The sequence below is a fragment of the Daucus carota genome, chromosome 8, assembly GCF_001625215.2.
Source record: "Daucus carota subsp. sativus chromosome 8, DH1 v3.0, whole genome shotgun sequence".
Taxonomy (NCBI): Eukaryota; Viridiplantae; Streptophyta; class Magnoliopsida; order Apiales; family Apiaceae; genus Daucus; species Daucus carota.
This window is the reverse complement of record NC_030388.2, coordinates 28,267,142-28,326,770: the sequence shown is the minus strand read 5'-3', so window position 1 is coordinate 28,326,770 and position 59,629 is coordinate 28,267,142. Positions and strand designations below refer to the sequence as shown.

Here is a 59,629-nt window from a genome sequence, read left to right as displayed (position 1 = left end):
AACCTAATAAACTCGTCGCGAGGAGTTCAAGACAATGCCATCCGATTTCAAAATCATATATACATCTGATGACTGCAAATATAAGACATTTGTTTAATTGTTTCATCAAAATACCATTGGCAGCATCTCTACAGTCTACAGGTATACTGTTGGTAGCATCTCTATAGACACTGACTATTGATCTACGATGGAATGGACAGACACATATTCATCACAAAGATTAGCCCTGCTCAATAGACTTAACGGAGCTTCCGGAGCACATTCTCTCTTCCCCTGTTCCTTCAAATTACCCCACATGAATAAATAACACAAAAATCACAGTTTCTTTTTAGCTAGATAAGAAATTCCAACATGTTGCTGCTTTTCAGTAGAGGAAAAAACACAAGTAAAAAAGGGATTTCAGGAGGCCTGTAATAATTGAGATACAGATGACTTCCTGATCATCAGAGTCCAGATATAAGATCACCTTTTGCTCCAACATAAACTGATAATTACCAGTCGGTAATCAAAGAAATAATAACTACTATTACAAAATACATATACAAACACACACACACACACACACACACACACACACACACACACATCCCCTTGCATAGTCGAAAGTACAATATGGCTAAGATATGTAAGCTCTGCAACTTCCCTGTTCCCAGAGCATGATTAAACGGTGACTAAAAAATGAAAGAATACCTTCATCACTTGTGTTTGAACCATCAGATATATCAAATAATATCAGATATTCTCATGACCAATAATCAGATAATAGAGAAAAAACTGTGCATTGAGATACTCCCGCCCCAACCAATTTTACAAAACCAAACATATGTTTCATTATATTTTTCCAAACTTAAAATAAATGCTCCCCCCAGTACCTGTGTGATCATAGAACGTCTGATAAGTAATATCCCATATGCTTAACATTCTAACATTACACAGGTAGTGATAATTTGATGATAAAACATTTGTCTGAATATGAAAAAGCACAGCACCAGACATAACAAAACACAATGCCTCCATTCATTAGTAACAAATAACAGATAAATACACATTTATCATGAGGGTTTGCTTGAAAAGCAGGACAAAAAAATGCATGTACCGCACTCTATAGTACCTAAGAAATGCATTTAACATACTATGTAGCAACTTAAAATTGCATGTCATATCCATATACATTATGTAATCATGTGCAAGAACACACACACACACACACAAACAGTAGTATATGTTTCTTTAATAAAACTGATATGCATACTACACTCCTCAGAAAGACAATAACATTGAATAATAAATATACATGGTAATACCAAAGTACTATTCCAAGAGGGAAACACTATAAAATGGCCCATCTAAAACGGAAACACCCCCAAATGGCCCATCTAAGATGAAGGCACAAGCAAAGGTCTTTTCCTACAGCTTCATTAAAATTATGGGGGAAAAAAATTACAGTTGAGTTAAGTTTTCAGGGGAGAACAAGCCAACCTCTTTACCAATCATAACAAAAACAGCATATAACTACAATTATTAACAATGCCAGTTTGCACAAAATTGCAGATAACCAAAATCAAATTAGCATGACTACATCCTAATGACATTGCACATCCCCAACTTGATCCAAGCCATAAAATAGATACATAGTACCACAAAATCGAGACATAATCTAATAGATATATAAAATGTGCACCAATTAACCGAATCATCAAAATGAAACCAATCTCATTTAACAAAACTCATAACAATATTCTCATCCAATACGTAAAACAACCTACAGATACTTCAACAACGATAACAAGCTAAGTAAACATATTGAACCCTAACATGACTTTCGAGTTCACTCTTCTGCAGAGCCTTCAGCAGCCTTGTTGTTATGCTTCCTCGCATACCTCTGGTTCCTCAAAAACTTCGGGTCCATCTGTCATTTCCAATCAACACAATCAACAAAAAATTCACAAAAATTCACAAACACGAGACCAATCCAATATAATAAAATATAATTAAAGCCTCCAAAATCACATAATTGAATAATTCATCAACTTATCATAATCAAAACGCACACAGATTTCAAACACAATATAAAAGCGAGACTTACGCCACGTGTGGAGATGTTACGTTGCTTCCGGGGCTTCTTGATACCATTCTTGTGCGCTTTGGCTGACTGATTGTGTGCTGTGTGATTCTTCGACTTGGCCATCTCTTCTCTCTCCTCTCTCTCTCTCTCTCCCTGAAATGAAGCGTATATTATGAATAGATTAAACTTAATTACTTACAGATGAATATATGTATTGATCGGAGAGATACGATACCTGATCGGCGGCGTTAGGGTTTTGACGAAGAAGAAGAGAGAGGAATTGATTTGTAGTGGGGATTTAAAGAGCCCTAGGTTTTGGGTTAAGCAGATTGGGCTGGGCTTTTGGAGGGTCGTTTTTCGATGGGTTTTCTTTTTAGAGATTTGGCTTACGAGGCCCGATCTTTTTCTCTTTTTTTTTTGACAAAACTAGGCCCGGTCTTTAGTTAAGCCGCAACTGAAAAATATTTTTACTTCACTCTAATGGGTAAATTTTGCGGATTTAGGAATATATTCAATTCAAATTCTCGTTTTTTTATTTGTGAGATTTGAGGATATTCAATTTCATTTGAAAAATGTATTAGAATTCTAAGATATCCGATTAAATTAGAATTTTAACTTATGCTATAAAATTGAGTAAGATCAAGATTTTTTTTAATGTGATCGATAAATTGATAAAATATTTTTTAAAATTAATCAGAAATTTTAAAACACTTGAATAAATGATTAGAGGTTAGGTGTTAGCTGACTAGCAAGGCCAAAGATAATAACCGAACTAAAAATACCAACAAGATAATACCGAACTGAACCAAAATTGCATTCCTGCATCACGTCATTCAAAAACACTATGACCCAAATAACGGTGTCCACGAATACAGAAAAAAAAAAAAAAACAGAAACTTCGTATGATAATTGATAACATTTGCATCAAATTCAGGCCAGGACTACTGTATCATACTATCAAACTGAACACAAACTAATAGCATTCCTGCATCGCGTCATTGCAGAACACGATGACCCAAATAACAGTATCGAGTATCGACAGAATACAGAAAGAAAAAAAAAAACAGAAACTAGGCATATGGTAACATTTGCATCAAACTCAAGCCAGGACTACTGTATCATACTACAAACTGCATACAAACTAATAGCAACTAAATTTGCTATTGTGAATTGCACAAGATCAAACCTGAAATCACGACGCTCACATTCTTGTAAAAATATGTAGCTGAGCTATAAGTTTACAACTACTTGAATATACATATTTACGTAATATACATCTTATGATCAAGAAACCAACCACTTATTTATGGCTGTATAATCGCCATTATTGCCACTTGGGAACTGTTATTAGCCAATGCCTCGTGCTATGTCAACCCATGTCAGTGTCAGGATGAAGAAGCCCTTCATATTCCAGCTACACATGAAAAGGTCAAGTTGGTTAATGCATATTGCTTTACTGTTTTACAATATACTCCTATATATTAGTATTTAAAATAAAATTGCTTACATTGGCTTTATTATGAGCTAGTTTCATTCTCCTATAATCTTCTTGTGCTCGTTTAGAACGGAACATGGATTGAACACGTACAACAGATCTCTCAACGCGCTCTTCAGCTTGTTTCCTGCTAGCTTTAAAGAAGTCCTCAAGTACATCTTCTTGTTTTGGGTCTTTCGCAGCTTCATCTGGACTAACCTGAAGACCACGGAAACCTTTCCTCTTCATTCGCCAACGTAATATTGCCTTTTCAAGCACTCCGACTGCAAATACAATCTTTTTGTACTGTTTCCGCACTTGGTAACCTCGGAAAACAGCCTACAAAAGGGTGGATGTTATCAAACTATCTAGCACTTAAGAGTAAAGTTTAATTTCCGCTTATTATTCAAACACTCAACTCATGGTGACTCAGTACCTTTTAACTGTCAAAAGAATACACAGACCTTACTTGAATTAGACAAAATTTCAGACAAGTCTCAGGTTAATAAAGATGGCAACTTATTGAGAGTAAGTTTTGATTTATCCAACTCAACTAAATGATCTAATTATATTGAGTCAGATATTTGGTGCCGAATTAGAAAGAGTTGGCTCACTTGTTTCATGAATCAAATGTCTTAATTAATTAGTCATATAGGCAAACATAACAACTTACTTGAATTTTGATCGTTTGACGACGCAAATTGAGAAAATCTTTTCGCATCTTCCAAGTGTGGAACCTGTGTTGGATTTTAACAGCAGCAACCATCTTTTTCCGCGTGTCATGTTTGCGATATGCATGTTGGATCTTCATCGCTGCAACTATATGGCGTGCTTCATCCTCCGGACTGGAAAACTTGGCTGCATCTGCTTGCACCTTTAGTGATTGCTCCCTAAATGCAGCCTGGATGCGAGCTGCTGCATCCGCAGCTGTTCGATAGGCTGCCAAAGTATCCTTTAAATACAGCTCCTCCTCTGTAAATATCCCCGGGCTAGTAGGATTAGTTGTAGTAATCTGCAGTGAACCACTGACGTTTCCAGCTAAGTTCATGTCTTCAAAATGCTGCACTAATCCCTTTTCTGCAAGATATGCCCCCAAACCATCATAACCATTTTTGGAAGCAAGATCAGCTGCTGTGCATCCACCCGGGTTTTCTGAAGTGGGGTCAGTGACCAAATTTGCCTTTGCCCCAGCAGATAGAAGAATCGCAACCATGTCCTCCCTGAATTAACATATTTGATAGTTAGCAGTGATTCATAGACAAAGACATATCCACTGAAAACACACTCCTGAGTGTTCCCTTCAACATTTACTGAAAGTTAAGATTCATTGTTCTGAAAATAGTATCATGACTTGAACACGATCAATGACGAGTAGAAGAGACATTAATAATTATCACTGTGGAGTGTGGAAGAGATTATTACTTTTAGAAGAAAAACAAAAGTTGAGACAAAAAAGATATCACCACTAACCTTCCACAATATGCAGCCCAATGAAGAGCTGTCCACCCAAATTTGTCCCGATAATCTAATGATAAACCCGATAGCACAAATTGAGGTACGGCCCATTTATAACCCAGTATAGCACAAAGGTGAATTACTCCTTGGCCTTGATCATCATAATCAGTGGCTTTACACCTTTCTACAACTCTTTCTAACAGCCACTCCTGTAATCTATTCTGTAAAGTGAGCTCAAACAAGTTGTCTTTTGCTTGTGGGAATGATAATTTATTCTCCTTTATACACTTCAAAAAAGATGTCCAGTTACTGCCAATTTGAGATGCTTTCTGAGCAAAGAACTTGGCCTCTTTGAGGGCATTTGGGGATAGCTTCGTGGACAATGTGTTAGATCTCCTTGACGTAGAGAAGAGTAAATGAGCAAGCCTCATTTGATACCGAAATTCCTTCCACTTAGATTCATCATCTGACTGATTGACCAACTTTTCCGTTGGAGGGGATTTATACTCAAAGGTTACAACTTGACTAATAGGATTCTGGCCATCAAAGCTCAAATAGAGATCAAATACTCCAGGCTCGTGTGGTGAAACAAAGGAACGGTACACTCCAGGCTGAACAAGTTCTGCAGTAACGCATTCATCTCCACATACACAAAATAAGTTGCACTTCTCAAATGGGGATTGCGCTTGATGAAAATATCCCACAACTAGAATCTGCAAATAAAAACACAAGTTTACTTAACATTAAGAGGGAAAGAAAGAGAGTAGGAGACATATAACATCATATTTTAAGGAGTAACCACTGACTAGCTCATTAATTGCTAACAAGCAAGATTTGAAGACGAAACAATCATCAATACTGCAAGATAGGTTCAAATAATAACTTTTCCAACACCTTCAATCTCACAATTCTAGCACTCTTGCTTTTCTGCAGTAGAATATATGTGCATCTCGGATGAGGCACATGGAATGGAGTATTAAATCAGAATTGGCAGCTATATTGGAAACTATGCTATCTACATCTATTATTGTCATACTTTTTATGATATTTAGATGATCTATAGAGGTTTCATTAAATTGGAAAGTTTACAGCAGCACGGTGTATTTGATGAGCTTTAAAAAAATTAACTCATGACACCGGCAACCCTTTATCGGTACATACTGCTTCCAAGTCCACCAATCTTGTTAGCTGACAGGGCAATCTAGCATGCTTATTATGATTGATTATTGCCGATGGGAGTGAAATAGAGCCATATAACAGGTATATCTTACAGAGAAGTATAAATTTAAGAGTAAAACAGTGCGGCTAATGAATGATTACTTTTCTTGTCCAACTTCCCCCAACTCAACTGAGACTCGGAATGAGCCACATAATGTGTCAGCTCATCATTGTGTATTTCATTTAAAGAAGAAGAAGAAGAAACTGAGTCCTGATGTTACTAGTGTCTGAACCGTAGAACACACAAGATCCAATATGAATAAACTTTATAGGATCTCCATAGAGAGATGAAGCGAGTGAAGTAAGAAGCTTATCAATAGATTCATGTCTGGACATGCTTATATTTCTAATAATTGTGAACTTTTTGTGTGTGAATTGGCGACGAAAACATATGTGGATAAGCCAGGGCATGGTTAAAATTATAGAAATTGCTGTACAGATCTAGCTTCTCTAATGTAAGCTACACATCATTTGGCACTTCAAAGTAACATCATTGTACACACCGTAAATATCAAAACATAGAAGACAAAGAGTGCATTTTCACCAAGCATTAAAGTCAGTATAAGGAACCAGAAGAATTTTAAAGCCCAGTGATCAATGTCACAAAATTTTATGACAGAAAAAAAATCTTGATTATTATTTCTCCTGTTCTTGTTTATACTTTACTTTTTGCTTCCTAGCACATCCACAACCACTCGTCAAGCTATAATCAATATACCTGTGGCTGAAATTATTTAGAAAACATTACCGCTCTTTTCATCCTTCATTTTATCATAGTCTTGAGTAATTAGACAACAATACAAGATATTCCTTCCAAGTTAATGGAATGGCCAAAAAGCGACAAAAACAATATCATATAAAGGCAGTGTATAGAAGCTTTAAAATAAAAGAACCTTTGTTTCTTCAGTTGTAAGAGCGGATGCAGGAGAAACATCTGTTATACTGAATATTTGCTCTGAGAATGATGACTGCTGTTGATCCCCCAACGCAGATGTTTCCTGACCGTTTGAAATAGAAGATTCTAGATTTCGATCACCTGTGAACGCTGAATCTGGAGAATCAGTAATGACGCAGTTCATCCATCTTCCAAAGCTGTCTTGAGTTTGGAATCCGTTTCTGCTTATGGTGTCCAAGGAGTCACCACAAACTGCATTCAGTGCTTTATGACCATTTTTCTGCAAATCTGAATTGATTTGGCCATCCACAATATCAGAGTAAACATTGCTTAAAGTATTGGAATGATCCAAGTTACTCCCAACAACTAGATCAGAAAATTTTTCTAATGAATTGTGTTCTGCAGAATATATATTGGTTGATAGAAGGTTGCTCTGCAAAGATGAACTGTTGTCAAAATGGCTTCAAAACGAAGTATATGTTTAAAAGATCGAAGGAATGGAAAAACAATCATTGTAATATTTTTTATTTAAGAACAAGCATTCAACAATGTTAAAGCATGATAGCTAAGCAGGCAAAATAAATCAATTTTTACTCTTACATATATCATTAGATGCAACACTTTAATTGCTGAAATGCATCTTAAACCTAAGAGCACGTGGACCACAATTATATCCTCTGGCTACAGAAATTATAACATTCAATGCTTTCTTAAAGCACAGCAATTCTAACTATAATCTTTATTATGAGCCAGACAGACCTATTTTCAAAGAGGTAATAGAGAAGCTCTACACTTGCATTAGTTATTGGTTTAGATGTGCTTGTATATTTATCAACTCTTGACATGTCTAACAGTAATCATCTTGAGGATAATTTATTAAAAAAAGAAAATGCAATTTTTTGTTGACTCCCCAAAAACATAGATTTTGTGCTTAAGAACATACAATTTATCCAGAGAATTAATCCTGATTTTTACAGGTTACTACACTTAGATCACTATCAATTATGACAAGAAAGAATAGAACACCAAGAGATAAGAATTCAAGATAGATGCTACAAATTTGATTGCATGAAGGAAATGAGTTTGAGTTTTAATGCTAAAGAGCTGGATGTACTTACATTATTTCTATGGAAATTCATTTCATATGGATTCTGTTGCTCAAAGTGTGATAATATTCCTGCCATAAAAACATTTTAGATACTCATGATGTAATTGTACTCAACTTCTGAGCCTGATTTCAATGGAGAAAAATGAATATTGGTACCAGTTTCAGGTGCATTTAACTTGTTGGGATCTTCTGGCACCACAAGTTCTTCCCAATCAAGTGTATTAATCTCGTGAAGTCTGGTTTCATGATCTTGGATGGTCTCAGTTGGTTCTATTTACGTAAAAAAAAAAAAAAAAAAAAGATGACAAGATTATGACATGCAGAATTGGAAAGAAATTATATTTTCTAGTAATAGAAAGATGAGAATTTATGCAGCAGTCCTATTGAGAACGTTGATGGACTACAGGAAAAACAAGTGCCTTGAAGTTAATTAATCAACCACTGTTACTTCTCAAAGTGAGTTGGAATATATTTAATCATATAAGTTTCATGTTTTATACATAATCCCCTGGTTAGTCAAAATAAAATTGATAAAATACATTACATCAAATCAGGCAAAAAATGCTAAGACTTTGGAGGAGAACTAATATTACCTAAATATGCTTTCTCGCTTGTATAGTATATTTCATTAACCACAGAATTAGATTCTTCTGATAAAATCCGAGAAGCAGGTGGTTCAGAAAGGATTGAGCAAGAGTTGGAAGGTATTGGTGCGGCTGGTGAACCCTGTGACTGTATCAGGCATCCAATAGAAGATTATAATTAGTTATCTCAGTTATGCTGATTGATATGATGTTCAAAAATAGGTTTATTCTCTTAATGAGCATCAAGGAAACAATTAAAACACAATCACTTGGTAATTGGATGTGACTAACTTGCCTTTTACTTGGTCCTTATCTGCTATAGGTCTATCATAATCAAAAAATAGAAGGAATCCCAAACAGCTAAGACTTGTACTTATTAGCGACGAAGGTTTTTTACTTATGATTCAAAAAGTCCAGTTTTCCAAAACCTTGCCTAATAATAACAACAAAGATGATACCAATATAATTATCATAGTAGTTCCCTGAAAGACCAGTAATGTTTTCAAATAAATATAGGCTAGTTATCATTGTTGGTTTTTTGACAGGTGAAAAATGTACGATCAACTGAAGTAGAGTATATTGCACATAGGTCAGTATCATGGGTTTTTAAAAGCGTACCCTAAAGCATCAGTAGTTCTATAGAATTCATTATTCTCATCACTTAAAGTATGAAACAGTTAGAAGTGCCACTACCATATCTAAAGCCAGGCACTTGATATATTTATTTTAGAAGCGCTAATAGGAATAATTTCAATATTGTTGATATTAGTTCCCTACTTGGATATCTCTCCATAAAATCACACATACATGATACATGATACATGTGTTTGTAGTACAGAACAATATAGGTTCAGATTTAATGTTTTCAAAAGTGTTGGTATCAATGTGCATCAAGTGGAAAATAAAGTATAATTTATTTATATAGGGTACAGATAGGATTATTACTTTGTAGAATGACTCAAAAGCATGCAACATACTACGAGCACAACTATTATATCAAAAAGAATAGAGTAGCAAGTCACACACAAGCAACAGCCAGCATAGCAATTCTTGAACCATACAAGCAATTGCAACAGATTATCTATCAAATGATGTATCAACACACAGAAAAACTCATAAACAAAAGGAGGGTTCAATAAAATATTTGAGGCCCACCTCATGAGTGTCGCGATAGTGCACTAGGACAATGTGTTCCAATTTTCTGGAATAAAAATAGAGTCATTAAATCTGACGTACAGCAGAAAATTTTACGTACTAAGAATATAAATTACTCATGACTACTATCACTCTACCAGTACTTTAAGTATTTCAAGATAACAGTATTATTTTTTATATGACATTTTACTAATTTTAAAGTCGTCGTGCTGGCCTTTTATGAATAGTACTAAACTAATATGAACACTGACTAGAAGTTGGAACATACTTATCAAGTAGCCAATAGCATCTGCGAACAAAAGTCGGGTTATCCTCGCCATGTGCATAGTATACATGAATTCTCTCATCATTGCCAACCTTTGAAGAGAAAAGAAAGCACAAGGAATGTTATTTCTGATGCAACCAGTACATATCAAATTCCAAAATTGAAATCATAAATTTATGATAAGAAGATTGACTCTGTGTGTTCAAAAATGGCTGTAAACCGATGGCGACCTATACACTGAAAACCTTATATTTATAGCAATTTCATTTCCTATTTAAACAGTCAATATTTAAACTTGTCCAGGCCTACTACAAACTATACATAAAACCTGAGGCTATATTAAAATTTCCACCAATGCCTGTGAATAGAAAATATATAACATATTTAAAGCATAAATGATTAACTTGCGCACACACACACAATAAAAAAAACAAATATATGTATACAACAAGCATTAAGAATGATATATTGCTCTCGCCTCTCAGAGCAGGTACAACTTGTAAATTTAGAGACTCGACTAAATAGGAAAAATGTCATGAAACAATAAAACAACTTGCTCTAAGTAAGAATTAAAGCGATAAATGTATCAACTGGCTGGAGCTCTTGTCAGAGTAGAATGGTTGATCAAGAAAAGGCTAACATACTACACACCAATAACCATCATAGCATACACGGAATGCTATCTAATTACCTAAATCAGCTTGATTTTCCATGTCCTGTAATTTAACATCAGCAAACGTAAGACTTGGTCTTAAAATACCATCATATAATTGAAATCAGGGGCCAGTAGCCTGAATTGGCATCCTCTCATCCTTTCTTTAAAGGGAAACAGACCTATATTATTATTGAATTCCAGTACATGACAATACAGCATTTGGGGAAAAAAAAAATGCAACATTTAATAAGTTTACATAATGAAAAAACTAGATCATATGATCTGTTATACCCACAAGCAAGCTAAGACTATTTGTGATTTTAGTACTAATGCATGACCGACATAATACCTTCAAGAGAGGGGGGATAATCTGTGCCACCATATACCTTCTCAGTTCGACAATAATGAATTATAAGACTTCAAGACTAAAAATTCATTCAACTAAGGTCTAGTACTATCTATGGAAGTAAATCCATACGTGAAATCCAACAGAGAAAGAAATGGATGGGGCTTACTTTCAAGTGTTCATGAGCTTCTTTAACTGTCTTCCCATCTTTTTTCTTCTTCCAATTATGTCCATCTTTTCGGAAGTTCCTCAGCATCTTTCGGTCAAACAACACCATCATGCCAGCTAACAGATTGCAATAAAAAATGAGAATTATCAACTATAATTCAGCTATCCTCCAATTTTGATGACCAGGGAAAATTATCTAATGGAGGATATTTAGGGTTTATTATGAATTCAGCATATTTCTGAGCCGATCCACAAATATATCTATAGAAACCAAACAGCATGAGGCAGATGGCTATAGGCTTGACCGGTATTTTGTTACTTTGTTAATCTCTTTCTAATAATATAACAAGCAAAATTCCTTTCAATCTGTAAGTTATGAACTGTTGTTGCATGCGTACTTCAATGCAAGAATTATTTTTTAGAGAACATAGGCTTCACTGTTATCCAGCAATAATAGAAATGTATATCGCAACAACTGGCAAAGAATAAGCGAATATATTCATGAAATTAATTATATACCTGGTGGTAAATTTACTGGCCTAACGTAGATGGTGAAATGCTTGTGATTACAAAGTATTGCATGAATCTCATTTGGTCGGAGCCATCTTGACTTAGCTTCCTCCATCACGTTACCAATATCTAAGTCTGTTCATAAAAAAAGATACCCAGTTAAACACTGTGATTTAGATGAAAAGGGGAGAGTTAAAATTTGCACATCAGAAAAGCTTAGCACAGGTGTCGCAACATTAAGTTGCAACATTAATGTATAATTAAGTAAAGGAATTCCATTCGTCAAAAAAAAAGTAAAGGAATTCCAAATAAATAATCACTCTTTCAAAGCTGAAGGTGATTATGTAATCACTAATTAGACGGGCAACCAGAAGACCATAATATCCTTTTCATTGAGATACTAGTTAACAGAAACAAATTATTGCTGAAAACTACCACAGCATTTTTGCCCAAATACTCTTAGCTACATTTCACTCTCATTAGCAGTGTAACATATGTTTAAGTCATAAAATGCACTTCGCACAACCCTAAGAACAATTGCTATTGCTGTCATCATCGTCAAGGCATTAATTTTGTAGAAATTTTAGTATCTGCGCAGTTCCACATGAAGAAATTGTAGCATTCCCAGGGGTAAAACATTTTTCAGGGTCTTCAGTCCTTAAGTATGTACCAGAACTATAAACAAGTAACATTCTACACTACTAAACATAACCACATAACAAATTCCATTTTAGGTATGGTACAGAATATAGATAGTACATTATCACATAAGTTTCTTACACTCTTTCACTGATAGCAGATAAAGACAATTGCCAAACTTCTTCGCCTTCCAAGCAGGCACATACACTTGGGCCATGTTTATTTGGAGGGATTATAATCCCCGGATTATCACACTATTTATCTCAATTTTAAACGATTATGACCCCTGATTTTATATTGCCATCATTGTTTTAGTTCATATCTACTATGAGATTATAATACCTTGTGAGAGAATGTATTACAATCCCATGGAAATGAATGAAAAAAGCAACTGCAATACTATCCATGGGATTATAAATTTATAATCCTTTAAATTTAAAGAAAATTACATAGTTATCCCGGGATTATCATCCTTTCAAACAAACATCACCTTGGTTTATACATTCACTTTAGCATATAATAAACACAAACTCATAACTATAGAATTCTTAACACACAACTACTCTACTTTCACTTTAGAGCAAATTTATTTCACTTTCTTCATTAAACATACAAGACTGTGATTAATACTCCTGTAAGAACTAGAAAACGAGAGCCACAGCTTCTGCACACAAAAAATCTACAAACCACTAATAAAAACATAAGACACAGTTTTAAGGTATAATTTATATAAAATTGACTATTGAGCTGTCCTAACAGTTTCGGGAGAACTCGTAACTAACACGATATCAGAGCTCGTATAATTTCCGAATAACTAACATGATATCAGAGCTCAGAAAAATTTCGAAAAACCTCAGTAAATTACATAGGAAACAAATTGCATATAAAACATAAATTACCTGCCATGGTATGAAAACCATGAATCTCGGAGCCAACAAGTCGTACAGGTACGGCACCTTCCATATCGAGAAACTCAAGCAGATTAAGGTTCTTACACAAATGAATCTAAAAGTCTAAACACAAAAAGTTGGTCTATTTATTTGGTGTGAATAGCATAACTGTTACGGCTTATATAAAAAGTAAGTTAAACTGGATTGGCAGCTCCAAGTAGAGTAGCACAACATGATAAAGTTGTGAGAATGGCAATAATTTAACGCTTTCTTGAGTCAACAACAACCTTTTCAAGTCATCAACTACCAACCATGGGTGCTATTTCTGATTATAATGTTTTACCCCGACACATCTTTTTGGAGACATAATTTTAGAAAAATGTGTTATTATATTTGATAAATTAGTGTAGGTCTGGCAGTGATGTTAAAATATGTTATGTTGAAAAAATTGTCTATAAGAAAGGAGTTCTTGTTGTAATTTTATAATGATAGTTTGGTAGTACTTTTTTTGATATTTATATATTTTAAGTTATAATATAAAATAATAACGAATTTGATGAGGTTTAATAATGACATTTAAAAAACTTTCTCTAAAAATGAAAAGCGGCTTTTTCAAAAAAAATGAGATTATGTTTTTCTAAATACAATTTTTAGCTAAAAGTTGTTTTTAAATTTAACATACAATTTTTCACATATTTTTAAGTAAGAAAATATTTTTGTTGTTGCAACAGTAATATCAAATAGACGTAAATACACATTAAGTCTTGTTTTTTGCATGTATTTTTTTAAAGAATTTTTTAAAAGATGTGTCATTAAAACATGTTTAAATTAGGGATGATGACGATTTCGTTTATTCTCTTAAAATCCCAATCTGACCCGTGCATTTTGAATATTCAAATCGCAACCAATAGTCAAGAGGTTTAACACACATGGCATAGTTGTAAATAATTTACATGTAATACATATATAATTTTATTTAATAACTATTATTATATTTATATATGTTTTTTTTTGAAATAAATATTTATATATGTTATTATATTGTGATGTTGTGCTATTTGAATTGCACTAGTAATATATCAAACCGTAATTCGCACCGCACGATTCGTGACAAATTCAACTGCAATCACAACACGATAATTAAAAATCACGTATTTTGTTCCGGTCGGTTTATGCGGTACCAGTTTTGTTATCATTGAATATTGGGATATTTTTAATAGTGACAAATTGAAAAATAAAAAAAAATCCATTAACTTGGTAATACTATGACAATTGAATGTAAGTGATATATATCTTATAATAAATTAAATTATTTTTTCGATGAAAATGATATTATAATAAAAAAAATAGAATAAGACGTCCAACAAAAAAATAACAACCAATATCGTATTCGTACCTGATAATATATCACGAGTAAATTAACTCGGGAAATTGCTAACTTTAAGGATAAAGTTGAAAAATGCTCGACAAAAAATATTTGTATATGTACACATCTCGCACTCCTAACATCACTGTAAAGCTAGAGTAGAAATTAGAAATAGACCCCATCTTGTGCTTACATGTAGGTGTCAATGTGTTAGTGGTTAGATTAACGGAGGCTCGCCGATTATTAATTGGATGGGACCATTTAGTAAGTATGGTCATTTACTCATTTCTTCAGCTTTCCTTGCTGCTTCTCAACTCTCCCAGTTTCCATGCTGCTTCTGATTCAGATCGAATGCAACCACTAAATGAGTAAATGCTGCACGTACAAAAGAACTGACATACATTGGTTGCGTTTGTTTGCAAAAACAAAGCTTCTTGCTTCTGCTTTTCTTGAACTATTTGTGTTAAAAAGTAGAAGCACTTCTACTTTCTCTCTCACAGCTTCTGTTTTTTTTCCAAATACTTTATTAATTTATTTATTTCTCACTTCTATCCCATTTCTTTACTATAAGCAAGAAGTCACTTATTTTAAACTTCTTTGGCAGTAGATATTACCCAGAAAGCCCACTTTGGCCGCAGCATTTAGTCATTTATGATGATCATATATGGCCTCATTTATTTCGTAATTTTTTATACTTATATAATATTTTATATTAATTTTGTATTAAATGCTTAATAAAAATTTAGTATTCATTTTTTTGTCAAAAAACGGTTGTATTATATCAAGAAAGAAAGTTACAAATCCGGATGGACAGAGTTTCCTTCGTTCAAGAAGGTATATCATCTAACCGAAAGTATGTAAATACTCCGGAAGCTTAGATAACATAACTTTTCAGGTCAGAAGAGATAACGCACAGAAAAAGGGCCTCGTTAAAACCACTCAAGAGCAAAACCCTGTGGGAAAAAAACTCTAAGGGGAAAAAAGAGTACCCTACAAAAATTTCATCGATTACAAAATTGACTAAAAATGATGTCTTATTTATTCCTTTCTATCTATGTTTGTAGCTCAACTGTCTTGTACACCAAAATTCTTAAATTCTTTTTTAAAACGTCCTGAAAATAAGACAAAACAGAATAAAACGAATTTGAGCGAATTTAAAAAAAATTAAAATAAAGACATAAACGAGCCAACATTATGGCACTTAAATGCCTCTATGGGCCAATAATGCCCCAATAATGGTCGCCATAAATGGTACTAAAAACCTTAATTAAGACTAATTAATATCCTTAATTAAGGTACAATTATCGCCAAATTAGCTATTCTTCTCCACCCTTTCTGGACCTATCCATCACCATCATGGATATGACCTTGTTAGGCAAGAAGTTCCTACATCCATAAAAATAAGCAATACCAGAACAATACAAATATATATATAAATATAGATGAATATCAAAATATAAAGAATAACGACGAGAAATAAAGATTAAATCAAACAAAAAAAGTAATTCAATAAGCAAATCGTCGATTGGCTTCGTCGACACCGATAGGCTCCACGATAAGAAAGGACCTAGAATCTCCAACAAAACTCGCTTCCCGAAGACAGATAAACAGCACCATTTTCAGATCGCCGGAAGAGAGAGCGGAAAGATACGAGAGCCGGAAATCGGAGGCGGCGGCAACGGAAGGCGAACTGCGATGGAAGAGGAAGGAATAGAAAGAGAGAGAGAGAAAGAGATGATCAGTTACTAAAAGTTTAGTATTCATTATTCATGAAAATAATTCACTTATTTTTTTGAAAAATACATATTTATATAATTATTTCAGAAATATGTGATTATAAAAAAAAATTATAGAAAAATTACTAATCCGTGACTCGTAATTTAATTCTTAAACATCACTTGATTGATGATTGATTATTAGCTTCTTGTCAGTTGTCATTTGTCACGGACAAAGTCACGGCCTTTAGTTTTTCCATTTACTTGACAAGGATTTCTGAACAGTGAATACGGAAAGGATCTGGGCCGAAAAGAAAACTTAGCCCATCTGAGCAGGGCGAGTAGCGGGCTTTAGTGTTTGGGCTATTACCAGAGACCGCTACAAAGTACAAGCTGTCAACGGAAGCGTTGGCTAAAGAAAAGTAAAGTTTTTTTTTCTTCCTTTTTTGGGACGGCCTGACGGGAAAGGAAAGTTATAACCCAAACAAACCTACAATTGGAATCAACAATTTGTTCAAAACACCGTACATAAAATTCCGAAAATAAAATATTCTGTCCGCCAGACTATATTAGTCTCTTAACTATATTCACATATTTTTAAAAAATTTGACCGCACTATAATTGAATAACTCGAGACTTTGATATATTTTCTGTAAATTCAAATTGAATATTTTCGGATTCATAAATGAAAAAAAATTATTTAAAATTCTAATTGAACACGCTCTTTTGGATTGGAAAAACGAAACCATAATACGAGATATTTGATCCACTCTCAAATACTATAATCTCTATTTGAATTGAAGAAGAAGGAATCGGAGGCTTTGATGATTTATATCTAAAAGAACGAATTAAACAAACTAAATGAGAAAGGTTAAGAGGGATTATCGAAGAAAATGAAACAACAAAATAAATTAAAAAAATCGGGGTTTTCGATCAGAAAACTGATGAAAGCCCCATCGATTATACAAAAGTAGGAGGTGTATGTTTAAGTCTGATGAAACCCCCATCGATTATACAAAAGTAGGAGGTGTATGTTTAAGGAAAACCCTCTAATTTTTAGGGAGTGGGAGAGCAAATACGTATGATAATTTAAAACAGATATTGTTTTTTTAATCTACACACATAAATTATTTTATATATTATAATTTTAATAAACCATATATTTAATTGAATTTTAACTATGTTTAGCCAAACTATAATAAACATTTAACCAACAATCTAGCTGTCTTTTTAAAGATTAGTTTAAAATTGACCTAAGTAAGTAGTACCCCATTAACTGGAGGAAATCGAAGCACGTCTAGTTTCGAATTGTCAACTTTGATTAATCCTAATTTCAAAGTAAAATTGAATTAGTCTATTCTTTGACACCGTAAAATTTGTTTTGGTCATTTTCAAACATATTTCTCTATCTTCTTAAACCTCGAGGAACGTAAATTCAAATTTACATTATTCTATTTTGAAAGTTTCGTGTTAAGTAGACCTATATTAGGTATTCGATGTTTAAATATTAGAAAACACGTTTTAAATAGTGTTTTCTTTGAATTTGGGAATTTCGAAGATACGGCCATTTTAAGTCTTTACTGGTTTGATTATAACTTCGTAACCGATATGTATATTTTCACAGAAATAATTATTAATTTTATTCCACGTGCAAAAGATCTGTTTTAAAATAAAATAAATAAATAAAAGAATATAAAGAAAATATCTTTGAACGGACACACGAGGGAGGCGTGTGCGTGACATGTATATATATTTAAGTCGATTGATATCTTCTTATCTAACAACTCGTTTACTCAATCCACCCTCCTTTCCTAACCTCTTTTATCTCTCTCTTTCTCTCTCGTTTTATTTTCTTGATTTGTTCTTATCTCCTTTGTCACCGTCTCTCTTGCAATCCCCTGTCTCTGTGCTTCCAAGGTATCTCTCTCTCTCTCTCTCTCTCCCTCCCTCCCTCTCCCTCTCTCTCTCGCCCTCTCCCCCCCTTCTCTCTCTCTCTCTCTCTCTCTCTCTCGTAGTGCATGTGTATATGTTAATTGTGGATGTAACAGGGGAAATAAACAAGAAGATGGCAGCTACTTACAACACAAATGGAGACGACACTCTTGCTGCCCATGATCACGAGGTCACTACTTTCTCAACTACTTTCATCCTATAACTATATATTTCGTGATTATTTTTGTACTCAGCTTCATGTTAAATCAAGAACCCATAAATTAGGGATGATATATTTTCTTCACACTGAAATTAATTAGCCATCCTATCCATATTAGTTGGTATTCTTTATTTTGTAAAGTTATGTTTTGTGGATATTTCATTGTGATCACTTCTTGTAAGCTAGTATATTTTTAGTTAATTGTAATGCGGATTAGATTTTAATGAGAAATTGATGTATTAAAGGTTTTACCAGGAATATTGCTGAATATGTTTAGTTTGTTGATAGGCGTGATCTTGAGATTTAGACCCGTAATCAACGAATGGCATGCCTTTATATGTGCCAAACACACGCTTCATACTTCTCGAATTGTGTCATATAAAAGGAATTAGTAGCTAGTTACCTTTCTGTTTCTGGATATAATTTTGTCCGTTAGTCACTGCATTTATCGTACTTGGTAGAATGTACGGTAGCTGAGTAGAACTTGGTGCAATATCCAGAACTATGCCAATTTGGTACGGCAGAAACAGTTATATGACGCGATGATGATAGATATAAAGGTGTCACGGGTATATGGACAAGGAACGTGTAAACAATGAATAACATTCCAAATTTTCGGTCCTGTATCATGATCTGCATAATTTCTGGAATAGCAATCGTCATAGTGATCCTATATATTCGTTTACTTAGATGTGTAGATATATGTACTCTTGTTAGGAATGACAGTTGTTTGTTACTTGAATTTATTTGCCTTTCCGCATGTTCTGATCATAAATGGTGAACCTAAAAAATAGGTGGTAGCAAATTAATACTGCCCCCTGTAACCTATCCTTTACTATCTATTTAAAGAAGTTCTTGATTTATAGATGTTCTTAATTTACTTCTATTAGAAGAAGGGTGTTATTTTGTATAATCATAACGGGGTAGAGAGGTTGGCCATCGTGAGGAATCTGAGTAGAGTTAGGCTAGTTCCCCGACCTTGTGAAGTTCTAGAAATAGAGTTACGCACAGGTAGTAACAGAATTTAGAGTCATAACTTAACTACAGCTTCTACTTTTAGTTGATATGAACTCTTAGCAGTTAGGTTTATATCAGTTGAATAGTTTTGATTTCGATTTCAATTTCAGTCGTAGCCTAACAAATATATTCCATTCTATGTTAGTCTTGTTTGATGTGAATGCATGTTTAGTCAAAGTAGTCCAATTTTATTGTCTAATTCAAAGAAGTGAATCTAAAAATTATTCAAAATTTTGTTTATTCTGTCGCAGTCAAACTCAGCACAAAAGAAATATGGAGAAATAATGCCAAAGAAGAAGCCTCTGATCTCCAAGGCAAGTATTCTGTTCATATTATATCAATCAAGCTGTTTATTTTCTTGGCATAAAAGATTAACTATTTAAGATTTTATCCAAATGCAGAATCATGAAAGGGCCTTCTTTGACTCGGCAGATTGGGCGTTATGCAAGGTTTGTTTGCCAATTAAAAAATTTAGTCCTGCAGTTTTCTTGCTTCTTTTGCCACATTTATGGATAATGGCTTAATTAAATTTCTTAATGAGCAGCAAGCTGCAGGAGTTGATCCGATATCATCAGTGTATGTAGAGAATTTGCAGCCAAAACTGCAGGTAATACATTTAACATAATTTCAAAGTAATAAATTATTTCTTATTATCAAACATTATTATATTTTATTTGAATTATTAATAAACTTGGCCAATTACTGTTCAGAGAACACCTCACCAACAGCTTCCTCCACGGAGACCTGCTTGCAGTTCTGGAAGGGATGGCCTCATTAGCTCCTCTACTTAGATACATAGGTCCGTATAATGGTATAAATATAAGAGGCGGATATTGACGAATATGTAAACTAAATGACTTGGTCCTTATGTTCATGTTCATCTATGTAATCTGCACATAATGGATCCTAGCTAGCTCTGCACATGCTTAAAACACACACACAGCTACATATCAATACAAAGTTCATTGCTCTCAATAATAAGAAATCTGTTCAGTAAAGCTATCTTCTGCATTTTCCGCTGCCTAAAGAGATTAGCTTGTCCTAAATTTACAGGGCAAACATAGCTATTTCTGTGTTGACATTGTTTGTCTTTCTGCATTTGCATGATACAGACTACAAAGCACAGGAAAACAACTTTTCTTATCATCTCATCCTTTTCCAGATAATAAATTTTACATTTCTCAAAATATTTTTACTGAACAAGTCGAGTTTACAATAAAAATGTGACAGTCGCACTTACCTGTCAACTGGTTCAAGCTGAACTCTGAACCAGAAGATCATGAAGCTCAAGGAACATAGTAGGTGAAATATAACATTGTGTGGAGGTTCTTCTTTAAAGGAAGAGTGATGTTGCTTGATTCATCAATGTAATGTTTGAACTCTGGTTTGGCGATTCACGTGGCGCACGATGAAGACACGTTATCACTTGGCATGTCCAGCACATGAATGCCTCCTTTCTGGTTCCAGGGCCGGCTCAAGAGATTTTGGGGCTTAGGCCAATCATTAAAGCGAGGCCTATTTTTTCAAAAAAAAATCTAATATTTTATTAATAATATAAATACAAAATTTTGCAATATTTAAATATTACAAACATAAAATCACCCTAAACATTATAATATATAATATTTTATACTATTAATTTTATTGATTATGTCTCTTAGTATATAAAATTAATATTTTTATTTATAATTTTAATATAAAAATGATTTAAATAATATATTAGAATTAGGCATTAATAAAATAAATAAATTATTCTAAATAAATATATATAATTATATTGAAATCAGAAGCAAACACAATTAAATACTATATATATTAAAACTAAATTGATTATATAGTATTTATAATTTATATAATTTATTTAGGATTCCATTTCAAAATAAAAATTTGTATTTAATTATTATATTTTAATATTCAAAATTTAATTCTAGGATTTTGATGTTAATTGTTAAATAAATATTAAGATTTTTTGAAATTAATAAATAAGATGTATAAATTAAAAAAAATAACATTTGGAGATAATTTTATTAAATATTTAGATAATTTCTAATAATGAATATAATTATGTCATTAAAATCAAAATTTAAAAAGTAAATAAACCGAAGTGAAATGAAATAAAATCTCTAATTTTTTTTAACAATTATAATCAGATTACATCACATAAAACAATAATTTACATATTTTTAGGTTTTACATTCAAATCAAGTATTTATTAAGTTAGTACCGAAAACAAAACATGATTAATACTACTAATATTAGTATTTTAGTTATTTTTGATAAAAATTGATCACATAATTTTTTTTCTACAAGATTTAAATATAAATTTTAATTTTCTATAATATTATGAAATTATTTTTTTCTTACATATACATAATTACATACTAAGATAAATTACGGGGTCTCTTACCAATAAATTACGGGGTCTCTTACCAACGGGGGCCTTAGGCGATCGCCTAAATGGCCTTCAAAGAGCGCCGGCCCTGTCTGGTTCATATCTTCATTGGTCACGGAGACACATGCTGAATATGCCATGGAATTTCTACTATTCTAGAAGTTTTGTTTGTCAATTAATAGTTCAAATTAGTTCAATACAATCTTCATTTCAATGTTGATGGTACTGGAGATTTTAATAGGGCTTCTTTTCAAGAGAAGGCGGCTTGCTTCTTGTGAAAAGAAGCCCTACTTCTCGTTTAGAGCTTTTTTTTTGTAGAAGCCGACTTTCTAAGAAGCGCTACTTCTCGTTTGCCAAACAGACACTATAATTTCTGTGAACTGAAAATAAAAATGGGAATCTTAAACCTGGTTTCACCACCCAAATCATTTCAATCTGACGATCTGGATGACAAACAATGACATTCTTTTTTTTGTCAGTAAAAAATGCTAGTTTCTGGTTTATATGTATACTTCATGCATGGGATGTGTTGACAGACTACCAATCTACCATAAGCTAAAAGCATTGTACACATGACCAAAACCAAGATTGTTTATTTCTTTACCCCTTCAAGTAACCTCAACTTGTACTACAACCATAGAAGATGGTATTAGGTTTGACTCATTACACTCATGAAGAATTGTTTCTGCAAGTTTAGTTGGTGGCTTAACCAACTGCCTCTTTCTTAGTCACTTCTTTCCCAACAATTTTTTTAAACAAAGGTAAATTTATACTTTGTACATCCCCTTTCTGTGAGAATTGCTGTATTCTTCTGCTAAGTCTTGCTCTTTTTATTATCGGTTGTTATGATTCTGAGGTCTGAGCATATGTTTTCATCTAATTAGGTCTGCATTTCACATCTAGAAGCTTAAACATCGAATACGTAGTTTGTATATATAATAAGCCTCATGTAATCTTAGGACAGAAAAAATATTTTCTGCCAGTTACAGGGTAAAAAAATGGCAACTCCATTCATCACTAAGCACAACCTCGCAATTCTAGCTCTGATTGCTAGTTTCGTGTTTTCCTGCACTGTTTCAGGTATCAAGGAGTAAAGCAATAAGAATTACTTTCTGCTCAATGAGTACTGAATGGAATTTTCATCTTTGAGTTCTTCTCTTTATTTGACAGGGAATTCAAATGAGTATTTCCCTCAAGGAGCTGTCAATGGAAACCTACCTCAAACAGGAGCTGCAGGCGGATATGTTCCTCAAATAGGTAATGCAGGCGGATATGTTCCTCAAACAGGAACTGTAGGCGCGGAAGATCCTGCTGAAGTTGTTTCCAAGGCCCTGTCATGTTTCAACAATAACTACGTACTTGCACTCTCGTTTTTGCTTGCATTTCATTAATTCAGGCTACCTTGTTGCGCTACTTGGTTAAGACAGTAACATTTTTTTTGTTTTTGAACTACCAATTATGAAAAATTATTAACAGAACAGTTTGCTTGCATTTTTTGTTTCTTTGGCAGGTTTATAGTAGCTGTGAGCAATCCTACAGATTGACAGAGAGCGGAAACATCAACGTGCCACCAGAATACACTGATCAGTACTGCCACGGATCGTGCTTCAGTGAAACAAACCTTGTGCTCAATTGTATTGACAACATATTATCCCACTTCTTGTTTTACAACAGGGCTACAATATATGACGTGAAGGCCACGATCAAGGCAGGATGTAGCTATGGTCCAGAAAGAGGTAGTTTACCTCCTTCTTTACAATATGCACTCTTTGTAGAATATCCTGATTCATTTACATGTGTTGCGTAGGTAACTTCAATGTGGAAGAGCATATCCAAGCGAGAGAGAACAGTGCTCAGAGGGATTCCAAACCTCTCCTGCTCGGGCTTCTATTAATGATTATGTACATAGGGACATAGTTTAGTGTTGTGATCATAATACATTTGATCAGTCTGTACTGAGTTTGTAAAGAAATTGTGGCTTCTGGCATATCATTTGACTATGTGGCTTAATTTATCGTCCTTTTAGATTCTTTTGTGATTCTGATTCACTAATGCCGATTTCACTTATTTTGAATGTTGGTTCTACCACTTATAGCTTATAAGAATGATGTGCCGAACTCTTAGCAATGTGATCAACAAATCGTAGAATTGTAGTCTTGCTTTTGTGCAGACTGCAGAATATGCTGTTAAACCGCATATGCATATGACAACTGATCTGCAGAATTCTATTTGCACATAAAAAACGAAAAAAAAAAAAATTCCCATAAAATTTCACATATAAATATAATTCATATCCCCAGAAAGACTAAACAAAGAGAAGAAGCCTGCCATTTATAATATTTACAGACTGACAGACATTATAATTAAGCTAATAGTCAATAGCCATGCACAATAGTATGATACTTATCCTTAAACCAGCTTAAGGTATTGCGCACAGAAGCTTTTAATTTACCTTCTGCAGTGTAGGCATAGTATCCAGTCAGCCTTTTCTGTCTTTTGATATCCGATACGCTGGCACAACTTAAAAGGTACAATCTTGATGATTTTGATTTTGGCTTGGCCTTTGATGTGCTTCTGTTAGTCTTTGGATTCATAGGGTGCTCAGGTATGTCGTAATTGAACCACTGGTTAATGTCATTTCTTGGCTCCTCAAACCACCTCTGCTCCTCCATGTTGTGTAGAATTTGGGAGGCTACTTTTGTCTTCGGTCTCGTGGGATCCTCAGGTATCTTGTAATTGGCCCGATGGTTCGTGTCAGCTTGTGTGTGCATGGCATTTGTTGGCAGAGAGATCGTCTTGTCCAATCTCTGCCGCGCCATGCACTGTGGCATTAGGCAGGCTTTGTTTGTCCTTGGTTCCGCGGGATGCTCAGGTATCTTGTAATTGAACCGATGGTTCATGTCATCTTGCGCGTACATGGCATTTGTTGGCAAAGAGATTGACTTCTCCAGCCTCTGCCCCGCCATGTATAGCGCCTTTTGGGAGGCCTCCGACGTGTCCCTCATCATACATTCATAAATTTACAATATGAGAATGTTAGTACATTCATAGATATCTCTCTCTTGCACGGGAGAGAGGAAATTGATCAAGATGGATTTTATTTTTCCAGACTTCTCGCTCATATTTTAGAATACTCTTAATATTTGAACGGAGAGAATGAAATGAAATTTGTACGTCACAGTCAGATACAAACTATTGGTGATTAATTATCCTCTGTTTCGATTCATTTTATGTTGACAAGTGAATGATCATCAATCATTCGATCTGATCCTTTATTTAAACAGAGTTTATTCAAATGGAACTTGATTCATACTTTTACGCAGAGTAATGCTACATGAGTTTGCACGAAATGACATGAGAATTGAGGTGAGGCGTTTTAATTGGTGCTATTAATGCATATACAGAAGGGGCCTATTACGATCAGAACTTAACACATGTCAAAAGATTTTGTGCATGAAGCATTTTCCTTTTACACAGCCGACTAAAGGTGAAGATCAACATCTAATCCGTCCAATGCTGGCCTGCCATCCGCTGATCTTGACCTCGAACTCTCAACATTCAGTGGCACCACGGTGTTAAAACACGGCTGTCCAACGAAGACTTTCCTACGGTTTCTAAGAGGAACTCCTGATAAAAGTACACGCGACTGAACCGAGGGGGTGCCTGAGTAAACCATCTGTCCTGATGGAGCAGCAGGGGCACTGATAAGAGGCAATGTGAGTCCTAGTGGTCGATAACGTGGATCGCTCAAGAACTGGGCTCGCTTTGATCTTTGCCGCTCTTTCCTGTGAGCATTTTGATGGCCACCCAAGGCCTGAGAGTTACTGTACTCTCGGTGACAGTATTGGCACTCATATCTCTTGTTGTCGAGATCAGGTTGCTCTGTAACTGGAGATTTCTCGCGATTAGTCACCACTATACCAAAAAGCTTCACAGATGAAGAGAGTTTATGGTCAGATTGAACATTGTAATGCAAATCTTTTTCTGACATCCTAGAGAAAGAAAGTTACAATCTGATAAATGCATGTAAGATGTTTTCTCCTCAAATTTATAGAGGATTGGTGTGACATACAGTGGAGGACTCAGGAGCTAGTGCTAACTTGTACTTAAAAAAATCACGAATGAGTAAAAACATTCCAATACATTAATATTAGAGAGGTGTATTCAACTGAGATTTTAATGAATTTTATTAGATTGTATTTGATTTTGATTTCATGCGGATCCTTTGTAAAATGTGACAGAATTGATTAAAGTCTTTAAGATTTAAGCAAAATACTTCAAAAGCTCGTGAATTTCGGTGTGATTTCAGATATCTCAACTTCATTCGAATTTCTTACATATAATATAAATAAAAATAAGTCTCAATAATATTTTTCTAGGTGCCATATTTTGATTATAACATCTCCGTGATCACGGTAAAAGCCGAAATCTTGACAAACTTTATATCTACTTTATGTACATGTGTGTCAATTGTCATAGTACTGAATGATGCAATTGAATTTATGAGCAAGGACGCGCAAATATATAAAGAGAGCTAGAGAATTGTACAGAGAGCTGAGAATTTATGCAAGTGGAGAGTTGGACACGGAACGTGTCTTCATTAGTAGAGGACACATGATAAAGGATTGGTAAGTGAAAGGACCTGAATCGATAGGAAATAGACAGGTCTATGGTTTGTACAATGTTATGTATCTTCAGGGTTTCCTTTTCATCGTCTGATGAAGTACATTTGGTGTTTGTTTTCGAGTACGAAGATTCTAAGCTGTGAGGCACATTCTGATGTATTACAATTGACTAATGCAGTTCAGCACTTGTTTCTGCATGCATTGATCTTATCATCAAGTATGTACATCAACTAGATGATTCAGCTTTTCTGGCAAAGTATATATACATGATTCTACTCGATGAGAAGATTTGAACAGATTATAGTATGAGAATACTCAGAATAGGTATCCTAAGAGGAATGTAAAGAATGATTTACCTCCAAGTGAGATTCAGGTTATCATTCCATGTTACAAAATTACTAATTCAAACATTAAGACATGGATTTGAGATTTTGATTTTTGTTAACGGGCTTGTCGAGAGTAAAGAGCTCCCCTCATATATGAGTCTTTTTCTCTCTAAATGTTCCAACCCTTGTTTAGTCTTTCTTTCTTCTATTCACAGGACCTGAGCTTGATCTTGGGCTTTTATCCTCCAAGTGGGCTGAGGCCCAACATTTAGAGCCCAAGACCAAGCTGAGGTCCTATAAATAGAAGAAAGAAAGACTAAACAAGGGTTGGAACATTTAGAGTGAAAAAGACTAATATATGAGGGGAGCTCTATTACTCTCAACACTGATGCTACTAAAGAGCAAAATCATGTCATCCTTCCACTATCATAAGTTGCTGCATTTTTGTTCAGGTCTTTAGCACAATTCTTGAACTTTAGTTACCTCTGCACAGAAATTTGGATCACACTATAACTTAATATATGCGACGAGCACATGCAAAAACAAACCAAATCAAGCTTACTTCTCAAAACCTAGGATAAAGGAGGGTAAGATGTACGAAGACCATATTTCTGGTACGAGAAAATACAATTCAAGTATTGTTTTCGTAAAGACTCCTAGATTCTGAAAAGAAAAGGAGAGCCCAAGCAGAAACGCAATAGATATATGTGTACATTATACATTTATGCGGTGGGGTTGAAGATACTTGAAATTGAACAAGATTTTTAGGTGCTTTTAGTGCTGCAGAGGTTTTAATTTCTTGTACAGAAATCTGCCCTAAATTTATCTGTCAGAATTAAGATTTCAACGCATTTATCGTACTCTCTTTACTGCAACTGGTGTATAGGCCTTATGAACAGATTGCAATGATTTGTGATATAAATCATTGTTCACTGAAAGTAATAGTGGGGAAAATGTTGCATATACTAAACTGCTTAACAATTTCACATGATCCCTGGTGCGATCCTTCTCTCAAAGCTTATCTCGGTGTTATCAGTAGGAGGCAGTTGCATTAGTGAGATCAATGTATTTGTTAAGGCTATGATATACATATGGTGATAATCGTAGTACACGAGTCAGATAATCTGATTCATTTACTTCTTTGTTCAGTTTATGCAGCCAAATGACACGAGAGGCCTCCTCTTTGCTTTACAAAGAAATATTGAATTGCACATAGAACCCCTCTTCTAATTCAGGAGACCCGAGAAGCCCCTCACTATTAAAAGAACCAGATCAAACTTCTTTGCTGTGTTAAGCAGATAAGGTGCCTTCTGAAGGAAAGGCTAAAGGAATCACGAAAATTATGAAAGAACTTCATGTACTGTGGAGGAATAAGAGCATCATACAACTCAAGCTGAGGCCACAGCTGCAATGGATAAGGAACGAATAACCCTGATGATCAAGAGACTGGGAAACAAACTTTTGTCAAAGGTCAGACTCAGAGAACACTCTTGACACATACCCTCCTTAGAAAAACAACCACATATTAAAAAGAATAGCAATTAAACATCGATCTTGAGGTGTTTGGATGATAGCTTCCGAGCAATACTAAGGATTTGTGAAGTATTCTGTATACATGTAATCTTCTCGTTTTCGTCTTAATTCATTGGTTTAGAATTGTTATGTTTGTTGAATGGATGTCAGTTGTTTAGGTCAAGGAGCACACTTCTATATAGGAGGATGACATTCAATATCAAGAAATTGCAATGAAGAATACAGTAATTTGATTAATTATTTAGTTGATCAGAATTCACTCTTCCGGACATTGCCTAGGCTTACACATGCTTTACATGTGCATGGCTCCCATGGTATATCCCTGTTTATGTAAAATATGAGCTTTCATATATAAGGTACCAAGCCCTCCACCTCCTAGTTAATGTGGCTGTGCATGTGGTATGGCTTCTGGTATTGCTTACTGTTGAGTTCTACACCTTCACATGTTCTTGCTTCTGGATGAAAACTAAACAAATGTACTTGACATTACAGGCTGCTACTGCGGCTGGATTATTTCGACGTAACAGGTGGCATGTTTGATATAAAACCCTTTGGGCATTTAGTTAATCACTTGAAAATTTTAGATTCGATACAAAGAAAGAGGCAGTGTTGGTGGACAACTTCAAATGTCGCTTTAGATGGTAGCGGTGATTGAATCAAGTATGCTTCTGCATTATGTCTGTTTGTTTTACCATTAGCATTCCTTTTACCTTGTTAGTTTGAAACTTTGAATTGCTGAATAATTCATGTCTTTTCATCAGGTATATCTTTTACTGAGGAAACCTGCAGGCTTTTTACAATAAACCAGTCACATCTTCCTGCTCAAAATTAGAACCACTTTGGACACAACTGGTCTATCTGTTAGATATTCCTGATTACATCATTACAAATTATTTATCTTCTGAACGTGAGTTCGCTATGTAAAGACATGTCTACTTGCTTGTCTTTGGTTAGAAGTTACAGTTACAATTCAAAAGTATCTCTGAGAAGTGGAGCTTCAGCCAGTAATATAGCTATAGTTGATATGTATGGATCCACCCCGTCTCTCTAGTAAGTAGTAAGTAGTAACCTGTGTCTGGAATACATTTTCATACCTTAATCAAACTCCAAATTTCTCTAAATGTGGTAATTGACTATAGCAAGAAGAAGTGTGATTCCTCGGTATAACATTGGGATAAGTAGAGGAGTTTGAGAAGCATAGCGCGTACACCTTTCACTAGAAAAAGGCTCAGTTGAAAATTATCCATTTTTATGTTCTTTTCAGTAATTTAAGTATTTGAAAAACATGATGCAAGTGTTTCTAACATTATTTTTGCCTCAAAGATAATACTATGTCTCTTCCCTGTTGCATACGACGATAAATATTTAAGGTTTTACCAAGCTAAGAAGTAAGATCTTTTCATAGAAGTTTGTCACTTAAGGTGAAGACATTAAACCAAGATGAGACAATTTGTCGAGGAGTTGTGTATTTATCATTACTATCTTGTATAGTGACAGCTCGTTTTTTCACCACAATGTTGTGTAATCGGACCCATCATAATAGTACTGATCTTAATTGTTAACCACTAGCTTTAAACACAGAATTATAAGCCCATATCATGTTGCAAAAGTCATGCATTTAGTCATATGTATTTGATGGCATAAGATCTCTGAGCATCAAGAAACTCAAGATCTTATTAGATATGAGAAACCTATACCCTTCTACTGATGAAGACCATGATGAGTCCAAAAACGCAGTCTTTCAGCACTGGTGGAGAACAAGCAGTGATGATGCTGATGAAAACAGTCATTTGAAATTAGATCTTTCTGATATTTCAAAGCTCACCCCAAGGCTCAAACTTTGCAGAGAGTTGGAGAGGCTGGCACTAATCTCTCAAGAAGGTCTTGATGATCTTCGTCACAAGCTAATTACGTACAGGTCAGGTGATTTCTGGCTGCCCGTGGGAGGAATTAAGAAAGAAGACATGGATATACCTCCAGTCATAAGCATTCTCTTGGTTGGCTTACCTGGTTCCGGAAAAAGTTCTCTAGTAAACTTGATGTATAGTGTTCTAGGCCGATCTGGCCTCGTCCCCTTTGCTCAAACATCAAGTATGTCAACTCCCACCTTCTTTGTTTTATGCAATTGTATAAGTACATAAAAATTGTTGTCTGAATTTGTATTTTTAGGTGACTCTTCAAGTTATACTACAATGTTTATGGAAGAACATAATGTTCTGAGATCAATGAGAAGTGGATTCTGTGTATACGACACGAGAGGCTTGGATGAAGATTACTTGAGCAATGGACTTGAAGAGGTTTCGAGATGGATGACTGAGGGGGTTCAGCATAACCAGCTCTGCTATAGACCAGGAGACGGAACACATGGCTCTACAATAAATCTTCCGATAGGATCTTTAGTATCCTCTGCAAGATTTGCCAGAAGAAGAGTCAATTGTGTTCTGGTGGTGGCCAACTTAGCTGAGACTTACAAGGCCTTCAAGTGTGGTGACTTGGCTCCTGTTCAAGCCATTAGAGAAATCTTTCACTTTCCTTCAATAAGAAAATCAAGTAAGTTAATTAGTCCACTTAATTTATCCAACTTAAAGCATGGATCTTACATATGCAACTTAAAGTCAGAGGTCTTAACGAAAACAACATTGGAATCTGATACTTTACGAGTGGTTACTGTTATGTCACCGACACGTAAATGTACCAAATATTGTAGATGAAATTATGAGTTTCAAATTATTATGGTGACAGATGAGAATCCGATCTTAATACTGACTCACGGGGACATGCTAAGCACGGAGGACAGGATAAACGGAAGGCTAAAAGTATGTGAATATCTGGGAGTGTCTGAAACAATGGGTGCCTATGACATTGCATGTCTCACAGAGCATGGCATACTCCCTGAGGATTCTGATCCAGTGACCTCATATGCATTAACAGAAGCCGTTTATCGCGCACTCTTACAGTCAGACCGGAGCCATCTCCCTAAGAAGAAGATCAAGGACTGGATGCTGCTGTTTTTGTCATGGATCATGGGCTGCATTGCTGCATTCTTTGGCATGCTTGCTTATGTGTTCTCAAAATGGAGTCACAAGAACAAAATGCTGTAGTATCTTATCTATTTGTTGATTTGAATTAAAGAACCTACAATAATTGGTGGAGGTTATTTATGACATAATATGATATTTGTGCAACTGTTTTGTCTTAATAATGGTTTGTGTGTGTCACCGAGTGAAATATGAGATAAGTACGAAGGTGGTGTGGTGCCCATGCAGGTGGTGCCACTATAGTTTTTGTTCATACATTTTGGATAAATCTGTACCGACATGAATTTGAAATTACTTCATATGAACTCGTCATTTCCGCCTCATCATCGGCCGATATCCTGATAAGGATCATTTCGAAGTTCGAACAATTCACCAATGAGTAAAAATCAGGATCTTTGGATTATGATCAACGGGAATTCAAATCTCAAATTTATATCTTAAATTATAGACTAACTAATTTATTGGTTGGAATGAAAATTTCATTTGATGGATAAATTATTTTTTCTTAATGAGGATACAAGATACTTATCCTCGTACCCATCATTTCCGTATTCTCACCTAGAATCTGAACGCTCTATTCTTCTCTTTGTATCATAAAATTAAAATAAAATAAAATACAGTATTTTCAACATAAAAATTTGTAAGTTCACCGCATAATTCTGTCAAAAGAATAATATTATTTGTAGTATTGTGCTCATTGTTACATTTGAAAATATATATTCTTAACATATTAGTCACGTATTTGGATTATATGGAATTTAAAAATTACAAGGGATCATTTGATCGGGATAACCAAATAGAATATAATAATTAAATTTATTTTCTTTATTTTGGTTTGTCTCATTGAAATATATAGGGATATTTATAAATATACCAACTTCTTACAAATTATCTACAAAAATACCGTTAAGTTGAATTTTTTTTAACATTTTTTTTTCAGATTATTTACAAAAATACGACTTGCAACTTCTGCAGTCTCATTTGCAACAACATCAGTTTGCAACTGTTGCAAATGGAGTTGCATAACTTGGAAATGAAATTTTCTATTTGCAACTGCTGCAAATGGCGCTGCATATGAGACTGCAGAAATTGCAAGTCGTATTTGTCACCGAAAGTGCAATTTAATTTCTCATTTGCAATTTTTTGTAAATATCGCAAAACGTTGTTGCAAGTCATATTTTTTGTAAATAATTTATTAAAAAAATAATACTTTTAAAATATTGAAAGTTTGCAACTGTATTTTTGTTAAAAATTTTAAAAGGTTGGACAGTTATGAAAAACCCAAATTTATATTTCTTTTGGATTTTTTATTTTTCTAGTTTGATTTTGTTTAAAAAATATCTAAATATAATACAAATATATAAACAATATTAATTGCAATTGTTGCGGCTTGGCTGTTTTCAACCTGACCTTGAAACGATATTGAGACGAGACCTGTAAAAAAAGGATTAATAAATAGTATTTAAATTTGTTTCAAAAAAATAAATGTATTTAAATTACTCGACTCAAAGTGTATTATTAGCACTGTTTTTAAAAAACCGATAGTATCATCAAATTAAAATATTTTACAATTTCAACAAATTTTATATAATATTTTAAAAATTAAATTTGACTATATTAAATCATTTTAGTACGGAGTTACCTTAGAAAGCAAAAAATTTGAAATCACAAAAGTCAACAAGTTTTCACTAGTCAAAACAAGAAAAGCAGAAAACATTTTTTATGCCCGTTATTTGGCGACTCTGTCCCACAAAAGTGTAATCATAGTACGAAACTCTGTCGGACGGTCACGATTCAATTATGTCAAAACATAAATAATTGAGTAAACCCTAACAAACCACAGCCGCAACAACACCAGCTCCATCACATTTTTCCTCTCCCCAAAATGCCCACATTGGATTCGCTTCTTCGCGCCTTTTCATCGCCCAAAAGCCTTTTGGCGGGCTCTTTTCGCATTAAAAAAGTTCGTAAAGAAGGGCAGTTTCGTCATTCCACGAAAATCTCCTCGCTACTCTAGGGTTTACGAGATTGTATATATAATCATATTCTATTTTATTTGCCGCTTCATCATTTATACAATTAGTACTCTGCTCAGCTTATCATCTTTTGTGCACACTCTCTCCGCCTCTTTTTTTGCTTTTTTGATAAATCTTTACGCAACCCTTTTGATTTCTTCGTATTTCTGTACGGCTGATTTGATCTCTGGTGCAAGTGGTGGTGTTTGTAGCTCTGATCACTGGAGTGTTTTGCCCTGTTTTGCTCTGTTTTGCTCTGTTTTGCTATGTGTTTTTTGGGTTTTTGAAGGAGGGTTAGGGTTTGATTGGTTGTTTTAGTGTGTTGATCAAGGTGAAAACATGGTGGATTTGAGTGATAAGGTAAGTGATCACGGCTGATGAGTTGGTTTTTTTTTGTTGTAACTGTGTTTTTTTTATTGGGTTTTTATTTATAATTTGTTTTGATTCAGGGATCGGATTCTGAGGAGATGATGATTAATGAAGCTTCGAATCAGCTGAAAACATGTGTTGATTGTGGTACTTCGAAAACCCCTCTTTGGAGAGGCGGCCCAGCTGGCCCTAAGGTGTGTATTTGTTCTTGATTTAAGGTTGATCACATGATTAAGGTTTTTTTTATCATGGGATTTAAGGTTGTGATATTGGTGTTAATGATTTGGGTATTTTGTAATGCAGTCATTGTGTAATGCTTGTGGGATCAGAAGCCGAAAGAGGAGAAGGGCTTTATTGGGATTGAACAAAGATGACAAGAAGCCCAAGAAGAATGCAGCTGATGAGGCAATCAATTCCAACAATGATGATACAATGGTGGACTGTTTGAAGAGGAAATTGATGGCTCTGGGGAGTGAGGTGGTGATTCAGAGACCGCGATCATCGATATCGAAGCAGAGGAGAAAGATGAGTGAAGAAGAACAAGCAGCTATGTTGTTGATGGCTCTCTCTTGTGGCTCTGTTTTTGCTTAAGGCTTGCTAGATTTTAGTAAAAAGTTGAAAAACAAATGTGAAAAGTCACCTAGATTTTGGCTGGATAATGAGAGTTTTTGCTTACTAATACATCAGATTGCCTTGTAATTGTTCTGAAATGATTGATTAATATGAAAGGCAATTGGAAACTTATGATCCTGATTCTTATTTGTTTGTTTTGTGGTAATGTTTTAATGGTGGGTGGTGGAATGTAATCCAGATAGATAGATAGATTGATAATTAGTTTGTATGTATTGTATTGATCAAGAATCAGGTGATGGGTGTTTGATGATTAACCATATGTGTCATTTTCAATGATTTTTGGGTTCAAAAGGGGATGTTATAATAGTGGTAGTAATGAGGTAGAGATTCTGTGCCTCAATCACCAATGTTTTTTAGTTAGGTCCAAATTTGAGTTGGTAGAATTTGGAAAGATGAAAAGTATTCACTGTTATGGCCAATGTTCCAGAAATCGCTAGGCGTCCCAGGGCGGTCGGGGTACCTTCTAGCGATTAATCGGGAAATCGGGGATTAATCGGAAAGATTAATCGGAGCATTAATCGGACATATATTATTTTTAAATTATTATAATTAAACATAATTTAATGATTTTATCTACTTTTCACTACTAGCCGGTAAACAATATAATATCATATATTGAAATTAAATACTTGATACATGTAATACAAAATCATTGATTAAACAAATATATACCAACCACTATCTTATAAATAATGTAAGAAATATTAAATAAAATTAATCATTTTACTTGTTTTATAGGATATTAAGTTAAGTACAAGTAAATACTTAATTTTTTATAATAAAATCATAATTTTCGATTTTATTTATTAAAAATCTTTTTTTTTTGTTATTGGCCGCCTGGACCGCCTAGGCGGTATGTGGACCGCCTAGGACCGATTTTTGTAAAAAAACGCCTAATTCACCGCCTAGCACCGAATCGGGGCGTTTCGGGGCCGCCTAGCGCCTAGGCACCGCCTAGGCGGCCGCCTAGACCGATTTTTAGAACACTGGTTATGGCCAACGAATCCAGATAGATAATGGATTGAAACAACGTTTGGACTTGATAAGTTCATTTTGTTGAGAGAATTCTGATACGTATATTTGAAATACGAAAGTTTATTTAAATACCTAATTATCAAGTATTTTCATACAAAATGCTAATTCAATGTTTTAATCATAATAACCAATTAAAATCCATTAATTAGATAATCTAATTGAATCAGCCATATCAATAACTAACCTCTAATTAACAAACACGATCATACTAAATTTATGACCACGCATACTCTTTTCGTTTCGAATATTTAATTTTGACTCATTTATCAATCAAATTGGCTCAAATGATTGAATTTTACAAATTATTTCAACAAAATTCTAAGAATATGAAAAATATATTTAAAAGCAAATTGTGTATATATTTTTAATTTCTTATAACACACTCTCTCTCTCTCACACAGATAGTCTTCCTTCAATACAAAGTGAATTAGAATACAAACTAAAAATCAATCTAAAAAATTTCAAGTAGGTCAATCATTGCAAATTTAACTCAAATGAGTCACTTGTTTAAAAAATTTTATCAAAAATATCACTCTATCGTTAGTTGAAATTCTTAAAATATTATAAATTGAGTTTCGCACATTTTTTATAAATGGTATTACATCCAAATGAAAAATTCTGAGTTCTAGTAATTAGGATAATATTGTTAAAATTTTAAATTATCAACTATTTATTTTTAATTTCTTGTTTTATTTTATTTAAATAAAAATAAACAGTAGGTACAATTTTTAAAAATCTAAAAATATTATTTGAAATAATAGAACTTAGAATCTCCCATTTGGATGTAATATCATTCATAAAAAAATGTGTGAAACTCAATATACAACATTTTAAGAATTTCGGCTAACGATAGAGTTATATTTTTGATAAAAATTTTCAAATGAGTGACTTATTTGTGTCAACTTTGCAATGAGTAACCTACTTGAATTTTTTGGACGTCAGTCACCTATTTGATATTTAACCCGAGTTATATGTAATTTGTATATTTTCATCAGTATTTGAAATTCTTAGCAGCTTTTATACATGACAAGTGCGGGTCTCAAAACTAGATGAACAATTCACATTTTTTTTCTTTTCTTCAAACACATATTACTAATATACATTAGCTTTACATAGTAGAAATAGCGATTTAGTCGGGGTCTCCGTTGGTTCGTCAGCATCTGTTGATTCTCCGATGTCAATCTCTCTCGCATTATTAATCTCTCTTGGTCACAATCTCTCTCAGGTTTTTCATTCTTTAAGATTTGGGATTTTTTGTTAGTTGTTCTTGATCTATTACTGTTATTTGATTTTTTTATGTTGTTGATATAATACTACTATTCTGAAAAGACTTGTTCTTAACATTACAAATAAACACACACAATGTGATCGACTTATTCTTTTTTATTTACAGATTTTATGGCAGATAACATTCCACCCGTAGAGGTTAATCTATACGAGCATATGCCTAAACTCAAAACAGAAGTTTATAGCCAGAGATGTAGTGAGGTTGGTTGTTAATCTAATGAAATTCGATGTGATATCTGTAAATAGTTTGAATTTTATAGTATATGTTTTTCAATATATTTACCAGGATATTTTTGAGCAATAGCGGTTGGAACCGTTGTGAGTGACGAAACCAGGTTCAAAGTAAGTAGTCGTATATAATAATATATAATAATGATTAATAGATTTATTTTAACTCCTTGAATAGTTGTGTTATAATAAACTCTAAAATCATATATATTAGTAAAATTTTCAATTTTTTCAACACCAAATTGATAACACAAAAAACAAAATTTTCAAATTTATATTATGTATTATTTTATCGTTTCACAATATAAACAAGTCATGTCCGTCTTGATTAAAATGTTCAATATCAAAATGATAACACAGATAACAAAATTTTAATATTAATATTATGTAATTTTTTACCGTTGCACAACATAAACAAGTCATGTTCACTTTAATGATGTAATTTTTTACCGTTTCATAACATTATCTACAATACTGGTAGTTTGATATTTTATCAAATTTAAATTTAATAGATGAGGTGCATATTTCTATAGTCATTCAAAAGCTTATGATTATGTCACCAGTAAAAGAGTGAGTTTGCTTAAGGATTATCCTTTTCTGAATCGTATTAGTGAGAACATACAGACAATATGAAACAATGAGGCACATGTCTAATTTATAATGTTTAGAATCTTATGTATAATTTACATTTAAATTGTTTATTGTAGTGTATATTAATTAGTCTTGGTAAATTGGCATACAAATCAAAATATTATGTCACATTTTGTTTTAGGTTAGGAGATAAATTTTCTGATTTTTTTTTTGTAAAATTAGGAAATGAATTCAACTTGTAATACGTAAACCATTTACTTATATATTTGTGCATGGAATTTATAAGAGTGCACCCAATGCTGTAATTCATGGTGGTCATTCTGTAGTCATTGTTGATGTCAATGTGTAGCATGGATACTTCGTATTCGGAATTCATGGGGCGCTGATTGGGGCGAGAAAGGATACAGTTTGGTTCAATTTAACTCAATTGATAGATTTTCATATACATCTACTGCTTGGATGGCAAGCGCTGTTACGCATAGATAAGAAGCCAAACATTTTCCCTGTTATAGTGGGTAATTGCGCGACGGGAGCAATCTTCCAGTATAGCTACACATTTTTGATCAGCAGGTTTTTCTGGTGGGTCGTAAACTTGAAGAAGCACTATAGGATCGCCAACATTTGAATAGTCCTAAATGTCGAAATCCTAAAATGAGATATACCAACACCAAAACATACACGAACACTTTAGACGAAATAAGTTATAGGGTTATTGTAAATTAAAAAACCCTAAATATTTATCCAGAACAAGCATAAAAATACGTCTACTCACATCAGTTTCGATCATGTCAAGGCGGTGACTAACATATTCCTCAAAAGTCATCGAATGACGACCACTCTCATCAACATAATAGTCAGCATCCCATTCAACTTTCTCCTCTTCCGGAAACCAAGCGATGAAATTCTTCAATCGCTCTTCTCTTGAATCACCCTGCAAAATCTCTTCACTCATCTTGCTGATCTCTGATATCCGAATAAAGCTCTAATTTATTACTACACAACGTCTCGGTATCTATAATACTTTTTACTATTATTTTGTTTATTTATTTATATTTAAATAGCTCGCTTGAGCAGATGATATATGGGTTTTATATCAAACAGGCCACCCGATACGTCAAAATGTCTCACTTGATCCATCAATCTCATCGGGAACTCATTTAAGCCACTATAAACCAAATATATATCATTTTATCCACATTACTATTCATGCCTCTTTGCTTAATCATTTATCAAAAATCAACCGTTTGTCCTTTTACTGTAAAACCATTTCGAGTACTTTCACAATTGTCTCTAATATTTATCAAAGTAATTTGAGAATTTTTAAGGCAACACAGCTAGAGTGATCAAATAAATATATATTTATAGCTATATATTTTTTTTAATATATTAAATATATAGCTATGTTGTTTTAGAAATTTACAGATTATTTTGATAAATACTTGAGACAATTATGAAAGTACTCGAAGTGGTTTTGTAATAAAAAAAAATAAACGGTTGATTTTTTATAAATGATTAAGTAAAGAGATATAAATAGTGATGTGGGTAAAATGATATATATTTGATTTATAATGGTTTAAATGAGTTACCGATGAGATGTGTTGGTCAAGTGAGACATTTTAACGCAACGGGTGACCAGTTTTAATATAAAACCCGATGATATATACAGTTTTATTTTTGAGAATAAAATTTTAATGTAAAAGGCTATATAAGTTTTCTAATAAATTAAACAATTTTGTAAAAATATTATTTTGTTACATAAATTATTTTTATGAATGATATTATTATCTTATAATAATTATTTATTTATAAAAATAGAAAAAGAATTTGTTTTCTCTCAGATTTTCAATCAAAATATATGTCAAATGATAATTTTCATTCATATTTCAAACAACAAATTCTTTTAAATATTTCAAATATAGTTATTCATTAAGATATTTTATAAATGTTAATATATACTTTGTCTCATAAAATGTACTCTTTATGTCCCAACCATTTCTTTAGGGTTTCTTCTTTGGATGTTCCATTTAATTATTTACATTTCAAAGTTTATAAATATTAGTCAATGCATCCCCACTTTTCCACTTTTCCTCCATCACTTCACTCACTTTTCTTACTCTTTCCCAGTACTTTATACATATTTTTTAATCTCCGTGTCCAAACCAAACGTAAAGAATTGGTCGGGATGGGGGAGTAATAAACTTCTTTTAAAAAATTCAAACTTTTAAAAATATTTTGATTTTCCAACATTATCCTTTCTACCATTTAGAAAATTTCTCCTAATAAATTTAAAAAAAAAAAAGAAAGAAATGGGTTAATTTTTAATATGATCTTTCGAAATCATTAAATAACATATTTAAAATTAAATATTGCCAGCTGCTGTTTTCCATTGATTGTTGCTTCACGTCTTTATTTTCATTTTTCCACTGAAAACTTGTGGATGAGTTCACTTCGTTTGCTGCAGCCTGCAGCTACAGGAGACTAATTTTCTTTATTTTTCTTAATTTACTGACTGCTACATTGTTTGATACTGCAGCAACATTAATTCTTTCTACAGATTCTGCTTCTGATCCTTGCTTAGACTGGATTTGTATGAGCTCTTTCTTCCTCTTTTCCTCTGTTACAAAGTTAGCAGATGTTTTTTTATTTCATGTCATCGAACTCCCTCCAGCTTCTCCCATCTTGACTGTTACATCTGCGCTTTTCTGCTCTTTCCTTGGACAATCAATTGTGCTGAGGTCTGTTATATATTTATCGTACAATTAGCTGTTGTAGCATTACATTTCCATTACTGTGTTCTTCTTAAAGAAGGTCTGCATGACTTTTCCGCATTACTTATTCATGTGTTGGACTACAAGTGTTCACAGGGTATTTGTTTTGGGCATTAACTACTTAGTATACTACGTGCTATATTCTGGAGCATTGAAGCAACTTTTGCACCAAGTATTTGATAATTAAGTTGCAGAAATTTTGTCACCTGAGTTGCTGCTTGTTGGCATAAGTTCTCTGTTGATCTCCCTTTTCCTGGTAACATCTATGCGTCCGTGTTCTTGCTGAATGCTGCTTGTCAGGCCCGTGCTGATTTAGTCCAGCTGATAACATCCATAGGGATTTTCTTACGATGCTTTGTTCTTTCTGCCATCTCTTACTCCATATTTTAATGACTTGATGAACTGCACTCCTCCTTAAGCCTCATAATCGTGTTGGAATCTTAACATGAGCATAGCATCCTGCCACGTACTTGTGGTTGCGAACGACTGCACTAGTCTTAACTAACATTTCCACCCGCACAACTCCATATTACAGACAGAATCAAGAATCTGATGTATTAGTGAGCAAAAACTCTCATTATCAAGATATATAGGTCACATTTTCACATCTGTTCTTCAACTTTTTCCTAAGATCTAACATGTGTTGATTGTGGTACTTCGAAAACCCCTCTTTGGAGAGGCGGCCCAGCTGGCCCTAAGGTGTGTTTTTGTTCTTGATTTAAGGTTGATCACATGATTAAGGTGGTTTTTTATCATGGGATTTAAGGTTGTGATATTGGTGTTTAATGATTTGGGTATTTTGTTCATGTTTGATGCAGTCATTGTGTAATGCTTGTGGGATCAGAAGCCGAAAGAGGAGAAGGGCTTTATTGGGATTGAACAAAGATGATAAGAAGCCCAAGAAGAATGCAGCTGATGAGGCAATCAATTCTAACAATGATGATACAATGGTGGACTGTTTGAAGAGGAAATTGATGGCTCTGGGGAGTGAGGTGGTGATCCAGAGACCGCGATCATCGATATCGAAGCAGAGGAGAAAGATGAGTGAAGAAGAACAAGCAGCTATGTTGCTGATGGCTCTCTCTTGTGGCTCTGTTTTTGCTTAAGACTTGCTAGATTTTAGTAAAAAGTTGAAGAACAAATGTGAAAAGTCACCTAGATTTTGGCTGGATAATGAGAGTTTTTGCTTACTAATACATCAGATTGCCTTGTAACTGTTCTGAAATGATTGATTAATATGAAAGGCAAGGTGGAAACTTATGAAATGGATTCTTATTTGTTTGTTTTGTGGTAATGTTTTAACGGTTTTTCTATGGTGTGCCCATGGGCACATAATAAGCACTAACTCCTATGAGTTTGGTACATTTTTATTGGTCACCTAATCATAAATAAAGATGACCCCCTGCATTAACATCAAGCCCACCAATCAAAATCCACCAAAACCATCAATTTTAGTGTATAATGTGTGCCCATGGGCACACACTAGACAAACCCATGTTTTAATGGTGGGTGGTGGAATGTAATCCAGATAGATAGATAGATTGATATGTATTGTACTCCCTCCATCCCAAATTAGATGACCCTGTTGATTTTGGGCACGCAATTTAAAGTTCATTGACCGCATAGCTACATGACTTATTTTTAAAATTTTATTTTTGCAAATAAAAATTAAAATATGAAAGTTTCATTTACAAAAGAAAAATTAAAAAAATAAATTTCAGAAGTAGACGGTCAATGCACCTAAAGTTGCGTGCCCAAAGTCAACAGGGTCATCTAATTTTGGGATGGAGGTAGTATTGATCAAGAATCAGGTGATGGGTGTTTCATGATTAACCATTTGTGTCATTTTCAATGATTTTTGGGTTCAAAAGGGGATGTTATAATAGTGGTAGTAATGAGGTAGAGATTCTGTGCCTCAGTCACCAATGTTTTTTTTTGTTTTGACATTAATCACCAATGTGTTAGTTAGGTCCAAATTTGGGTCAGTAGAATTTGAAAAGATGAAAAGTATTCAATGTTATTGCCAACGAATCTACTAAATATTTTTGTGATTGTTGTCCTTCTCTATACCTCATTTTAGGGATAGCAAATCTTGTTGAGTTCGGTTCTCGGGAAAACTGAAATTATAAGTTCTTGATTTTAGAGATTGGTAACTGAAAGAGTGGATGAAATATCGATTTTGGTTTTGGCTTAAATTTTTTATTTGGTTTCTATTGGAATGTTACATGAATTCTATTTAAAAGTTAGCACTTGAGTTGAAATTTGAAGATTTATTCAAACTAAAAATATGAACATATATGAATGTTTGAAGTTAATGGATTGAAACAACAGTTTGAACTACACCTGACAATTGGTTGAAATCGTGTACTTCGCCTCATGTAACTCTTCATGCGTGTACTAAAATACCAAATACAAAATAAATCCTATTTGACGTTCATGTATTTTCGTATTGTGCACCTTCATTTTGTGTTGTGTACCTTCATCTTCGTGTCGTTCTCATATCGTGTTTCGTGTAAAATCAAATATAAATATAAATATCAATAAATATATAAATTAATGGAAATATTAGATTTTTAGGCAAAAAATTTACAAGATTATAAGAAAATATATATTTAAATCATTTATACCTTACAATATTATAAACTCTATGCATTATTTTAAAAGAAAATATACATATATTTATTATAAATATATATATATTTATAATTAAATATAATATTTAATTATAAAATTATATTTACTTTGTGTACCTCGTGTCGTGTACTCAAAGGGTAAACACAAAACCGACACGACACCTCAGTCGTGTACTTCGTGTTTGTGTATTTTTCGTGTCGTATATTTTCAAACACTAAATTTTCGTGTCGTTTTCGTGTCATGTTTTCTTGTCGTATGAAAAAATGTCGGGTTTAGTTTGGACTTTGATAAGTTCATTTTGTTGAAAGAATTGTGATGCATTTATTTGAAATATGAAAATTTATTTAAATACCTAACGATTAAATATTTTTATACAAAAATGCTAATTCGATGTTTTTATCAAAATAATCGACTAAAAATCCATTACTAAATAATCTGATTCAATCAGTGACATCAATAGCTAACCGCTAATTAACAAACATGATCATAATTAATTTATGACCAGAAATACTACTTTCATTTCAAATATTCAATTTTGACTCATTTATCAGTCAAATTGGCCCAAATAACTGAATTATTTTATAAACTTTTAAGAATATGAAAAATATATTTACAAGCAAATCGTGTATATTCTTTTAGTTTTTTATAATTATTTTATAATTAAATCTTTTATTCTCCTTTTAATCCTTTTAAACATATTTCTATTAATTTTTTATTCGATCCTTTTAGTATTGAAAAAAGCGGGAATATGACATAATTGTTGAAATTACGGAACAAGGATTAATCAAGATTTAATGAAATTAATCGGATGATTAATTGAATGATCAGATATTTAATCAGTTTGTCGAGTTACGGAACAAAGATTAATCGTGATTAATCACCAATTTTTAGAACACAGAATCCTTTCTATTTTCTCTTATTTATTTATAATATTTATGTCGTGTAATTATTTTCTAAATGGTAGATTTTCAAAAACATGACTCGTATTGAGTAAGATATTGATTAAATAAGTATTTGTACATACTTTGAAATTAATTTCACTTCCACAAGATTCGAATTTTTACTTCTTCCAAGTTTTTTTTTTCTAATTCAACATTGATAATCGTAAGAGATTTATTATCTTGTTCGAGCATGTTGATCACTCTGATAAGACCAAGACCGAATCCTCTCTATTGACATCTAGTGAACACCTGATGTGCTACATCTGCTATGCTATAGAGAAAGAAATAAGCAGTTAAACTGATGGACTTTAAGTAGGTTTTGTCTATTCCGACTAGCACTCTTGACATATATGAATCAAACTTGCTGAAACTTTATTTGTTTGTTTAGTAATCATATATTTTCACCGGTATTTGAACTTTTCAGCAGCTTTTGTACTTGACAAGTGCGAAACTCTGAGAAATATATTACTGAATATACGTTAGTTTTAAATAGTGGAAATTGCGATCTAGTCGGGCTCTTTATTCATTCGTCGGCATCTGTTAATTCTCCGACATCAATTTTTCTCGCATTGGGTTTTTTCTATTTCATTCTTTAAGATTCATTCTTTAAGATTTGGGGTTTCATATTAGTTGTTTTTTTTATTTACAGATTATATGGCGGATTATATTCTACCCGTACAGGTTAATCTATACGAGCATATGGCTAAGCTCAAAATAAAAATTTACAGCTAGATTGTAGTAAGTTTGGTTGTTAATTTAATGAATTTTGATGTGATATCTGTAAATATTTTGAATCTTATAATATATGTTTTTCAATATATTTAACAGGATGTTGTTGGGCAATAGCAATCTGAACCGTTGTGAGTGGCGAATCCAGCTCCAAAGTAAGTGTGTTCGTATATAATAATTTTATAACCCTGATCGGTTTATGTTAACTATTTGAATAGTTATATTAAAATCAACTCTAAAATCGTTATTATATTAATAAAATTTTCAATTTTTTCAACATCAAAATAATAACATAAAAAACAAAATTATAATGTTCATATTATGTAATTTATTACCGATTCAAAATATAAACAAGTCATGTCTATCTTAATTAAAATGTATAATATCAAATAATAACAAAAAAACAAAATTTTAATATTACTATTATGTAATTTTTTACCGTTTTACAACTAAGCCTTTACCGTTTTATAACTAAGTCATCTCTATATTGATTTAAATGTTCAATATCAAAATGATAGCATAGAAAATGAAAGTTAATATTCACTTATTCAGATTATATAACTTTTTTTACCGTTTCATAACATTATTTATTAGTAGTTTGATGTTTTTTCTCAAAATATAATACTCTTCTTTACTCAAAAATCTATTACAAGAGTACAACACTAATTATTTTTGCCGTTACTAATTAGGAGATAATTCAACTTGTAATATGTAAACCATTGACATAAACATTATTTGTACGTGGAATTTACGAGAGTGCACCCAATGTTGTAATTCGTGACGGTCATTGTTGGTGTCAATGTGCAGCAAAAATATTTCCGTATTCGGAATTCATGGGACGCCGATTGGGGTGATACATGATACGGTTAGGTTCGATTTAACTCAATTGATAGATTTTCATGCACACCTACTACTTGGATGAAGGAATATGTTAGAGCTAATTAGACATTAGTAGTATCTAGCATTGATGTTATGTGTTGATTTTACTATTTGTTTAGTGTTGGACATTGATTCTATTACTTTATGTTTGAGCCGTTATGAGTTAATAATTGATTTTACTATTTGATTAGGGCTCGATTTTGGAGTTATCTTCTTGCTTTAATGTGATTGCTTAATTAATTTTTATTTCAAGTTCTTGTTTTAGTTTTACTTAAAATAACTGTTAGTTTTAGGGCTTTTTGTTGTTTTTGTTAGATTGTAATCTGGGACTAAGAATGTAATTTGTACTTTTGGTGATATATGATTATATATGATTGTCTTAAATCCTGTTTAAGGAATGTATTAGTTTCAGGAGATAATTACTATACAAAGTGGGAACTCAGTAAAAACAATGTTAGGATTAAGGCGGTGATGTTTGAATGTTGCTGATAATACATTGGGTTATTTTAAGAGGTGTCTTAGGAATGTTAAACTTTAAAGAAATACGTGGAATATGATCATCTAGTGGATAAATAAAAAAAGAAAAAAAAAAGGTTCAAGGTTAGTTAAGTGGTCTTAGTAAGATTTTTTTGTTATTGTGTAGGTATGGATGATATCGATCTTTAGCAGTTTTTGGGGCCGATTGTGGCTAATTTTGCCTTGTATGTTGGTTTCACACGTCTGCGTGTAACTAGGTTGAATAGTTTTTCGGACATCGTTACAAGTGGTGTATGTAATGTTTACAATGCCACTCTATCTAGTTTGCCTACTAGGACGGTCTCTGTCTTCGGCTGAAAATGTTAGTTCACTCATAATTAGGATGGAGCAGCTGGCTAATATCATTGGAAAGAAGCATATTCTTCAGATTCGATATACTCGAACCGATACGAGTCAGTGCGCACCAAGCCGCTGTAACTTGTTGATTCGCCAGGTCATCCGAGCTGGACCCGATTTCCTACAGAGTAACTCATATTTGATTCGTTAATTTCAACGGTTCGTGCCGATTTGATTCGACCTCATTTCTGACCAAATTTTTATGAATAATTTATCGATTTGGTTCTGATTGAGCAGTTCGAAACCGCTCATATGACCAGCACTGGTTGTAAGTATCATAAAAGTCAAACGAAGTTTGATCTGTTACAAAGAAAGCAAGTTTGAATATCTTTTGCATTCTTATCTCATAGATTTTTGACATAAAATATATTATAAATAAAAGATATTGATGAGCTGTGACTGAACTAGATAAACAACATACTTGTCAAATAATAAAATCGGGTCAGTAAATAATTTGTCATATCTCTTAACATTAAGGCCCCGTTTGTTTAAGAGAAGCAGGAGCTGCTTCTGGCTTCTGCTTCTCTTGACCCGTTTGTGTAAAGAAGTAGAAGCACTTTTAAGAAGCTGAAAATGTTAACTTCTCTCTCACAGCTTCTGCTTCTTTTCCAAAAACTTTATTAACTTATTTACTTCTCACTTCTGCTCCACTTCTTTAGTTTAAGCAAGAAGTCACTTATTTTAAACTTGCCCAAACGGCCCCTAAATTTGAAGTGCCAATAACCCAGAGCCAGGTTTACATTCTGTACTTCCAGTTCACAACTGGTATCACTGTCGAAAATGCTTATGTAAAGCATCAATCAACCTTCCCCTAAAAGTTCAACCAATCCACCAAAGATGGGCCAAGAACAATATTTCTCAGGACCTAAATTTTGTGGAGAACAAAAACAATACTCAGTTTACCTCAAAAGATATACGTGTTATTAAAAATAGCCTTGCATTAGCTTGTAAAATGCACTCCCAATCATAAAATGAATTTATGCTAATAATCAACCTTTCTTCGAACCACACTTTGCTGCCTTGCACTCCGGGATCGAGGGAAATTGTTCCAACAGTTAAAGATGCAGCTGATTTTGCAAATCCAATAACCTTGACAGGCAATGAACCTACAGTGACAATGTCAACTCGCTTGGCAGCATTAGCAGTTTCGGCAGCAGGGATAATGGCTGGCGAATTTGCAGCAACATAATCCACAGGTTTCACGCCAGCTTTATTCGGATTAATGCTGAGAGAACCAAATTTCAGAAGACCACTCTTCTCCTCTGCCTTATCTTCTGCAGCTATAGTTGTATTATTTGCTATTTCAGTGCCTTTATTAACTTCTTTGTCAGCCAAAACAAGGTTCATTGCAAAAGCTTTTTCCTTGGCCTTCTCAATTTTCACAACTTCATTTATAGGCAGGTTTAGAAAGCCAATGAGATTGTGCGGCGGTTCTTCATGAGACAAGATAAAAAAATGGATTCGCTTGGTTTTTAATCAATAGCCACGCTTTTTCCTGTTGCAAAAGCTTCTGTCGATTCCCGTAGTACATGAAGTCATCCATTAATGACATCTTCGATGTATAGTGCTTGAATATTTTAAGCATCTCCATACCTTTCTTGTACCTTATCTGTAAAATCACAAAAAATATAACAGAACATAATTATGGGACAATTTAACCCTATACAACTAACAAGAAGACTTACAATGCCAAGTAGCAAGACCAGGAAAAATAACTACATATCTATTTAACCAAACTAGAAGATAAAAAATCTCAGTTGGTCACATTATCATGACATAGCTGCACAGATTGCTCTAGTACAGGGTAGATTGGGTCAATTTCTGTTTCAGGAGGCTTTTCTTATAAAGCCACCCATACGGCCATATCCAAGAACATTGTTAACAAAGGGTAGAGTGGATAAGATTATAACATGAAAGTCAGAAATTTACTATAAACAGTAATAAGTACAGCTTTGTCATCCAGAGAAAAGCTCACTTGGTGAAGTCCATGACACAATCGACAGTTTTCCGATCTCCATCCTCCACACTCACCAGCCCATGGTGGCAAAGAATGACGGAACAGAGTCAGCATCACTTTCATAGCATAAGAACGAGCTCTATTGATGATCCACTTATATCTTTCCAACGCTGCATAGTTTACCTAAGAAATAAATGAAGCATATAAATTTAGTGCAACTAAAAGCTAGACAAGTAATTCATAGTAAATCTCTACAGGCATTATGGCATAAATATGGCATATATTTGCTACCAATTAACTTCGATAAATGGTAAAATGGTGCACGGCAACAAGAATAAGCACAATTGAGGACAGCATACACAGACAGTACAGGTGGACACTTCAAGATCAGCATACATAGACTGTAGTTAATGAAAACAACTTATTGAAAAAGTATTTTCAATTATAAAATAGGCATATCTTGTGTGCACACATCCGCAGGTGTGTGTACAATATGCTCATTATCAGGCTTACGGTTTCTTTGAGCCCATTAACTGGCTCCACTGGCATGATCCTTGTCCAATCAATCCCCATCCAAAAGACACGGATTCCGGTCTTTTAAGCCAGCGTCAACTCTGTGTCTGGATCAGACCAAAACCTTAACCTCTCCCCCGTCTAAAACAGGAATTTTTGGTCCTTAATTGTAGAAGTATTAAAAGAACTTAAATTTTTTGACTGTCCAATTTAAGCAGAAACACATTTTGTGCAAAGGCTAGATCTAGCAAAATAGTAAAAATGGTTAACTGAAATTTATACTATTTTGAAACTGGAATAGCTGAGGCAATTACAGAACAGGTTACTTTATAATAAGGTCAAATATCTGACTTACAGATGTGGAACATTATGCCAGGCAGCTACATTATAATGAGATTCTTCAGAGACTGGGGCTGGTCCTTCCCCTCTCATGTAATTTACCAAATCCACTGATTTTAGCTTCCATAGATATCTTAAGGGGCTTCCTTCTTCAAAGTATCCTTAACATCTGTCGCGGGTAATGGAGCTTGCTGGGATCCACCATCACCCGCAGCACAACCTATTATAGCATCTGCCGGTTGCACGTTGGGCTCTTTGTTGCAAGTTATTTTCAAACTGGAGCCAAGCATCATCTAGTCCATCTTCAACATGGGCTGGTGCCGTTGCCAGTCCAAAAAAAGTTCATCTTCTCCTGCAAACAAGGAAACAAAATTTACATATAAGCATTCAAAACCATGACAATGCTACATGTTCCGCAAATGGCTACAGCTAGTTCCATTCTCATAATTATGTGAGTAGATAACGCACTTCAACTCTTTGAGCACCAGTTTGAAGGTTAAGTTTAAGGGGTAATTATCGAGTAGGCTGACACATAAAATAGAGGGGAACATGGATTGCCTCCACCTAAAATAATTTAAAGACAAAGAAACTCTTGAAAGAAAGCAGCACCCCAGATTATGCAAATACTGGACACATAAATTCCAACAGAAGGCTCCCTCCACAGTTGACAAAATCCCTTGGAAAAGCAAAACTGAAAACTGTACATATACTTCAAGCCTAAAGTAGTTTATCAATTGTTTTTTCTCTAATCTAGGGAAAAACCAGTCATTTGACAAGTAAATACAACCAATTAAGTTAGGAATAAAAGTTGTCCAGGTAGGGTTCTGTTGCATTCATTTCAGCAAAATTACAATATAACTTCATCGAATGCACTAATCATTGATCAACAGACTAGAAACCTAATCTCTTGAAAACATGTGAATGTGCCAACTTATAATCCACGCTAAATATACCACCTAGTGACCAACTGACGGCTTCCTGAGCTAGAAAGCACTTCCATTTACACGAGGCAGCGGCTGACAAAATAGCTCACATCAACCACAAAATAATAAAATACCCAAGCATCCACCGTAAACACTACTCAAAACTCCCTACAAACTCCTGATTAACCAATAAATACGACACAGTGAAATGCATGTAGGAGAAACTAAAAAGCAAACAAGCATCATCCATAACTCAAACTTACATCATTTACATAACCTACACACATAATTATCCCAGCATTTAACAATATCACACTATTCTTTATCTCAACTTCTTATTATACACACCTATACATACACATAATTAAACATACTTACAAGTTACAAACACTAACAAACTATCTGCAAGTCTTAGCCTAGCGGAAATTGCTCGTCATTCGGGAAAAATAATAATTACTCGAAATTAACTTTACTTAAAAGTAAGTAAAATTAGGGTTTATAACACAGTGAGTGTGAGTTACTCACCGTATTGAACTCGAGGAAACAGATATTTACTCTTACTTGAAACGTTATATAGTACCTACAATGGGCAAGAGGCTCCGAGGCCTTCACTACATGAACATTGCCATAACGTGTTCCCAGTGAAAGGATATAAAAAACATTAGTCAAATGTTGTGAAAAAAAGTCAGGTATGAACAGAGAACCAGACATGTTAGAGGTCAGCTACAAATTCTGCATCTGCTGGCTTTTCTGGTGGGCAGTATAGCGAAAATAAAATGCCAGGATCACTAAATTTTGAAGAGTCTTGCATATCGAAACTTTGAAGTATTATCCGGTAAATAACTAATATGGCATACACCAACAACAACAAAAAACAAACTTCAGCAAGAAAAATCCAGCACAAAAAGCACAAAGTTAAAAAACTGAACAGAAAACTTCAACATAACAAAATAAACAAAGTTTGCTATATTCAACATAACAAGAAAACAAACTTCAACGTACTGTTGCTAAAGGAATAAAGAAACATGATCAATAGATGATCTATACTTAAAGCAGAGATGTCACGGACATTGTACATATGGCTTAAACCTTTTATAATAAAATAGACAGATAGATAGATAACGCATGGGTTCATGAACATTGATCAGGTAGCAGATGACGAAGCAGACTTTGAAGCAAGTCCAGAACATTGGCCTCCCCTGCATATAATCCCACACAAAATCAAACATTTAGTTGCAAGAGAGAAATAGGAAATGCTATAAATAACTTTTTAGCAACCATACATGCTAAATGTGATTTTTATGGTCATGTACTATATATGAGAAACTAGATGTACCTGAGGTCTAGTTTAGGAAGGAAAACAGGGTTGATCTTAGTAGGCTTGATCCTAACCATCTCGACCACTCTTTCCAACTTAGGGAAACAGATATTCACTCTTGTCTGAAAGGTCTTTTGATTGCCTTCTGGGCCAAATGCTTGATAGGTGATATAGAACCTGCAAGGAGAAAGAACCTCCGAGTTTGCCTTCAACACATGCACGTCACGAAAATGTGTGTTCTGTAAAATGATATTAAAAAACAAATATAAGTCAAGTGATGAATTTAGTTAAGAAAACTGTAACGCATAGATAGAAAGCCAGACATGTTCCCTGTTATAGTGGGTAATTGCATAGATAGAAAGCCAGACATGTTCCCTGTTATAGTGGGTAATTGCGCGACTGGAGCAATCTTCCAATATAGCTACGCATTTTTGATCAGCTGGTTTCTCTGGTGGGTTGTAAACCTGAAGAAGCACTCCAGGATCGCCAACTTTTGAATAGTCCTGAATGTCGAAGCCCTGCAGTGGAATATATTAAAAATTAATATGAGAACCAACACCCACAAGAGTCTAGGTGGAAACAAGGTCTGCCTCGAGATTTGAGGGCCCTAGACGAAATCAAATTATACCCAACTCTTGTAAATTAAAAAACCTAAATATTTAAGATCATGTCAAGGCGGTGACTAACATATTCCTCAAAAGTCATCGAATGACGACCACTCTCATCAACATAATAGTCGGCATCCCATTCAGCTTTCTCCTCTTCCGGAAACCAAGCGATGAAATTCTTCAATCGCTCTTCTCTCGAATTTCCCTGCAAAATCTCTTCACTCATTTCGCTCATCCCTGATATCCGAACAAAGCCCTAATTTACTACTACACAACCAACACAAAACCTAACACAGCTTAATCAGCCTTATCGTATCAGGTCTTTCAGACGACAAGTGTTTTGAGTAAATTCATCGGTAACAGGAATCTTTTTAAGATAAGGTCAAATTTTTTAGAAATTATTTCTACTAGTTTATAACCTATGCTGTATTGTTTAAAAATATAAATTTATTTTCCAAAATAATAAATATAAATATGTATACCTAAAAACCACTAAGTTCAGTGCCAATTTTACTATTAATTAATAGCTAACCGCACTCTATTTCATATTTTTATTTTTTATTTTTTTAATTTTCGGGAGACCCACCGCTGACCGTGGCAGTAATCTCAGTGCTGGCATAGCGGCGGCAGATGACGTGGCAATTTGGGCGCCCCTGGTGCTGACATGGCAATTGATGTGGCAGCCTGGGTGGATCCAGAGCCGGTGATTAACCGGTGTAGTCAGCCCAAACCAATTGCACAGGAACCCAAAATTTTTAAGAGCCCCCAGATAATCCAACCCTTGTTATATGTATCAGACAAAAAAAAATAGTTTTATAGAAAATAAAACACAACAAAAATACAGACATACAGTCAGTACTTAGCCATAATACTTGATTTCATCATGGGTACAACTTTAATCATTCTCCTGCTTAATGAATTGTTCGAAGGATGTCATTTTCTAAATAAAATATGTAAAAATTATTGTGAAGTCATGATCAATGTAATAAAGTTTAAAATTTCTGTTAAGAATGTAGTGAAATTGTTTAAATAGTATACTTTTTTTTTTCAATAAAAGGGCCCCAAATTTGAATGTAGCACAGGCTCCTTCTTTGATTAAGGTACTGTTTGGGGTTGCTGTTGCAGACAGCAACAGCAGCTTTTTGCTGAAAAGCAGGTGAAAAACTGTTTGGTAAATCTAAAAGCAGCTTTTCCGAACAGCAGCTTTTAGCTGAAAAGCTGCTGTTAGAAAAAGCAGGTCCTCCTATGCTTTTAGAAAAAGCTGCTTTTCAGCTTTTGCAGAATGCTGTTATAAATTTCATTATAAAACCTCACCAAAATCATTATTTTTTTTATATTATAATTCAAAATAAGTAAATATCAAAAAATTACCAAACAGTTATCTGATTTCTACAACAGCACTTATTTTACCAGCACTTTTTCTGACAGCACAGCAATTTTTAACAGCACTCCCAAACAGACCCTAAGACACTGTTTGGGGTTGCTGTTGCAGACAGCAACAGCAGCTTTTTGCTGAAAAGCAGGTGAAAAACTGTTTGGTAAATTTAAAAGCAGCTTTTCCGAACAGCAGGTTTTAGCTGAAAAGCTGCTGTTAGAAAAAGCAGGTCCTCTCATGCTTTTGGAAAAAGCTGCTTTTCAGCTTTTGCAGAATGCTGTTATAAATTTCATTATAAAATCTCACCAAAAACATTATTTTTTTTATATTATAACTCAAAATAAGTAAATATCAAAAAATTACCAAACAGTTATCTGATTTCTACAACAGCACTTATTTTACCAGCACTTTTTCTGACAGCACAGCAATTTTTAACAGCACTCCCAAACAGACCCTTGCCTGGGTTGATCTTAGTGTGACAGTTGATGTGGCACCTGGAGGGTGTGGTTCTGCTGACATGCATTTGGATAGAAAGTGTAAGTTATGAAAAATTGATGACAAAATTAGAAGGAGCATATTATTAGTTTTAAAAAATATGAGGAGATATTTGATTATTTTAAAACTAGTGTTAGAGATTTTTAGGCTAAGAGTGGCGTGCATTTGAGCATCCTAACATGCAGGCATAGGGGCCGTTTGGCTGGGCTTAAAAGAAGTGACTTATTGCTTAAAGTAAAGAAGTTGATTAAAAGTGAGAAGTTGACTTAGACTTATAAGTTATTACAAGTGTTTGGACACCGTGACTTATAAGTTTTTAAGTGTTTGGAAAACTTAACTTATAAGTTGGTATAGTTTCGTAATTTTGTAATAGAATTATTTGACATTTACGAAATAAATTGAGAAAAGTTTAGATTAGAGTAATATTTATATTATATAAAAAATGGTTTTTGGTTTGCTTTGTCTCACATTTAAATGATCTATAAGTGTGTTTAAAAATTTATATAAATATTAATATATAATATTAATATATTTAAATATTTCATAAAATTGAAGACAAAAACTTAAATTAAAAAAAATCCTTATATTCAATATTTGGAACGAGATAACATAAATCAGAAGAATAAAAAATAAATAAAAACAATAGGAAGTGAAGAGGAGGAAGGAACGGCCGAAAGAAGTTATAAGTTCAGTCCAAAAATATAATAGTTTCCAATACATTGTTCTAACAAACAAAATAATAAAGGAACATCCTATTTTGAATTCTCACATACATAGATGGATAGACAAAGCAATACATGATCCATACTTAAAGCAGAGGTGTCATGGACATTGTACATATATGGCTTAAAGTCTTAAACATTTTATCATAAGATAGATAGTTAGATACATAACATATGGGTTCATGGACATTGATCAGGTAGCAGATGACGAAGCAGACGTTGAAACAAGTCCGGAACTTTGGCCTCCCCTGCATATAATCCCACACAAAATCAAACATATTGTTGCAAGAGAGAAATAGGAAATGCTATAAATAACTTTTTAGCAACCTTACATGCTAAATGTGATTATTTACCTGAGAGCTAGTTTAGGAAGGAAAACAGGGTTGAGCTTAGTAGGCTTGATCCTAACCAACTCGACCACTCTTTCGAAATCAGGGAAACAGATATTCACTCTTGCCTGAAAGACGGTCTGTTTGTCTTCTGGGTCCAATGCTTGAAACGTGATATAGTACCTGTAAGGACAAAGAGCTTCCGAGTTTGCCTTCAACACATGCACGTCACGATAATGTGTCTTCTGTAAAATGATATTAAGAAACAAATACAAGTCAAGTGGTGAATTTAGTTGTTAAAAAAACTGTTATGCATAAATAGATAGGAAGTCAGACATGTTCCTTGTTGTAGTGGGCAATGGCGCGACCCGAGCATTCTTGCAGTTCAGCTACAATTTTTTCACAAGCTGGTTTTTCTGGGGGGTTGTGAACCCGAAGAAGCACTCCAATATCGCCAACTTTTGAATAGTCCTGAACGTCGAAGCCCTGCGTGTAATTTAATATAAATTATAATATGAGATAACCGATGTAACTTAATCAATTCCCGTTTGTTTCCTATCCTTAATTCTCGTTTATTTCATTTTCGTAATTTCTTGTGTTATTAAACAGGGTCGGCACCAGGGGCAGATCTAGACACAAAATTTTAAGGGGACATCAAGCAAATTTTCGAAAAACACCTATATATTTTCAAATTGGGGGGGCACTTTTATAATTTTGTAAAATTTAGAATGGTGAAAAAATGTAAACAGAAATTTTAAAGAGGGCGTGCCTCTTCCTAGATCCGCCTTCGATCGGCACAGAGATTTGAAGAAAAACATATCCATCACAATCAATATCCACACAAGAGATACATAGAAAAATCTGGAGTATTATATACATGGATTGGCGCAAACATAAAAAAAAAAAAAAAAAAAAAAAAATCGTCTACTCACATCAGTTTCGATCATGTCAAGGCGGTGACTCTGATATTCCTCAAAAGTCATCGAATGGTCACCATCCTCATCAACGTAGTAGTGGGCATCCCATTTAATTTTATCCTCCTCCGGAAACCAAGCGATAAAATTCCTCAATCGTTCTTCTCTTGAATCGCCCTGCAAAATCTCAATCTCTTCACTCGTCTTGCTCATCTCTGAGAGTCTGATATTCGAACAAAGCCCTAATCGATCAATCATCGATTTTCGATTTTATACAAAGGACCCTCGGTTTATTTTTTTCTATTTTTTTGAATTTGTCTAATTTTTATTTAAAGAAAATTGATAAAATAGTTAAAAAATAATAATCCTAATACACATACAGTCCTTTTTTTAGTGCAATACACATACAGTCCTAAGTAGTTTTTTGAAAGGAACAGTCCTAGGAATACCAAAACCTAGTTCACTCGCGGAGTTAACAAATAAGAATTTTAAGAGAAATACTAAGATAAAAGGAATTTTAAAACAAAAGATAAATAATTTTAAACATTTTAGAAATAGAAATCTTACAAACATATCATAGGTAAACATCTATGAAATTTTAATTAGTTAAGAAATAAGAATTTAAAAAAATATAACATTTAAAGTTTACGAATTATAAAAGAAATATAATTGTTAGAGTTTAAAAAATAAATTCATAATTTTAAAAGAAATATGAATGATGAATCAAATATAATATTTTTAATAAAAGTCGTGTTAGCGTAGCCCAGCGCTACACGAATGATTATTAATAAACTTTAAATACAAAGGAGAATACGAGGGTGTTGGGCGGCTCTAGAAACCCCGTTTAATTTTTCTAATTTTTGAGAGAAAATAGTTTAAAAAAATAATAATCATAAAAGAGATACAATCCTAAGTAGTTAAGAAATAGGAATCTTAACAAAAATATAATAGATAAAATCTATGAAATTCTAAGTAGTTAAGACAAAGGAATCTTAAAAGAAGAAAAAAATAATTTTAAATACTTAAGTAATAGGAATTTTAAAAGAAATATAATTGTTAGTTAAAAAAAAATCATAATTTTAAAAGAAATATGAATGATAAATCAAATATATTAATACTTTTAATCAAAGTCGTGTTAGTCAAGGCCTGACGGTTGATGCTAGATGAATGATTATTAATAAACTTTAAATATAAAGGAGAATACGATGGCGTTGACGTGGCGTGTTTACGATCGTTGAATTTAGTTTTATTATTTTTCTAATTAAATTTTGAATTGAAGATAAAATTTTAATTTAAAAATCAGGAGTATCGTAAATGTAAAATGATTGTAAAGAGATCATCTACTTATACTTCGAACATGAATCCCATATACAGATCAAAGGCCAGGCTGCAAACTCTGTCAATTCAATTATCACAACCATTAGAATCTGCAATAGAACAAATAATAGGAACAAATGAACAATACACGTAAATTTTCTAGTGCATTACAGAACATTTTAAAACAAAAAACTTTGAATTTAAAACTTTCTTTTCACTGCCAAGGACTTGAAGTCTTCTACCAAGTATTGCTTTTTACTGAGTAATGAGTATGGCATGCCTATCCAGGGGTGAGCTTATACACAATACACTATGGGGCCGTTTGATTGAGTTTAAAACAAGTGCTTCTTGCTTAAAGTAAAGAAGTGAAGTAGAAGTGAGAAACAAGTTAAGACTTATAAGTGATTAAAGTGTTTGGGAAATAAGCAGAAGTCGTGAAACAAAAGCTTACATTCCTAGCTTTTTATAAGTGTTTTTTGATTTTTTACACAAACGGTACAAATAAGTACTTCTAACTTATAAATCCAGAAGCTGGGCTTAAAAACGCAGCCAAACACCCCCTATATATGGACTTCCTCTTCTTTTTCAAGCTCGATGTTAAGCAAGCATGTTATAAGTTGCACCCCTCTATAGACATGACTGATGATACTGATTACGACACCATGCTTTTCTAATAATTCCTCAATAATACTTTTCTTTTGCGGGAGATATTTAGGCCTTGATATATAACAAAGTTTTAGCAAGAGATACTGCAAACAAGAAGAAATACAGACTGTTGCTAAAGGAATAAAGAAATGTGAATACTCAGCATATAACGAACAATTATAAAGGAGTACTAAACATATGGCTCCAACATCTTATTCTGATATACGTATGGATAGATCGATAGAATCATCAATAGATGATCCATACTTAAAGCAGAGGTGCCATGGACATTGATCAGGTAGCAGATGATGCAGCTCAGGTTCAAACAGGTCAGTAAATTCGGCCTCGCCTGCATATAATTCCACACAAAATCAAACATTTTGTTGCAAGAGAGAAATAGGAAATGCTATGAATAACCTTTTAGCAACCTTACATGCTAAATGTGATTTTTATGGTCAAGTACTATATATGAAAAACTTGAGGTACCTGAGGGCTCGTTTACGAAGGAAAACAGGGTTGGGCTTAGTAGACTTGATCCTAACCAACTCGACCTCTTTATCAAACTTAATAGGCCTGACTCTACCCAACTTCAACGGGAAACAGATATTCACTCTTGCCTGAAACAAGGTCTGTTGTTTGCCTTTCGGGTTAAATGCTTGAAACGTAATATAGTACCTATAAGGACAAAGAGCCTCTGAGTTTGCCTTCAACACATGCACATCACGAAAATGTGTCTTCTGTAAAATGATATTAAGAAACAAATACAAGTCAAGTAATGAACATAGTTGTTAAAAAACTGCTATCCATAGATTGGAAACCAGACATGTTCCTTGTTATAGTGGGCAATGGCGAGATGAGAGCATTCTTGCAATTCAGCTACAATTCCTTCACAAGCTGGTTTTTCTGGGGGGTTGTGAACCCGAACAAGCATTCCAACATCGGTAACTTTTGAATAGTCCTCAATATCGAAACCCTGTCGTGTAATTTATCAAAAATCCTTTAAAATCTCAATCGAATATACCCCTAAGAGTCCCTAGATGAAATCAAATTATGGTGTTCTTCTAAATTGAAAAAAGGGTAAAATATTTATCGAAAACTACATGCACTCGTAAAAAATAACTTAACTCACATCAGATTCTATCATGTCAAGGCTGTAACTAAGATGTTCTTCAAAAGTCATAGAATCATCATCACTCTCATCAATGAAGTTGTCCGCATACCATTTAGCTTTATCTTCCTCTGAAAACCAAGCGATGAAATTCTTCAATCGTTCTTCTCTTGAATCGCCCTGTAAAATTATTGAAGCCCGGCCCCTTCTACTCATTTTAGTAATCTCTAATATGCCAACAACAAACTGAGCCCTAATTTGTTACGAGTTGCTTTGATAAATATCCATCCTTCCTATATTAATAATTTATTATAAATTTCATATATATTAAAAATATTAAATTTCAGTGTCTTATAGTTATTATCATTATCAAAATTATTAATTACACATAAGCATAGTCATTACCAATACTTTTTGAAAATAAATATTGGACATAGTATAAAAAAAATTTAGAATAAAAAGAAGGCAGATATTATGACATTTTTTATTTCTT

At 33.6% G+C, this 59,629-nt stretch overlaps 10 protein-coding genes across 13 annotated transcripts; 4 read left to right on the top strand and 6 right to left on the bottom strand.

Moving 5' to 3' along the window:
• Window positions 1-1,684: 1,684 nt before the first annotated feature.
• On the bottom strand, window positions 1,685-2,443 carry LOC108197692 (large ribosomal subunit protein eL29z). 2 transcript variants are annotated; one of them, XM_017365382.2, is made up of 3 exons: window positions 2,301-2,443; window positions 2,087-2,218; window positions 1,685-1,909 (listed from the first exon to the last, which is right to left on the bottom strand). In XM_017365382.2, exons 2-3 carry the CDS (start codon window positions 2,186-2,188, stop codon window positions 1,829-1,831), a joined length of 183 nt encoding a protein of 60 aa, XP_017220871.1. In that variant the 5' UTR covers window positions 2,189-2,218; window positions 2,301-2,443; the 3' UTR covers window positions 1,685-1,828. The 2 variants fall into 2 exon arrangements, with proteins under 2 accessions (XP_017220871.1, XP_063939922.1); XM_064083852.1 differs by having other exon boundaries at window positions 2,087-2,214; window positions 2,299-2,387.
• A 699-nt stretch (window positions 2,444-3,142) lies between these two features.
• LOC108199552 (calmodulin-binding transcription activator 6) lies at window positions 3,143-13,728 on the bottom strand. The gene is made up of 13 exons (XM_017367418.2): window positions 13,437-13,728; window positions 11,908-12,033; window positions 11,390-11,505; window positions 10,223-10,311; window positions 9,955-10,000; window positions 8,809-8,947; window positions 8,372-8,485; window positions 8,226-8,284; window positions 7,106-7,540; window positions 5,010-5,707; window positions 4,213-4,759; window positions 3,573-3,878; window positions 3,143-3,479 (listed from the first exon to the last, which is right to left on the bottom strand). The coding sequence occupies exons 1-13, from the start codon at window positions 13,498-13,500 to the stop codon at window positions 3,435-3,437; spliced, it is 2,784 nt and encodes a 927-aa protein (XP_017222907.1). The 5' UTR covers window positions 13,501-13,728; the 3' UTR covers window positions 3,143-3,434.
• Window positions 13,729-18,289: 4,561 nt separating this feature from the next.
• Window positions 18,290-20,675, top strand: LOC108198705 (uncharacterized). The gene is made up of 6 exons (XM_017366481.2): window positions 18,290-18,425; window positions 18,557-18,630; window positions 19,929-19,991; window positions 20,079-20,126; window positions 20,222-20,284; window positions 20,388-20,675. Exons 2-6 carry the CDS (start codon window positions 18,574-18,576, stop codon window positions 20,466-20,468), a joined length of 312 nt encoding a protein of 103 aa, XP_017221970.1. The 5' UTR covers window positions 18,290-18,425; window positions 18,557-18,573; the 3' UTR covers window positions 20,469-20,675.
• Window positions 20,676-22,878: 2,203 nt separating this feature from the next.
• LOC108198839 (uncharacterized) lies at window positions 22,879-24,136 on the top strand. The gene is made up of 4 exons (XM_017366618.2): window positions 22,879-23,149; window positions 23,240-23,424; window positions 23,580-23,805; window positions 23,877-24,136. The coding sequence occupies exons 1-4, from the start codon at window positions 23,068-23,070 to the stop codon at window positions 23,984-23,986; spliced, it is 603 nt and encodes a 200-aa protein (XP_017222107.1). The 5' UTR covers window positions 22,879-23,067; the 3' UTR covers window positions 23,987-24,136.
• Window positions 24,137-25,550: 1,414 nt separating this feature from the next.
• LOC108198482 (zinc finger protein 5) lies at window positions 25,551-26,060 on the bottom strand. The gene has a single exon (XM_017366235.1). The coding sequence runs from the start codon at window positions 26,058-26,060 to the stop codon at window positions 25,551-25,553; it is 510 nt and encodes a 169-aa protein (XP_017221724.1).
• A 4,058-nt stretch (window positions 26,061-30,118) lies between these two features.
• Window positions 30,119-31,738, top strand: LOC108197272 (uncharacterized). Its single transcript, XM_017364848.2, has 3 exons — window positions 30,119-30,644; window positions 30,723-31,103; window positions 31,296-31,738. The coding sequence occupies exons 1-3, from the start codon at window positions 30,236-30,238 to the stop codon at window positions 31,652-31,654; spliced, it is 1,149 nt and encodes a 382-aa protein (XP_017220337.1). The 5' UTR covers window positions 30,119-30,235; the 3' UTR covers window positions 31,655-31,738.
• Window positions 31,739-33,657: 1,919 nt separating this feature from the next.
• On the top strand, window positions 33,658-34,720 carry LOC108197624 (GATA transcription factor 15). The gene is made up of 3 exons (XM_017365289.2): window positions 33,658-33,966; window positions 34,056-34,169; window positions 34,279-34,720. The coding sequence occupies exons 1-3, from the start codon at window positions 33,946-33,948 to the stop codon at window positions 34,564-34,566; spliced, it is 423 nt and encodes a 140-aa protein (XP_017220778.1). The 5' UTR covers window positions 33,658-33,945; the 3' UTR covers window positions 34,567-34,720.
• Window positions 34,721-47,258: 12,538 nt separating this feature from the next.
• On the bottom strand, window positions 47,259-52,598 carry LOC108198644 (hypothetical protein). Of its 3 annotated transcripts, XR_010286173.1 has the most exons (7): window positions 52,311-52,598; window positions 51,947-52,141; window positions 51,642-51,862; window positions 51,395-51,504; window positions 49,399-49,734; window positions 48,549-48,713; window positions 47,259-48,182 (listed from the first exon to the last, which is right to left on the bottom strand). XR_010286173.1 is itself a non-coding variant. In XM_017366416.2 (4 exons), the coding sequence occupies exons 1-4, from the start codon at window positions 52,464-52,466 to the stop codon at window positions 51,450-51,452; spliced, it is 627 nt and encodes a 208-aa protein (XP_017221905.2). In that variant the 5' UTR covers window positions 52,467-52,598; the 3' UTR covers window positions 51,221-51,449. The 3 variants fall into 3 exon arrangements, 2 of the variants coding, with proteins under 2 accessions (XP_017221905.2, XP_063938614.1); XM_017366416.2 differs by lacking the exons at window positions 47,259-48,182; window positions 48,549-48,713; window positions 49,399-49,734 and having other exon boundaries at window positions 51,221-51,504; XM_064082544.1 differs by lacking the exons at window positions 47,259-48,182; window positions 48,549-48,713; window positions 49,399-49,734 and having other exon boundaries at window positions 51,221-51,504; window positions 51,992-52,141.
• A 2,356-nt stretch (window positions 52,599-54,954) lies between these two features.
• Window positions 54,955-56,312, bottom strand: LOC108199174 (uncharacterized). The gene is made up of 4 exons (XM_017366906.2): window positions 56,085-56,312; window positions 55,489-55,638; window positions 55,177-55,397; window positions 54,955-55,071 (listed from the first exon to the last, which is right to left on the bottom strand). Exons 1-4 carry the CDS (start codon window positions 56,277-56,279, stop codon window positions 55,017-55,019), a joined length of 621 nt encoding a protein of 206 aa, XP_017222395.1. The 5' UTR covers window positions 56,280-56,312; the 3' UTR covers window positions 54,955-55,016.
• A 1,723-nt stretch (window positions 56,313-58,035) lies between these two features.
• On the bottom strand, window positions 58,036-59,362 carry LOC108199205 (uncharacterized). Its single transcript, XM_017366936.2, has 4 exons — window positions 59,158-59,362; window positions 58,852-59,001; window positions 58,515-58,765; window positions 58,036-58,377 (listed from the first exon to the last, which is right to left on the bottom strand). The coding sequence occupies exons 1-4, from the start codon at window positions 59,350-59,352 to the stop codon at window positions 58,359-58,361; spliced, it is 615 nt and encodes a 204-aa protein (XP_017222425.1). The 5' UTR covers window positions 59,353-59,362; the 3' UTR covers window positions 58,036-58,358.
• Window positions 59,363-59,629: the final 267 nt, after the last annotated feature.

What these genes read in the sequence shown, in the direction of transcription:
- LOC108197692 (XM_017365382.2), bottom strand. Translation starts at nt 2,188, where the DNA reads ATGGCCAAGTCGAAGAATCACACAGCACACAATCAGTCAGCCAAAGCG. An exon ending in GTAACATCTCCACACGTGGC is followed by an intron (nt 1,910 to 2,086) that starts GTAAGTCTCGCT and finishes TGGAAATGACAG; the next exon opens with ATGGACCCGAAGTTTTTGAG.
- LOC108199552 (XM_017367418.2), bottom strand. Translation starts at nt 13,500, where the DNA reads ATGGAAGGTGCCGTACCTGTACGACTTGTTGGCTCCGAGATTCATGGT. An exon ending in AAGCGAGAAAGCATATTTAG is followed by an intron (nt 8,486 to 8,808) that starts GTAATATTAGTT and finishes TTACGTAAATAG; the next exon opens with AACCAACTGAGACCATCCAA. An exon ending in GTCAAACGATCAAAATTCAA is followed by an intron (nt 3,879 to 4,212) that starts GTAAGTTGTTAT and finishes ACCCTTTTGTAG; the next exon opens with GCTGTTTTCCGAGGTTACCA.
- LOC108198705 (XM_017366481.2), top strand. Translation starts at nt 18,574, where the DNA reads ATGGCAGCTACTTACAACACAAATGGAGACGACACTCTTGCTGCCCAT. An exon ending in AGAAGCCTCTGATCTCCAAG is followed by an intron (nt 19,992 to 20,078) that starts GCAAGTATTCTG and finishes ATCCAAATGCAG; the next exon opens with AATCATGAAAGGGCCTTCTT. An exon ending in CAGATTGGGCGTTATGCAAG is followed by an intron (nt 20,127 to 20,221) that starts GTTTGTTTGCCA and finishes CTTAATGAGCAG; the next exon opens with CAAGCTGCAGGAGTTGATCC.
- LOC108198839 (XM_017366618.2), top strand. Translation starts at nt 23,068, where the DNA reads ATGGCAACTCCATTCATCACTAAGCACAACCTCGCAATTCTAGCTCTG. An exon ending in GTTTTCCTGCACTGTTTCAG is followed by an intron (nt 23,150 to 23,239) that starts GTATCAAGGAGT and finishes TTTATTTGACAG; the next exon opens with GGAATTCAAATGAGTATTTC. An exon ending in TAGCTATGGTCCAGAAAGAG is followed by an intron (nt 23,806 to 23,876) that starts GTAGTTTACCTC and finishes TGTGTTGCGTAG; the next exon opens with GTAACTTCAATGTGGAAGAG.
- LOC108198482 (XM_017366235.1), bottom strand. Translation starts at nt 26,060, where the DNA reads ATGTCAGAAAAAGATTTGCATTACAATGTTCAATCTGACCATAAACTC.
- LOC108197272 (XM_017364848.2), top strand. Translation starts at nt 30,236, where the DNA reads ATGAGAAACCTATACCCTTCTACTGATGAAGACCATGATGAGTCCAAA. An exon ending in CCCCTTTGCTCAAACATCAA is followed by an intron (nt 30,645 to 30,722) that starts GTATGTCAACTC and finishes TTGTATTTTTAG; the next exon opens with GTGACTCTTCAAGTTATACT. An exon ending in TCCTTCAATAAGAAAATCAA is followed by an intron (nt 31,104 to 31,295) that starts GTAAGTTAATTA and finishes TTATGGTGACAG; the next exon opens with ATGAGAATCCGATCTTAATA.
- LOC108197624 (XM_017365289.2), top strand. Translation starts at nt 33,946, where the DNA reads ATGGTGGATTTGAGTGATAAG. An exon ending in TGGTGGATTTGAGTGATAAG is followed by an intron (nt 33,967 to 34,055) that starts GTAAGTGATCAC and finishes GTTTTGATTCAG; the next exon opens with GGATCGGATTCTGAGGAGAT. An exon ending in GCGGCCCAGCTGGCCCTAAG is followed by an intron (nt 34,170 to 34,278) that starts GTGTGTATTTGT and finishes TTTGTAATGCAG; the next exon opens with TCATTGTGTAATGCTTGTGG.
- LOC108198644 (XM_017366416.2), bottom strand. Translation starts at nt 52,466, where the DNA reads ATGAGCGAAATGAGTGAAGAGATTTTGCAGGGAAATTCGAGAGAAGAG. An exon ending in CCCACTATAACAGGGAACAT is followed by an intron (nt 51,863 to 51,946) that starts GTCTGGCTTTCT and finishes ATCATTTTACAG; the next exon opens with AACACACATTTTCGTGACGT. An exon ending in CTTCCTAAACTAGACCTCAG is followed by an intron (nt 51,505 to 51,641) that starts GTACATCTAGTT and finishes GATTATATGCAG; the next exon opens with GGGAGGCCAATGTTCTGGAC.
- LOC108199174 (XM_017366906.2), bottom strand. Translation starts at nt 56,279, where the DNA reads ATGAGCAAGACGAGTGAAGAGATTGAGATTTTGCAGGGCGATTCAAGA. An exon ending in TTGACATGATCGAAACTGAT is followed by an intron (nt 55,639 to 56,084) that starts GTGAGTAGACGA and finishes AATTACACGCAG; the next exon opens with GGCTTCGACGTTCAGGACTA. An exon ending in CCCACTACAACAAGGAACAT is followed by an intron (nt 55,398 to 55,488) that starts GTCTGACTTCCT and finishes ATCATTTTACAG; the next exon opens with AAGACACATTATCGTGACGT.
- LOC108199205 (XM_017366936.2), bottom strand. Translation starts at nt 59,352, where the DNA reads ATGAGTAGAAGGGGCCGGGCTTCAATAATTTTACAGGGCGATTCAAGA. An exon ending in TTGACATGATAGAATCTGAT is followed by an intron (nt 59,002 to 59,157) that starts GTGAGTTAAGTT and finishes ATTACACGACAG; the next exon opens with GGTTTCGATATTGAGGACTA. An exon ending in CCCACTATAACAAGGAACAT is followed by an intron (nt 58,766 to 58,851) that starts GTCTGGTTTCCA and finishes ATCATTTTACAG; the next exon opens with AAGACACATTTTCGTGATGT.